Source organism: Papio anubis, chromosome 20 (assembly GCF_008728515.1).
Source record: "Papio anubis isolate 15944 chromosome 20, Panubis1.0, whole genome shotgun sequence".
NCBI lineage: Eukaryota > Metazoa > Chordata > Mammalia > Primates > Cercopithecidae > Papio > Papio anubis.
Window position 1 is genome coordinate 4,717,686 of NC_044995.1, and position 68,220 is coordinate 4,785,905.

Here is a 68,220-nt window from a genome sequence, read left to right on the forward strand (position 1 = left end):
ATGTACAGGTAGATCAACAAGACAAAGCTAGGTACAGTGGGCCTCGGGGTCAGGGTGGAAGGTGAGGGAGGAGAGGAAGGTGGAGAGTTGCGGCAGGAGAGAGGGTGGCATCCCTCTCCCCCGTTTATTTATTTATTTATTATTTTCCTTAATTTTTTTTTTTTTTTTTTTTTTTTTGAGACAAAGTCTCTCTCTGTCACCCAGGCTGGAGTTCAGTGGCTCAATCTCGGCTCATTGCAACCTCTGCCTCTCCGGTCCAACTGATTCTCCTGCCTCAGCCTCCTCCCCAGTAGCTGGGACTACAGGCGTTGGCCACCATGTCCGGCTAACTTTTGTATTTTTAGTAGAGACAGGGTTTCACCATGTTGGCCAGGTTGGTCTCAAACTTCTGATCTCAAATGGTCTACCTGTCTCAGCCTCCCAAATTGTGGGATTACAGGTGTGAGCCACCACGCTCGGCCATAATTTTTTTTTTTTTTTTTTTTTTTTTGAGATGGAGTCTCGCTCCGACACCTAGGCTGGAGTGCAGTGGTGTGATCTCGGCTCATTGCAACCTCTACCTCCCAGGTTCAAGCGATTCTCCTGCCTCAGCCTCCTGAGTAGCTGAGACTACAGGTGCCACCACCACACTGACTAATTTTTTTTTTTTTTTTTTGTATTTTTAGTAGAGATGAGGTTTCACTATGTTGGCCAGGCAGATTATATAACTCTGACCTTGTGATCTACTCACTTTGTCCTCCCAAAGTGCTGGGATTATAGACACTTGAGCCACTAAAACTTTACATCCCAGCCCAGAGATATACCAGTTTGCGCTCATCTTTTTACATGGGGCCCATGCTAATCTTCTCTGTATGGTTTCAATTTTTTTTTTTTTTTTTTTTTTTTTTGGAGACAGAGTCAGCTCTGTCGCCCAGGCTAGGTGCAGTGGCGGATCTCAGCTCACTGCAAGCTCCGGCCCGGGTTCGCTCACCATTCTCACCTCCAGCCTCCCGAGTAGCTGGGACACATGGCCCGCCACCTTGCCCGGCTAGTTTTTTGTATTTTTAGTAGAGATGGGGTTTCACCGTATTGGCAGTTGATTAACCCGATCTCCTGACCTGTGCAATCCCGCCCGTTCGGCCCCTCCCAAAGTGCTGGGGATTACAGGCGTGGAAGAGCCCGGCCAGTTACAATTGTAATACATGTGCTGTGGAAGCAAGCACGCCCTGCTATTTAGGGACAGACTTTTCCTGTTCCTGGGTTCCTGGATGTCCCTCTTCACACTTCTCAAAAAGACTAGTTCAAACATCACTGCTAACAGACATTTTAAATGCCGTTATCCCCAGGGAGAAAGTACTTCTTCCTTGTCATGAATGGACTCCAGTTCTTGGAACGCTTTATGTATCTTTCTATAAAAAAGAACTCCTGGCCGGGCGGGGTGGCTCATGCCTGTAATCCCAGCACTTTGGGAGGCCGAGGCGGGCGGATCACCTGAGGTTGGGAGTTCAAGACCAGCCTGGCCAACATAGTGAAACCCTGTCTCTACAAAAATAGAAAAATTAGGTGGGCATGATGACGGGTGCCTGTAATCCCAGCTACTCGGGAGGCTGAGGCAGGAGAATCGCTTGAACTTGGGAGGCTTGAACAGTGAGCTGAGATTGAGCCACTGAACTCCAGCCTGGGCGACACAGCGAGACTGTCAAAAAAAAAAAAAAAAACAAAAAAAAAGGCCGGGCGCGGTGGCTCACGCCTGTAATCCCAGCACTCTGGGAGGCCGAGGAGGGCGGATCACGAGGTCAGGAGATCGAGACCATCCTGGTTAACACGGTGAAACCCTGTCTCTACTAAAAATACAAAAAATTAGCCAGGATGGTGGCGGGCGCCTGTAGTCCCAGCTACTCGGGAGGCTGAGGCAGGAGAATGGCGTGAACCCGGGAGGCGGAGGTTGCAGTGAGCCGAGATCGCGCCACTGCACTCCAGCCTGGGCGACAGAGCGAGGCTCCGTTTCAGAAAACAAAACAAAACAAACTTCTTTAAGTCCTGGGATTAATCATTTTTCCTGTGTTTAATGGGGCTGCTTTATGTTCTTCAGGGGCAAACAGCACCCCCCCCATATTAGAAATGGACTCTTCCAGTGACTAAAACAGCTGAGCAACGTCTGTCCTCCTGGAATCCAAAATGGACTTTCCCAGGTCCCATTCCTGGAAACCCAAATGGACGCATCCATTGAGCCTGGAAGGTGGGCTCTTCTCAACCTCCTTTCCATCTCCCAGGATTCAGAATGGCCATTCCAAAGGTCCCGGACACACCCCCAAGACTCATTCCAGGAATGCTTGGCTTCTGAGATTAGAAAAGGATGATGGGGTGGTTTTGTTCCTAGAGGTGACAGAAATGGACTCTTCCAGTTCCCTTTGTCCCAAATTTCTCAATCGCCCGGGGCGTTGGGAGTTCTGGCCGTTTTGCCTTCCCCAAAGCTAGTTTACCGAAGAGTCTCTGGGGAGCTGGGGGTTGGGGATGGAGGCTGGGGCTGGGCCAAAGCAGGTTCACCCATTCCTTCCTTTAACAGATGTTGTTGAAAACTCTTCAAGGCCAGGTCCCATTCTTGCCCAGAAGGAGTTCCCAGTCTGGAGGAAAGAATCAATTTTGGTTTGATATCTGCTACAATGGAGGCTGCCCGAGAGACACTGTGGTTGGACAAAAAAAAAAAAAAAGGGCAACATATATTGAAAAGTAAGCCAAGATATGGTTTACATTTATTTCTGCTTTTTCACTTACAAGCTATGTGGCCCTGGGCAAGTCATTCACCCTCTCGACCTAAGGTTTAACCTCTGCTTAATGGGACTAGACTTGAATTACTGTTTTTCACTCTGAGATTCTAGGTCTCCTGACAACTCAAGTCCCGACACGTTGGCTGCAGAGAAGGGGGGAGGGGAGGAAGGCTTCCTAGAAGAGGATTTTAGCAGTCGGGGGTGACAGTAGATGGAGAAAGGGAACACTGAGACGCTTGCGCAGTAAACACCGCACGCTCTCTTGCCCCGCCCAACCCCTTCTCTGCAGCAGGGAATTGCAGGCGTCGCTCCACCTATCCCAGCCGAGCGGAGTGACACCCTCTCTCGTTCCTTCTCTGCTGATCTTCGTCTTCCGCCCGCCCCACAGCCGCCCAATAGAGAGCTGAAGTAGGACAGATCTCGCCAATCCGCGACGCCTGAGGGGGAGGTCTACCCGTTCATTGGTCCCAGTCAACCTAAGTCCCGCCTCCTAGTCCCGTTCCCCGCCTTCCTTCACGACCCTCCCTCCCTCCTTGGAGGGCCGCTAGATCCAATCAGTGTTTGACCTGGCCGCGCGAAGGGGGCGGGTCCATGATGCGAAATCGAACCCCGCCCGTCTTTTGGGCAACGCCTCCTCCCCCCTTCTCATTCCCAAACGGAAATAGCGGAACAGTGGACCAATGGCAGCGTCGTGCCTTTGCTTAGCGGCCAATGAGAGAGGAAGTGGGGAGAAACGCGAGTGTGAGCGGCAGGAGCCCAAACCAATGGGAGGCTCAGAGCTCCGGACGCCGGGCGGAGGGGAGGGGCAAGGGGCGGTGCCACGGCCTGCCAGCCCGCCCGCCAGCCAGCCAGCCCTCCCCGCGGCCGGCTGGGCTCCTTGGCGCTGCCTGGGGTCCTTTCCGCCCGGTCCCCGCTTGCCAGCCCCCGCTGCTGTGTGCCCTGTCCGGCCAGGCCTGGAGCCGACACCACCGCCATCATGCCGGCCGTGTCCAAGGGCGATGGGATGCGGGGGCTCGCTGTGTTCATCTCCGACATCCGGAACTGTGAGCGCGCGGCCGGGGGACACTGGAGACGCGGGGGAGGGGGGAGCGTGAAACTGAGGGGTTTGGGGGTCACAGAGGGACCCGGGGGATCAAAAGCTCTACGGTCGTAGAAAAAGAGCATAGATGGGCCCCGGGAGGAACTTTAGGGTGGGGGGCACGCAGGGGCTTGGGGTGTCATAGAGTGCCTCTTGAGGTGACGACACGGAGTAGCTAGAGGGGTCCGGGAGGGCTTGAAAGGGGAGGAGGACAGTGAGGTCCCGGGGATGGGAGCATAGAGGTGTCCCCTGGGAAAGACTGAAAAGCTGGGGGATCGTACAAACGATGGGGTGAGAGGGATTCCTAATGTAGGGAAGAAGGGAAAGAAGTGCATGGTGGGGGTGCCCTGTGGAGCGATGGAATGGGAGGAAGCCAGAGGGGACCTGGAGGAAGTGGAATGCCGGAAGCCTAATGGAGCAGGGCTTGAGGGCCTGGGATAGGGGGTGTCATACTGGGGAAAGGGGTTAGATAGGTCACCGAGGCTCCTGGCCAGTGGTATAGAGGAGGCCTGAGAGTGGGTGAAAGTCCACGCGTTTGGGGCGGGGAGATGATGGGAGGGGGAGACTATAAGGACACCCTGGTGAGGGATAGAGGGGCTTCAGGGTGGGAGATTGCTTAGAAGATATGGAAGGCAGTGGGGAGGGGGCTAGAGGGGCAGCTGAGGGGAAAGGAGGGACCCAAGGAACACAGAGGAAAAGAGCTGCTGGTGTAAGGTCTTGGGAGAACCTGTGACAGGGAACGGGGGCCTGGAAAGGAGAGGACGTTAGAGTGGCGGGTTGGGGGAAGGGCAGAAGAAGGAGCGCCCAGACCTCAAGGAAGGCGTTGGGTTCTGAAGTGCTTGAGGGGTAGAGATCTGGAAAGCTGGGGATAGGGGAAGTCTAATCCCATAGAGAGGTCAGGGGTCAGGCAGCAGGACAGGCAGGGATCTGAGCCCTTTTCTATTTGGCCACAGTATTATGGGGACAGTGGTCCCTGCCAGGAAGAGTTGTGACAATGAAGCCTGGCGGCAAGTCAGCTCTCAACTCCTGGGAATGGCTGTTGGAGATTGGAGCTGCCAGGAGTCTTCAGAGGCTGTATCCGCGTGGGCTCTGGGGTCAGCCAGACTTGGGTTTGCGTTTGAGCACTGCCACTCCCTAGCTGTGTGACCTTGAATGAGGGACTTCACCCCTCGGTTTCCTCATCTGTCAAGAGAGACTGCTGATGGTATCTTCCTGAGGGGCTTGTGACAATGCCTGTGAGTCAGGCCTTTCTCGAGTTCCAGGCCCCAGATGGAACTTGGCTATTGTTTTTCCTCCGCTGGCTCTGAACAGCAGCTCTGTAAAGTACCCAGTGATTGTTGTTGTTTTAGAATTTAACTGTTATGGAAGGATGTGGCATGTAGTAGGTGCTCAGGGAACAGGAGGGTGGAAACAGTTGGGTATCAGTTGAAGGAGAAATGATCACTTGTTATGACAAGGGGCGGAGCAATAGGGGTTGTGGAATAGCTGGGGGCCACTGTTAGCAGATATACACTGCCTTTGTTACCCACCAGGGATGTGAATCCCTACGAGTCATTTAACCTCTTTCAGGACGTCTTCTTGTCTGCAAACTTCATTCATAACAGCGTCTTGCCTCTGAAGGCTCATTTATTCATTCATTCACTTGACAAATACTTTTTGATCGCTCTAGTGTTGTCCAGGCCGTGTTCTAGGCGCTGGGACGACAATAATGAACAGAAACTCCTGTTCTTGCCGGGTGCGGTGGCTCACGCCTATAATCCCAGCGCTTTGGGAGGCCGAGGCAGGCGGATCACCTGAGGTCAGGAGTTCAAGACCAACTTGGCCAACATGGTGAAACTCCGTCTCTACTAAAAATGCAAGAATTAGCCAGATGTGGTGATGGGCGCCTGTAATCCCAGCTACTCAGGAGGCTGAGACAGGAGAATCGCTTGAACCCGGGAGGCGGAGGTTGCAGTGAGCCGAGATCACACCATTGCACTCCAGGCTGGGCAACAAGAGTGAAACTCCATCTCCAAAAATAAAAAAAAGAAAAAGAAACTCCTGTTCTTGGGAGCTCCCTTCCCCGAGGAAGACAGAACATACGCACAGGGAACACCCTGAGATACAACCTCAGGACCTGACTGGTGCTGTGAAGAAAAATGAGGAAATGGGCAGGAGAGGGACTGGGATTGAGAGGGTACTCAGTAGGCCTCATGAAAGAAGTCATAGCTGAGTGGAGCAAGCCCTTTGGATTTTGGAGGAAAGGGGTCCTGGCACGGGGAGGTGCGTTCAAAGGTCCTGAGGTTGTGGCATGCTTGACGTGTGTTCAAGTGAGAGGGAGAAGGTCAGTGTGGCTGGACCTGAGGGAGTGAGAGGGAGAGAGGGCGGGAGTGGAGAGGGGTGGGAACAGGATCGGGAAAGGCTTTCTGGGCCATGGTGAGCACTTTGGCCTTTGTCTGCGTGAGAATATTTTGAGCAGAGGAGGGACGTGACCGATTGATGTTTTAAAATAATTCCTCTGGCTGCTGTGAGAACAGATTCTAGAGGTAGCCGTGGAAGCAGGGAACCAAATTAGGAGGATGTTACAGGCCTCTGGGTGAGAGATAGTGCTGGCTTAACGGGGTGAGAAGGGACTGGTGAGAAGTGGGTTGGTGATACGTTTTTTTTTTTTTTTTTCTGAGACAGTCTCTGTTGTCCAGGTTGGAGTGCAGTGGCATGATCATAGCTCACTGCAACCTCCGCCTCCCAGGTTCAAGCAATTCTCCTGCCTCAGCCTCCCCAGTAGCTGGGATTACAGGCACTCATCACCACGCCTGGCTAATTTTTATATTTTTAGTAGACACGGGGTTTCACCATGTTGGCCAGGCTGGTCTCGAATTCCTGACCTCAAGTGATCTACCCGCCTTGGCCTTCCAAAGTGCTGGGATTACAGGCGTGAGCCACCGTGCCCGGCCTGGGATACAATTTGAAGGGAAAACTGTCAGGATTTGCAAAGGGATCTGATGATGGGGGTTGGGGAAGGAAAGAGATCGTCCCGTCACTGCAGGACCCCAGAGAGGAGCCAGAGGACAGAGGGGAGATGCAGGCTTGGGGCACTGGAAGGAATTTAGCTGCAGGAATGAGGACTAGAGAATCAGAGGCCTTTTCTTAGCAAGCGTATGTTGAACGGCTCGCATGTCTTAAGAATTATGCTGAATGCTGGGGACGCTGGTGAACAGGACAGACTTGTCCACCCCCCCATGAAACTCCCAGCCCCGCGGGGGAGAAGGTGCAACATACAAATTGCAATTGTCCTTCACGCTAATACCCAGACACGGGTGTTCATGGCAACATTATTCATGATAGCCGGAAAACGGAAACGGACCAAATGCCCATCAACTGAGAAATAAACAAAATGTGGTCTATGTAATGGAATATTACCGGGCCATAAAAAATAACGATGTCCTGCTACATGTTGCCACAGGGAGGGACCTTGAAAACATGACACCAAGTGAAAGAAGCCAGACACAGGAGGCCACGTGTCATATGATTCCATGTAGATGGACTATCTAGAATAGGCAAATCATGGAGACAGAAAGGAGATTAGTGGTTGCCTAGAGTAGGGGGCTGGTGCGATGGGGAGTGACTGCTCATCAATGCAGAGGTTCTTTTTTTATTTTTTGAGACGGAGTCTCACTCTGTCGTCCAGGCTGGAGTGCAATGGGGTGATCTTGGCTCACTGCAACCTCTGCCTCCCAGGTTCAGGCGAGTCTTCTGCCTCAGCCTCCTGAGTCGCTGGGATTACAGGTGTGCACCACCACGCCGGGCTAATTTTTGTATTTTTAGTAGAGACGGGGTTTTTCCATGTTGATCAGGATGGTCTCGAACTCCTGACCTCAGGTGATCCACTACCCCAGCCTTCCAAAGTGCTAGGATTACAGATGTGAGCCACTGTGCCCGGCAGAATTCAGAGCTTCTTTTGGGTTCATGAAAAAGCCTATAGCTGGGACTACTTGGGAGGCTGAGGTAGGAGGATCATTTGAACCCAGGAGTTCGAATCCAGCCCAGGTCACATAGTGAAACCTCATCTCTTAAAAAAAAAAAAGAAAAGAAATGTTCTGAAATTAGATAGTAGTAATGGTTGCACAACATCATGAATGTACTAAAGAACACTGAATTGTTCACTGTAAAAGGGTGTTTTATGGTATGTGAATTGTATCTGTCTCTCTTTTTTTTTTTTTTCGAGACAGTCTCATTCTGTCGCCCAGGTTGGAATGCAGTGGTACGATCTCGGCTCACTGCAACCTCTGCCTCCCAGGTTCAAGCGATTCTCCTGCCTCAGCCTCCCGAGTAGCTGGGATTATAGGCGCCCACCACTATGCCCGGCTAATTTTTGTATTTTTAGTGGAGACGGGGTTTCACCATGTTAGCCAGGCTGGTCTCGAACTCCTGACCTCAAGTGATCTGCCTGCTTCGGCCTCCCAAAGTGCTGGGATTACAGGTGTGAGCCACCGCGCCCGGCCGTATCTTGATTTTTTTTTTTTTTTAAAGGGGAGAAGAATTTGCAGCTGTCCTAAGTCCAGTGCGGAAGAGGGCCATCGTGTTGAGAAAATGGGGGCTCTGTGTGGTCAGCGAGCTCCGGCCTGGCTTTGCTTCACGAGAGACCCTTGGAGCTGTGTGGGCAGGAAGTGGGGGAGTTACCTAGGCTTAGGGCAGTGCAGAAGAGCTGTGAAGGCAGAGATGGGGCATGTGCAAAGGTCCTAACTTCCGGGCGCCATGGTGGGCATCTCTAGTCCCAGCTACTCAGGAGGTGGAGGCAGAAGGATTGCTTGAGGCCAGAAGTTTGAGACCAGCCTTGGCAACACAGCAAGACCCTGTCTCTTTTTTTGTTTTGTTTTGAGACAGAGTCTCGCTCTGTCACCCAGGCTGGAGTACAGTGGCGCGATCTCAGCTCGCTGCAACCTCCGCCTCCTGGGTTCAAACTATCCTCCCACCTCAGCCTCCCAAGTAGCTGGGACTACAGACACATGCCATCACGCCCAGCTATTTTTTTGTATTTTTTGTAGAGTTGTTTTTTTTTTTTGAGACAGAGTCTCGCTCTGTTGCCTAGGCTGGAGTGCAGTGGTGCGATCTCAGCTCACTGCAAGCTCCGCCTCCCGGGTTCACAGAGATGGATTTTTACTATGTTGCCCAGGCTGGTCTCAAACGCCTGGGCTCAAGTGATCTGCGTACCTCGGCCTCCCAAAGTACTGAGATTACAGGAGTGAGCCACTGCGCCTGGTCCCCTTCTCTATTTTCAAGAATTCTTTCTGGAAACAAAAAAAGGCCCTGATGCCCCAGCGAGACACTGAGAAAAGGGCAGCATGGCTGGTGCAGAGAGGGATGGGATCTGACGCTGGGGAGTGGGCAGAGGCTAGGTCCGTGTTTGTCCTGAGAGCGCTGGCGAAGGTGTCAAGCAGGGAAGAGAAGTGGGGAGGGATGTGGAGGAGAAGGTGAGGAGAGGCCAGGCTCAGAAAGGAGCAGAGGAAAGAGTGGAGCCAGCCTGCAGGAGGATCTGAAGGGCACAGTGGGGCTAGGGGGAAGGGTCTAGAAGGTGAAAGGCAGGCTCTAAGGAGGGCAGGGAGGGTAAATTCTGCAGATAAGGAGGGAGAGAGGTTGAGGCTGGGCCCAGCCTGAGGGTGTGTTCTGTCCTCCTGTCTGCAGCAGGAATACAGCAGAAGTCTTATCTGACAGGGAGCAAGGGCTGGTGCTGCCTCCTATCTAGGCAGAGTCTGGTTGGAGGGAGTCTTAGGAGAGTTGGGCAAGTGAGCCAATGGGAGTGGGGTGCTGGCTGCTCACTGCCCTGAGCTCTTCCACCAGAGCACATCCCACTCCAAATGGTGATCTACTGCAGTGGTGACATCGAGCCCAGGCCCTGGGTCTGACTCCTCCCTGGGTTCCCTGCTTTGTCCTCTGTAGGTTCTAGCCCATGGGAGGCCTCAGGGGATGATTGCCAGTTGAATGAATGAATGAATGAATGAATGAATGAATGAATGATGGAATCAGTCTTTCTTGAGTTCCAGCTGGGTGCCAGGCACTGTTCTAGGTGATGGGGCTACAGCAGTAGGCACAAGTCCCTGCCCTGGGGCGCTTACATTCTAGAGAGGAGATGGGCCACTACACAGGTGAATATTTCGGGGGCCAGACAGGTGGGAGTAGGTGTTGGTACAAAATGAGGCAGGGAAAGGGCTTGGGGATGTTAAGGATGATGCTCTTATGTAGGCTGGTCAGAGAGTGTCGCTGGAAAGGTGGCGTTGAAGCAGAGAATCTAATTAAGTGGGGGACGGTGCTTGCATGCCTCTGGAGGAGAGAGCTGCCTGTGCAAAGGCCCTGAGGCAGGATTGTGCTTGGAGTGCAGCAGGGACTTAGAAAAGGAGGAGGAGAGGGCGGCTCCTGCCTTGGCGAGATCCAGCCAGAGAGGGAACAGGGTAGATGGTGCAGGCCCTTGTGGGCTGCAGTGAGGACTTTACTTTTACTTTGAGCCTGCTGGGAGCCATGGAAGGGTTTGGAGGAGAAAAAGTGCTAGGGTCTGACTCAAGTTTTCACATGATCCCTCTGGCTTCTGTGGAGAGCACAGAAAGTCAAACAGATTTCAATTTGGTGTCCCTTAAGAACGGGACAGATGCAGGCCTGAGCCCCAGCCCCACCCGTTTCCAGCTGGGTATTGTGTGATTGATGGCTTCGGTACACAAATCCACATTCAACACCTCCCTTGTGTCAGGCTGCCCGGGGCCCTGGGAACACTGTGGGGACTGAAGCAGCCGTACATCCCTGGCCTCATGGCACTGGTGTTCCGATCCAGGAGGAAATGAACATGCAAACCCTTACTATGTAAGGGGGCAACTCAGGCGGGGTCTTGGTGGCCCGAATAGTTCGCCCGGCTGAGCAGGAGGACTAAGCAGGAGAATGAGAGGGTTTGATTTTGTTATTTACGGAAAATATATTTTCATCACTCGGGAATAGTGATGACCTTGAGAATATGAGTGGTGTAACCCAGCACCGAAATGCAAGCCATATATATGTTGAAATTTTCTTTCTTTTTTTTCTTTTTTTGAGACAGAGTCTTGCTCTGTCCACACCCGGCATATGTTGAAATTTTCTTGCCACATTACAAAAGCAAAACGGGGGCCGGGCGCGGTGGCTCACGCCTGTAATCCCAGCACTTTGTGGGGGCGAGGTGGGCAGGTCAGTTGAGCCCCGGAGTTTGAGAACAGCCTGGACAACAAGATCCTGTCTCCCCTGGCAAAAAAAAATCTTTTAAAATTAGCCAAGCATGGTGGCATGCAGCTGTGTTCCTAGCTTCTTGGGAGGCTGAGGTGGGAGGATCGCTTGAGCCCAGGAGGTCGAGGCTGCAATGAGGCAAGATCACACCACTGCACTCCAGCCTGGACAATAGAGCAAGACCCTGTCTCCATATTTTTTTTAAAAAGCAAACCAACCAGTGAAATTCATTTTAATATCTTTTCTTTACCCTAGTATATCCAAAATATTATTTCAATGTGTTATCAGTGTTTTGTGAGATGGAGTCTTGCTCTATGGCCCAGGCTGAGTGCAGTGTCAGGATCTCAGCTCACTGCAACCTCTACCTCGCAGGTTCAAGCGATTCTCCTGCCTCCTTCTCCCTAGTAGCTGGGACTACAGGCGTGTACCACCACGCCTGGCTAATTTTTGTATTTTTAGTAGATATGGGATTTTGCCATGTTGGCTAGGCTGGTTTCAAACTCCTGACCTCAAGTGATCCACCTGCCTTGGCCTCCCAAAGTGCTGGGATTACAGGTGTGAGCCACCGTGCCTGGCCGAGATGGGGTCTTGCTGTGTTACCCAGACGGGTCTCAGATTCCTGGGCTCAAGCAATCTGCCTGCCTCAGCCTCTCAAAGTGCTGGGATTATAGGCAGGAGGCATTGCACCCAGCCTCCAGAAGGCTTTCTGAGGATTCAGGGCTGTTGGGGCTTGTACAAGAAGCACATCAGGTCTCGTCTCAGTAGAGAAAATGTCCTTGATCTAGAAGGCTCTGAAGGCCTTTGTGGTGAGATGCTGGGTAAGGCCTGTGTTACCTTCGTAAATGCACATTAGTCCCTCCAGGGCAGGGCCCCGGTTTGACAGGATGCCTTTGGTGGTAGTAACAGACCCACCCTGATCTGGGGCTTACATGTTTAGGGAACGCGTTATCTCCCCTAACCAGAAGCCCCAAGGTAAGGCAGCTCCCTGGTACCGTCGGCACTTCCCTTGACTCTGCCTTACTCTGCCTGGAGCAAGATGTTGGCCGCCTTTGCACCCAGACACCCCTCACGGCAACAGCTACTGGACACGGAGCATGGCCAGCACCTCCCGTGGCCCCCCAGCACCTCAGGAAACTCAGGAGAGGTTGCATGGTCTGGCCCCACCTGCTGTGCTGGTCTCCAGCCCCCCCTCCCCCCACCCTCCGCATTCCTCAGACTCTGCCTTTCATCACCGTGAGCTCTCAAGCTTTCTGACCGCCTGCCTTGCCTCATGCTGTCCTACCTCCAGGCCATTGCACCTGCTGGTCCTCCTGCCTGGAGCGCGCCTCCCAGTTTCCGCCTGGTCCATTTCAGCCTCATCTTTTGATCCTCAGATCCCAGCAGCTGTGTACAGAGAAGCCTTCCCTACCGTTCTCATTCTAGCCTCTCAGCCCTGAAATGCGTGTGCCTCTTTCAGAATACTTGCCACTGTCCCTGTCTGCCACCACCCCAATCCAGGGATGCCTCGAGAGCAGGGTAGATGTGACTCATCCTTAAGCCTGGCCCCAGAAATCCCATTGTGAAGGAGAGAATCCCTTTAAAACTCCCTCTCAGGCTTGCTTGCCTCCTGTGACAGTGAGCTCATTCCCCCTGTTGCTGGCCCTGAGTGCCGGGTTGTCCTTTCCATGATCCTGGTCTGCCAGAGCTGCCTCGGCCCTTTCCCCAGGCGCCACCCCAGTAGCACCCATACCGTGTCCCTGGGCTCCCTGGCCATCACGGGCCTTTAGATCTTTTCAGAGCTGGGCCTCTGCCAGAGCCCTCCCTTTAGGGCCACAGCTGCTCCTCTTTTGAAGACCAAGAGCTTTGCTTTTCTTTCTGAATTCTTTTTTTTTTTTTAAATAGCAAATTATACCAGTTATGCAGAAGATAGCATCAAATAGATGTGGACCATTTAAAGCCTATTTAAAGGCCAAGCACAGTGGCTCATGCCTGTAATCCTAGCACTTTACTTTGGGAGGCTGAGGTGGGTGGATCACTTGAGGTCAGAAGTTCGAAACCAGCCTGGTCAACATGGTGAAACCCTGTCTCTATTAAAATACGAAAAAAAAAAAAAAAAATAGCTGGGTGTGGTGGTGGGCGCCTGTAATCCCAGCTACTCGGGAGGCTGAGGCAGGAGAATTGCTTGTACCTGGGAGGTGGAGGTTTCAGTGAGCCGAGATGGAGACATTGCACTCCAGCTTGGGCGACAGAGGGAGACTCTGTCTCAAGAAAAAAAGTAAAAATCCTATATAAAGAAAAAATATATATATATGCATATTTGTATATATGTAAATACTTTTTTTTTTTTTTTTGGGGCGGGTCAGCTCGCCAGGCTGGAGTGCAGTGGTAGCGATCGGCTCACTGCAAGCTCCGCCCTCCGGGTTCGCCCGTTCTCTGCCAGCCTCCTGAGTGGCTGAGAGGTTGCAGGCGCCCACCACCCGGCGCCCGGCCTAATTTTTGTATTTTTAGTAGAGGCAGGGTTTCACTGTGGTCTCGATCTCTGACCTTGTGATCCGCCCGCCTCGGCCTCCCAAGTGCTGGGATTACAAGCGTGAGCCACCGCGCCCGGCCGTAAATACATTTTAAATACAACTTAAATAATACTTTAAAAAGAGATTTCCAGCCAGGTGCAGTGGCTCACGCCTGTAATCCCAGCACTTTGGGAGGCAGCTGAGGCGGATTATGAGTCTGGAGATCAAGACCATCCCGGCTAACATGGGGCTGAGCCCGTGTACTGAAATATACAAAAATTAGCGAGGGCGTGGTGGTAGCCTGTAGTCCCAGCCACTTAGGAGGCTGAGGCAGGAGAATGGCATGAACGTGGGAGGTAGAGGTTGCAGTGAGCTGAGATCACGCCACTGTACTCCAGCCTGGACGACAGAGTGAGACTCTGTCTCAAAAAAAAAAAAAAGAAATTTCCTGGCAGGGAGCGGTGACCCACACCTATAATCCCAGCGCTTTGGGAGGCTGAGGTGGGCGGAGGAGCTGAGACCACCCTGGGCAACATGGCAAAACCCTATCTCTACAAAAAATAGAAAAAAAATTAGCTGAGTGTGGTGGCGCACCTCATAGTCCCAGCTACCTGGGAGGCTGAGATGGGAGGATCACTTGAGCCCGAGGGGCCAAGACTGCAGTGAGCTGAGATCACACCATTGCATTCCAACCTGAGTGAAAGAGTGAGACCCCGTCTCAAAAAAAAGAGAGAAATCTATATATTATACATATAATAATACGTATTTCTTTAAATGAATACTAAAGAAATGCATAAATATAAATATGTAAGTGTATATGATATATATTTCTTTAAATTTAAAGAATAGTTAAAGAATACATATACATGCACATATTTGTTTATGTATTTAAATCATTTTAAGTACAATTGAATGAATACACTCGTGTATTGCTTAATGATGGGGATATGTTCTGAGAAATGCATCGTTAGGTGGTTTTGTCATGGTGTGAACATCCTGGAGTGTGCTTACACAAATGGAGATGGTATAGCCTACCACTCACGGAGGCTGTCTGACACAGCTTGTTGCTGCTGGGCTATAGACCTGCACAGTGCCCAGGCGCAGTGGCTCACGCCTGTAATTCCAGCACTTTGGGAGGCTGAGGCGGGCAGATCACTTGAGGTCAGGAGTTTGAGACCAGCCTAGCCAACGTGGTGAAACCTCGTCTCTACTAAAAATACACTAATTAGCTGGGTGTGGTGGCGCATGCATGTAATCCCAGCTACTTGGGAGGTTGAGGCAGGATAATCACTTGAACCCAGGAGGCGGAGGTTGTCGTGAGCTGAGATCACGCGATTGCTCTCCAGCCTGGGTGACAAGAGTGAAACTCCGTCTCAGAATAAAACAAAAAAACCTGCACAGCTTGGTACTGTCCTGTAGGCAACCGTGACACAGTAAGTATTTGAGCATCTAAACATAGAAAAGGTACAGTGGAAATAAGGTATTAGAATCGTATGGAACCACTGCAGTGTGTGCGATTTGTTGATGACCGAAATGTTGATATGCGGGGCAGGACTGTAATGAAATAATACGTATTATTTAAATTAAGTAATACATATATATTTAAATAACACATATATTCTTTAAATATATATATATTTTATATATACCATAAGGTATGCGTATGTATATATACATATTTATGACAAAACCATATGTATGTAGGCCGGGCATGGTGGCTCATACCTGTAATCGCAGCACTTTGGGAGGCTGAGGCAGGTGGATCACTTGAAGTTAGGAGTTCAAGATCAGCCTGGGCAACATAGTAAGACCTCATCTCTACAAAAAAAAAAAATTAGGGCCAGGCGCAGTGGCTCATGCCTGTAATCCCAGCACTTTGGGAGGCTGAGGTGGGTGGATCACAAGGTCAGGAGATCGAGACCATCCTGGCTAACATGGTGAAACCTCGTCTCTACTAAAAATACAAAAAATTAGCCAGGATGGTGGCGGGCGGCTGTAGTCCCAGCAACTGGGGAGGCTGAGGCAGAAGAATTGCTTGAACCTGGGAGGCGGAGGTTGCAGTGAGCCGAGATCGCGCCACTGCACTCCAGTCTGGGCGACAGAGTGAGACTCCATCTCAAAAAAAAAAAAATTATTTGAATGTGGTGTTATGCATCTCTAGTCCCAGTGACTTCGTAGGCTGAAGCACGAAAAGCACTGAACCCAGGAGGCAGAGGTTGCAGTGAGCCGATCACGCCACTGCACTCCAGCCTGGGCTACCAAAAAAAAAAAAAAAAAAAAAAGAGAGAAACAGGCAAAATTAATTTTAATACTGTGTCTATATAACCCAGTATACCCAAATTATTATTTCAGCATGTGATCAATGTTTTATAATTTATATTATTTTATTCTGTTGACACACAGGTTCTTACCATGTTGTCCAGGCTGGTCTGCAACTCCTGGGCTCAAGCCATCCTCCTGCCTTGGCCTCCCAAAGTGCTGGGATTATAGGCATGAGCCACTGCGCCTAGCCCCTGTAATTTTTACTGAACTATTTTATATTTTTTCTCCACACTGTCTTCTAAATCCCGTGTATGTTTGCTGTTGACAGCACCTCTCGGTTTGGAACGGCCACATTTCAGGGTCTCAGGAGCCACTAGCTGACAACTGCTATATTGGATGGTACAGCACTAGGGTCCCCTTAGCACTGATGAGGAGGTGCTAATCAGAGGGGCTTCCTGGAGGAGGTGACATCTGAAGTGAGGCTTATGGGAGCTTCCATAGAAGTTGGGAGCAGGGACAAGACAGGATTTCTAGAGAGAGGGATGGCACATATACTTGCTTTCTCAGCCATTGATTCATTCATTGAATGCACACCTCACCCTGCTGGAGACTACGCCCTGAAGAATGTGGGTCAGAGCAGATCTCTGCCCCTTAGATAACTAGACATTTATAGAGCACCTGCTGTATGCAGGGCACTGTTCTAGGAGCTCCCTCCTGATGCTTATAGTCTGAAGTTGGAGGAAGTTCGACAGTGGAGAGAAATAAAATTGCGACATGGTGAAATGTACCAGAGAGGACTTTTTGAAAAATAACTCTTTAAGCAGAATAATAAAGAATTGACTTTAAGGAAGTGAAACAGAATGGCCTTTCAGAGGTGGCAGGAGCCAAGACCCAAATGACGGGAAGATGACGGGAGGGGTGGCCCCGGCAAGAGGGCACAGCTTGTGTGAAGGTCCTTGAGGCAGGAGGACATGCATGTTTCCAGAGCAGAATGGAGGCCAGGGGGCTGGACGGACCTTAGGGGTCTGAGGGGCGACACTGGCAGGGTGGCTGTGACAGGGGCAGAGGGCTTGGTGGGCCATGGGGTGGAGCACCCCCAGCTGGCATCCTGGAGCCCAGGATATGGAAACACAAGGGAGGAGCCCAGGATATGGAAACACATCCCAGAGGGGAGGCTGCTTCACTGAGCCCAGCGAGCGAGCATGGGGTCTGGATGAAGTGGTCACCTTGGAGATGCTCAGGACATGTTCTGAAGGTCAAGTTAAGAGGAGGAGGCAGCCAGGCACAGTGGCTTATACCTGTAATCCCAGCATTTTGGGAGGCTGAGGGTGGAGGATCGCTGGATCCCAGGAGTTTGAGGTTACAGTGAGCTATGATTGCACCACTGCACTGCGCCTGAGCGACAGACTAAGACCCTGTCTCAAAAATAAATAAATAAAAAGGATGAGGCAGTAGCCCAATTGGCGTGAGGATGTCCAGGTTCTGTTTGGAGGAGCAGAGTGAGCAGTGGAATCTGTCAAGGAAGGAATGAAGTCTGGGGTGAGTGGAACAGGGACAGGAGAAGCAGAGAGGGTGGCCGAGAGCATCTAGTCAGATTGTGCTCCAAAGCAGGTGCTGTAGGGCATTGAGGAACATGGAGGAAGCAGAGACCTGGCCTGTAGGATCAGGGAAGGCTTTCTGTACTTATTCCATTAGCAGGTCCTGTCAGAGGTGTAGGAATGTCCCAGACAAATTGGGGAGAGGTTGGCAGCCAGGGGACAGGAGGCAGTGGGGACAGGCCATGTGAGAGAGGACGAATCCATGGCTGTGGGGACAAAGGGGGTGAGAACAGCATCCAAGGGTCTGACCTGGTGACTACGTGGACAGCGGGACCTTCATGGGATTGAGAACTGGGAGAGGAGGCAGTGAGCTCAGTGGTAGGGGTGAGCACCCTGGGGCCAGCCGAGCTCTTCATTCATTCATTCATTCATCACATGTCCGTTGCGTATGGGGAGTGGGGATAGGAGCTCTCAGGGAGCATGTCCAGGGCCCTGAGGAGCCCCATAGATCAGGGGCCACAGTGGGAGGAGGAAGGAGAGAGGGAGTCAGGGACAGCCCAAGGGTGTGTGCTCTGTGCTGTGGGGCTCAGCAAGCCGTGGTTCTTCCCTCTTTGAAGCTCCTAGCCAGAGAAGGGGTCCTGGCCTGTCCTGAGCCCCAGTGCCTGGGGGCAGAGAAGATCTGCCCTTCCTGCTGGGTGGGGCCGCGCCTGGGAAAGAGAAGGCAGCTGGCTGACTCCCCAGACCCCTCACCGCCCACCCTCTTCCTCCTCTCCCAGGTAAGAGCAAAGAGGCGGAGATTAAGAGAATTAACAAGGAACTGGCCAACATCCGCTCCAAGTTCAAAGGTAGGCTGGGGGCCCAACTTCTGGCTCAGGGCTGGGAGCTGGGGCTCCTGTGACCTATCCTGTGACATTTCCTCATTTCTGGCTCCCCCTTCCTCCTTCCTTTACCCTAGGAGACAAAGCCTTGGATGGCTACAGTAAGAAAAAATACGTATGTAAACTGCTTTTCATCTTCCTGCTTGGCCATGACATTGACTTTGGGCACATGGAGGCTGTGAACCTGTTGAGTTCCAATAAATACACAGAGAAGCAAATAGTGAGTCTGGAGAGGGGGGTGCCAGGGCCTGGACTCCTGGGTCTGAGGGAGGAGGGGCTGGGGGCCCGGACTCCTGGGTCTAAGGGAGGAGGGGCTGGGGGCCTGGACTCCTGGGTCTGAGGGAGGAGGGGCTGGGGGCCTGGACTCCTGGGTCTGAGGGAGGACGGGCTGGGCCTGGACTCCTGGGTCTGAGGGAGGAGGGGGCTGGAGGTCTGGACTCCTGGGTCTGAGGGAGGAAGGGCTGGGCCTGGACTCCTGGGTCTGAGGGAGGAGGGCTGGAGTCTGGACTCTGGGTGCTTAGGGAGGAGGGGCTGGAGGTCTAGACTCCTGGGTCTGAGGGAGGAGGGGGCTGGAGGTCTGGACTCCTGAGTCTGAGGGAGGAGGGGCTGGGGGCCTAGACTTGTGGATCTGAAGGAAGAGGGGCTGGGGGCCTGGACTCCTGGGTCTGAGGGTTGAATCTGGGGCCTGGACTTTGTGGATCTGAGGGAGGAGGGGCCTGGGGGCCTGGACTTCTGGGTCTGAGGGTTGGGTCTGGGGCCTGGACTTTGTGGATCTGAGGGAGGAGGGACCTGGGGGCCTGGACTCCTGGGTCTGAGGGTTGAATCTGGGGCCTGGACTTTGTGGATCTGAGGGAGGAGGGGCCTGGGGGCCTGGACTCCTGGGTCTGAGGGTTGGGTCTGGGGCCACTCAGTCACAAGGCTCCTAGCCATCCACGACCTCCCTCCCCTCAGGGTTACCTGTTCATTTCTGTGCTGGTGAACTCGAACTCGGAGCTGATCCGCCTCATCAACAACGCCATCAAGAATGACCTGGCCAGCCGCAACCCCACCTTCATGTGCCTGGCCCTGCACTGCATCGCCAACGTGGGCAGCCGGGAGATGGGTGAGGCCTTTGCCGCTGACATCCCTCGCATCCTGGTGGCCGGGTAAGGCAGTGGGGACCCGTTGGCAGTGGGGAGCTTAGGGGTGATGAGTCTCAACCAAGGGCGAGGCTCGGAGAGGCTGTGTCTCCTGCCCAAAGCCTCCCAGCCGGCATGTGGGCTAACGCTGGGCTGGGGACCCAGTGGTTCCGGCGGCAGCCCCATACTTGTGTCTTCCTGTGATACAAAGCTGACTTGACGGTGTGAGGCTGCTTCCCCACAAAGCCAGTGGGGTGCCTCTGAACTGCAGAACTGTAACACCTGTGATAAGAGGGATAACTGTACGCCATGGGTGACGGCCCTCCAGAACTTCCTCATCTCCATTCATTCACCAAACATTTGCTGAGCACATACTATGTGCCAGGCACTCTGCTGATTGCTGGGGATGTTGTCCTGACCAGAGGCGGACATGGTCATTGCCCTCCCGTGTTCATGGTCTGGAGCAGGAGACAAATGGTGATGGAAGAATCGCAGGATGAAGTGTAGAATTTGCCAGGTGTGATTGCTTACGTCATCCGTGCATTTGGGGAGGCTGAGGCAGGTAGATTGCTTGAGTCTAGGAGTTCAAGACCAGCCTGGGCAACATGACAAAATCCCAATCTCTACTAAAAATTCCAAAAATTGCCAGGGCATGGTGGCATGCACCTATAGTCCCAGCTACTCGGGAGGCTGAGGTGGGAGGATCGCCTGAGCTCGGGAGGTGGAGGCTGTGGGTTGTGATGGCGCCAGTGTACTCCAGCTTGGTGTGCACGCAGGTGGGACTTCTATTTCTGGCAGTATGGTCAACTAGGCACCCAACTCATGTTTTCCCTGAAACCTAACTGTCAATATTGGATAAGAGAGGAAAGACAATATTATTTAATGGATTCATGAGGTAGCCAGAAAATGAGGAGCACACAGGCCACAAGCAAAGAGGAACCAAGCACCCAAGCAGATGAGCTGTGTGCTGGAGCCAGCGTTTGCTTAGAAGGCATTTGCTGACCTGGGTGAACCCGAGTATCGGTTTTGGGGCCCTGCAGCCTCTGGGAACAGAAGACAAAGCTTGTCCGAGAAGTTCTCGAAGGCTATACTTCAAAGTGAGAGTGACCTAGAAATAAACCCCCTTGGGGACTCTAAGGAAAATTACCTGTCTGAAATTTTGGCATGGAACAGCCCTCAGACTGGTTTTCAGCCTGACTTTACCCTATCTGGGTAGTCCAAAAAGCCCTAAGTCAACCTTTAGTTTAAAGTGATGGAAACTGGAGGTTTCCTAGTGCTTCACAGAAGCAAACATGATACTTTTCTGAGGAAACCCATTTTCACCACAAGCTTCAGTGATATCCACAGATAAAGCTCCAAGTGACATGAGTAGCTCAGAGCCAAAAATCTCTAAACACACACAAGACACCATGAGAGAGAATCAGCAGACAGCAGAAATAAAACAGAAGGCTGGGTGTGGTGGCTCACACCTGTAATCACAGCACTTTGGGAGGCCAAGGTGAGCAGATCGCCTGAAGTCAGGAGTTCGAGATTAGCCTGGCCAACATGGTGAAACCACATCTCTAGTAAAAACACAAAAATTAGCCAGGTGTGGTGGCGCACGCCTGTAATCCCAGCTACTTGGGGGACTGAGGCAGGAGAATCACTTGAACTTGGGAGGCGGAGGTTGCAATGAGCCGAGATCGTGCCACTGCACTGCAGCCTGGGTGACAGAGCAAGACTCTGTCTCAAAAAAAAAAAAAAGAAAAGAAAAAGAAAACAGAAAATAACTTTGGAATTGGAATTATACAGCATGTAAAATAAGTATATTTCATATGTTTCAATAAATAACAGAAGCATTTTAAAATATGAGTAAAGTTTAAGCAGATTTGAAAATATAATTGAGGCCGGGCGCGGTGGCTCAAGCCTGTAATCCCAGCACTTTGGGAGGCCGAGACGGGCGGATCACGAGGTCAGGAGATCGAGACTATTTGGCTAACACGGTGAAACCCCGTCTCTACTAAAAAATACAAAAAACTAGCCGGGCGAGGTGGCGGGCGCCTGTAGTCCCAGCTACTGGGGAGGCTGAGGCAGGAGAATGGCGTGAACCGAGGCCGGGAGCTTGCAGTGAGCTGAGATCTGGCCACTGCGGCTCAGGCCTGAGCGACAAGTGAGACTCGTCTCGAAAAAAAAAAAGAAAATATAATTGAAATAGTCAAAAATTGCCAGGCACAGTAGTGGCTCACACCTATAATCCAGGCACTTTGGGAGGCAGAGGCGGGACGATCACTTGAGGCCAGAAGTTCAAGATCAGCAACATAGTGAGACCCTATTGCCACAAAACCTAAAATATTAGCCAGGTGGGGTGCCGTGTGCCTGGGTAGTCCATCCGGGAGGCTGAGGCAGGAGGATTGCTTGAGCCTGGGAGGATGAGGCTGCAGTGAGCTATGATCCCATCACTGCACTCTAACCTGGGCGACAGAGCAAGACCCTGTCTAAAAAAACAAACAAACAGGCCGGGCGCGGTGGCTCAAGCCTGTAATCCCAGCACTTTGGGAGGCCGAGACGGGCGGATCACGAGGTCAGGAGATCGAGACCATCCTGGCTAACATGGTGAAACCCCGTCTCTATTAAGAAATACAAAAAACTAGCCGGGCGAGGTGGCGGGCGTCTGCAGTCCCAGCTACTCGGGAGGCTGAGGCCGGAGAATGGCGTGAACCCGGGAGGCGGAGCTTGCAGTGAGCTGAGATCCGGCCACTGCACTCCAGCCTGGGCAGCAGAGCGAGACTCCGTCTCAAAAAAACAAAAAAAAAAAAACAAAAAACAAACAAACAAACAAATATTTAAAAAAATAAAAATTAAGTGTCCACTTTAGTTAGCAGAGTAGACACAGCCAAAGCCAGAATTAGTGACCAGGCAGTAGAACTGAAGAAAGACATCAAAATGCATCCCAAAGAAACAAAGCAATGGGGATTTTAGGAAAGAGACTGAGACTCATGGAAGACAGAGAACACCTAACAGAATGCCGTTTAGAGTTGTAGGGAGAAATTGTGACAGAGGCAGTGTTCGAAGAGAGATAATGGTTGAAACTATTCCAGAACGAATGAAAGAGGATGATCCCCAGATTCAAATAGCCCAGGAAATCATAAGCAGAAGTACAGACTGTAAGGGGTGACTGTGGGGCAACAAGACCAGCCAGGCATCCATCACCAGGTCCAGGTCAGAGCTTGTGGTGGCTTGGACCAGGGCTGTGGCGGTCATGTGGTTATGAGAAGGGCATGTTTCGGGAGTAGAGTCGATGGATTATATGTGCTGTGCTAGGATGAGGTGGGGACATTTAGCAGGTGAGTGAATGGTGTCAGACCTTGCAGCAGTGTGACGAAGGCTACAGGAAAATGGGTCAGAGAGGGCAGAACCCGAGTGTGGTTTGGTCATGCTGAATTTGAGATGTGTATTAGACATCTGAGTAGGACTCTGCGGAAGAAGCTGCATTGCAGGGAGTCAGAGCGGGAGGGAGAGATATTTGAGAGAGATCAGCACCGTCCAATAAAAATATAATGCAAAATACAGGCGGGGCACGATGGCTCATACCTGTAATCCCAGCAACTGGGGAGGCTGAGGCGGGCAGATCATTTGAGGTCAGGAGTTCGAGAACAGCTTGTCCAACATGGTGAAACCCCGTCTCTATTAAAAATACAAAAATTAAGTGTGGTGGTGAGCACCTGTAATCCCAGCTACTCAGGAGGCTTAGGCAGGAGAATTGCTTGAACCCAGGAGGCGGAGCTTTCTGTGAGTGGAGATCACGCCACTGCACTCCAGCCTGGGTGACAGAGTGAGACTCCATCTCAAAAAAAAATTAGCAGGGTGCAGTGGTGCACACCTGTAGTTCCAGCTACTCAGGAGGCTGAGTCAGGAGAATCACTTAAACCCAGCGGGCAGAGGTTGCAGTAAGCCAAGATTGCACCACTGCACTCCAGCCTGGGTGACAGAGCGAGACTCCATCTCAATAGAAAAAAAAAAAAAAAGCAAAATACAAAAATGTGTGCCTGTAATCCCAGCTACTTGAGTGACTGAGATGGGAGGATTGCTTGGGCTCAAGAGGCCCAGGGTACAGTGAGGAGGCCTGGGCTGCAGTGAGCTGTGATCGTGCCTGGGTGACAGTGAGACCCTGTCTGAAAATTTAAAAAGCATATATATAAAAATATATATAAAATGCAAGCCACATAGGTGTTTTTCTCTTTTCTAGCGTGTAATAGTTCAGTTTAACCTGATCCACCCAAAATGTTATCACTTTGACACTGAATCAGCATAAAAATTATTCATGAGCTATTTGATTTGACATCCATGTTTGGTGCTAAGTCTTTGGAATGCAGCGTTTCGGTGTCTCTCAGTTTGGATTCGCAGCAGTCCCAGTGCTCAGTCGCCACACGTGGCTGGGGGCTATTGTATCTGACAGCATGGGGATCGATGGCAGTCATAGCAGTTAAGCAGTGAAGCCCTTGAGGGCAGATGTTAACCGGGAATCCACAAAAGCTGGGCCCTTGAGTGGTCCCAGTGCAGCCCAGTGTGTTAACACTCTGCTGGCAGGGGGGATGGAAGGCGTGATGGGGTGTGGGAGGAAAATCAGGATCAGGCCGTGACTCAGAATGCTGAGAACTCTGATGGAGGAGGGAGTGGCCAGTCGCGAATGCTGCCAGCAGTTTCTTTTTTTTTTTGAGATGGGAGTCTTGCTCTATTGCCAGGCTGGAGTGCAATAGCGCGATCTCAGCTCACTGCAAACTCTGCCTCCCGGGTTCAAGCGATTCCCTTGCCTCAGCCTCCCGAGTAGCTGGATTACAGGCGTGCACCACCGCACCCGGCTGATTTTTTTGTATTTTAGTAGAGACGGGGTTTCACCATGTTGGCAAGGATGGTCTCAAACTCCTAACCTCATGATCTGCCCGCCTCCACCTCCCAAAGTGCTGGGATTACAGGCGTGAGCCACCGCGCCCGGCCTGCTGCCAGCAGTTTCTTTAGGACAAGGACAGGCAGTCGGCATCAGCTTGGGGGAGACAGGTTACAAGCCACCCTGAAGAGGGAGGGACTGGGCACTTTGAGGACGGAGAGGGAGGCCAGCGTGGCCAACATGTGTGGGTGCAGGTGACACTGTCCCTGCAGTGGATGTCGAGGGGTGGTGCCCTGCCAGGGTCAAGGGGCCAGGGTGGGGCTATCTGACTCCAGGCTGCCCCCTCCACACTGGAAACTTGGCCTCGACAGTGACTGGGGCGCGGAGGAACTTTATTTTGTAGGTAGACTTTTTTTTTTACTTTTTATTTTTTTGGAGACGGTCTTGCCCTGTTGTCCAGGTTGGAGTGTGGTGGCACAGTCTTGGCTCACTGCAACCTCCGACTCCTGGGCTCAAGCAATCCTCCCACCTCAGCCCCCCAAGTAGCTGTGATTACAGGCGTGCACCACCACGCCTGGCTAATTTTTGTATTTTTTTTTTTTTGTAGAGACAGGGTTTTGCTATGTTGCCCAGGCTAGTCTTGAACTCCTGAGCTCAAGCAATCTTCCTGCCTCAGCCTGCCAAAGTGTTGGGATTACAAGTGTGAGCCACCACTCCCAGCTAGGCTTTTTTTTTTTTTTTTTTTTCTGAGACAGAGTCTTTCTCTGTCACCCAGGCTGGAGTGCAGTGGTGCAATCTTGGCTCACTGCAACCTCTTCCTCCCGAGTTCGAGCAATTCTCTTGTCTCAGCCTCCTGAGTAGCTGGGATTACAGGTGTGCGCCACCACACCTGGCTAGTTTTTGGGTTTTTTTTGTTTGTTTTTTGTTTTTTAGTAGCGACAAGGTTTCACCATGTTGGCCAGACTGGTCTCAAACCCCTGACCTCTATTGATCCGCCTGCCTCAGCCTCCCAAAGTGTTAGGATTATAGGCATGAGCCACCGTGCCCAGCCATTTTAACAATTTGAAGGTGCTCAGTTCAGTGGTTTCTCGTATATTCATGATGCTGTGCAACCACCACTACCACCTAATTGCAGAACATTCATGGCTCCAAAAAAAAGACCCCGTACCCATTAGCGGCCCCTCCCCATTCCCTCTTCCCCCCAGCCCCCGGCTGCCACCAGTCTGCTTTCTTTTTTTTTTTTTTTTTTTTGAGACGGAGTCTCGCTCTGTCGCCCAGACTGGAGTGCAGTGGCCGGATCTCAGCCCACTGCAAGCTCCGCCTCCCGGGTTCACGCCATTCTTCCGCCCCAGCCTCCCGAGTAGCTGGGACCACAGGCGCCCGCCACCTCGCCCGGCTAATTTTTTGCATTTTTCAGTAGAGACGGGGTTTCACCGTGTTAGCCAGCATGGTCTCGATCTCCTGACCTCGTGATCCGCCCGTCTCGGCCTCCCAAAGTGCTGGGATTACAGGGTTGAGCCACCGCGCCCGGCCCAGTCTGCTTTCTGTCACGGATTTGCCTAATGTGGACATTTTGTAGAAATGGAACTGCACAGTGGCCTTCTGTGTCTGGCTTCTTCCACTCAACAAGATGTTTTTCAGGTTCATCCACATTGTGGTGCATATCCATGATTTGCCGGAGATAGAGTATTGCTCTGCTGCCCAGGCTGGAGTGCAGTGACATGATCATAGCTCACTGCAGCCCTGACCTCCCAGGCTCAGGTGATCCTCCCACGTCAGCCACTCCAGTAGCCTGGACTGCAGGCACAAGCCACCACGCCTGGCTAATTTTTGAACTTTTTATAGAAACGAGGTCTCACTATATTACCCAGGCTGGTCTTGAACTCCTGAGCTCAAGTGAACCTCCATGGCCTCAGCTTCTCAAAGTGCTGGGATTACAGGCGTGAACCACTGTGCCTGATTGGTGGTTTTATTTTTTATGCCTGGGTATGCAGCTTGATATTGTGTAGTTTAAGCTTTTCCTAAGTAGCACCACAACCCTTATTCCACTTAAGCAAGTTGATAAATAGCTCTTATTCCTTTGTGTGGTCTCCTTATCTGTAAATAGAGATGATAGAATCCGCGTCCTTAGAGGGCTGTGGTGGAGAGTGAGCGAGCTGTGTGGAAGTGCTTAGAGCAGAGCTTGGCCCGGAGTCAGGACTCGGAAGATGCGCTGTGGCTCGGGAGATGCGCGCCATCGCAGCGATGGGAAAGTGGCCCCGAGTCAGGGCTCGGGAGATGTGCGCCATGACAGAGATGGGAAAGTGGCCTGGAGTCAGGGCTCGGGAGATGCGCTGTGGCTCTGGAGATGCACGCCTTGGCGTGACGGGAAAGTGGCCCGGAGTGAGGGCTCGGGAGATGCGCTGTGGCTTGGGAGACGCGCGCCGTGGCAGCGATGGGAAAGTGGCCCCGAGTCAGGGCTCGGGAGATGTGCGCCATGACAGAGATGGGAAAGTGTCCCCTCCGGCCCCGAGTCAGGGCTCGGGAGATGGGCACTGTTGCAGCGATGGGAGAGTGGCCAGGAATCAGGGCTGGGGAGATGCCTACCATGACTGAGATGGGAAAAGTGCTGTCATAAATGGAGCATCATCTGTGGACAGGCTTCTTGCTGGTTTCTGGTTCTAACTTGATGATCACTGGGCTGTGAACGTTCCTGTAGGGTGGGCGTCTGGGGGCAGCACTTTTGGTCTTGGTCTACTTCACACACAGCGGTGGCCTTTCTGGACAGAGGGAGCCCAGAGCCTCTCCAGAGGGCCTGTCCCTGTGTCCGCCCCCAGCTGCAGCACACGAGGGTTCCCAGCACTTTGGGAGGCTGTGGCAACAGGTGTCAGCTGGGCAGGTATCTGCCTGGCTGATGGCAGGAGCCAGCTGCTGGGTGGCTGCACATCCAGTGAGACTTGTTGCCACAGGCCTTTGACTCGTGCAGGTCTGCCCTGAGGACTTCTCCCCATGTCCTTTGCCGTCCATTGGGTGTTTTCTGGGAAAGCCTTTACTGATAGGCCATGACTGGGCCAGTCTTGACAGCTCCCCACGCCTCCTCTTACTCAAGGCTATGGCCATGCACCACACAGTCTCATTTCTTTTTTTTTTCTTTTTTCTTTTCTTTTCTTTTTTTTTTTTTTTTGAGACAGAGTCTCGCTCTGTTGCCCAGGCTGGAGTGCAGTGGTGCGATCTCGGCTCACTGCAACCTCAAGTGATTCTCTTGCCCCAGCCTCCCGAGTAGCTGGGATTACAGGCACACGCCACCACACCCTGCTAATTTTTGTATTTTTAGAAGAGATGGGGTTTCACCATGTTGACCAGGCTGGTCTCAAACTCCTGACCTCAGGTGATCCACCGCCTCAGTGTCCCAAAAGTGCTCGGATTATAGGCGTGAGCCACTGCACCTGGCCTTTTTTTTTTTTTTTTTTTGATGGAGTCTCACTCTGTTGCCCAGGCTGGAGTGCAGTGGCGCGATCTCGGCTCACTGCAAGCTCCGCCTCCCGGGTTCACGCCATTCTCCTGCCTCAGCCTGCTGAGTAGCTGGGACTACAGGCGCCCGCCACCGCGCCCGGCTAATTTTTTGTATTTTTTAATAGAGACGGAGTTTCACCGTGGTCTCGATCTCCTGACCTTGTGATCCGCCCGCCTCGGCCTCCCAAAGTGCTGAGATTACAGGCGTGAGCCACCGCGCCTGACCCTTCTTTTTTTTTTTTTTTGTGGAGATGGGGTTTCACCATGTTGACCAGGCCAGTCTCAAACACCTAGCCTCAAGTGATCCACCTGCCTCAGCCTCCCAAAGTGTTGGGATTATAGGCATAAGCCACCATGCCTGGCCCACAGTCTTATTTCTTTGTCCCCAAAGTTGACAAGGCTCTTCATTTTCCTGAAGGGGAAACAGCTCATCAGAGAGGGTCAGTGGCTTACCCCAAACTGCGCCCCACAGTCACAGCCTCAGGCAGGCGTGTCTGACCCCAGAAGGTGCTCCCTTGGGATCCTCTTCTAGAACAACATCATGCTCCATGCTCTTTGCTGTGCTGGGAGCTGGGTTACGGTTGGGGCCTGGAGTCAGCCCTCTGAGATGGGCTGCCCGCTGGCTGCCAGGTTCTGTGCCAGACAAGTACAAGTGCCCACACTGCTTTCCTGTGGCTGCTGTGATGAATTACCACAAGCACAGCAGTGTCAAACACCAGTTCTGGACGTCGGAAGTCCAACATCCATCTCATGGCCAGGGCTGGTCCCTTCCGGGGGCCCTAGAGGAGAGGCCATGTCCTTGCCTTCTCCAGCTCCTAGAGGCCACCTGCTTTCCTTGGCTCGTGGCCCCTTCCCCCATCCCCAAAGGCAGTGGCGTGGCATCTTCTCTCCTGCCTGACCTCTGTTCCATCCTCACATCATCTCTCTCTGACTCTGAACTGTATCTTTCCCTTATAAGGACCCTGTGATGACATCGGGTCCACCTGGATCACCCAGGATCCTCTCTCCAGCTCATGATCCTTAACTTCTTCATATCTGCAAAGTACCCCCACCCTTTTTTTTTGTTTGGAGACGGGGTCTTGCTCTGCCACCTACCCAGGCTGCAGCCTTCACCTCCCAGGCTCAAGCGATCCTCCCACCTCAGCCTGCCAAATAGCTGGGTCTCCAGGCATGCGCCACCACGCTTGGCTAATTCTCGTATTTCTAGTAGAGATGGGGGTCTCACCATGTTGCCCAGACTGGTCTCGAACTCCTGGGCTCAAGTGATCCTCCTGCCTCAGCCTCCCAAAGTGCTGGGATTACAGGCGTGAGCCACCCTAACCCTCAGAACCTGTGGATATGTTCCCTTGGATTCAAAAGGGCCTTGCAAAGTCTGTTCCCTCACAATAGCCAGAGGGACACTTTAAACACCTATCAAAAACACACCATTTCTTCAGTTTGCTGTGGAGAGAAGATAAATGAGTGAATCCATCCAGAGACCTGTGGGAGTGCTGGACAGGCCGAAGGGGTCTGGGGGTAGCTGTTCCTGCTGTCACGTTAATGTCACGCTGATTCTCTGCTCACCACCCACAGCGGCTTCCATCCCCCAATCGGTAAAAAACCAAGTCCTCACTGCAACCCACAAGGCTCTGCAGGGTCTGGCCCTATGTTCCCTCCCTGTCCTATCTGCAGCCTCTTGCCCCATGGCTCAGGCTGCAGCCCCCAGGCCTCCGCAGCCCCCAGGCCTCCTCGCTGCTCCTCCTATGCGCAGGCTCCGCCTTCCTGATGGTCCTGGCACAGGCTGTCCCCTCTGCCTGGGACGTTCTGTTGCAGAGGATTTTCAGTCTTTCCTCATCAAGTTACTCTGTTTTGTTTATTTTAAATGTTTTTATTTATTTAGAGACAGATCTAACTCTGTTGCCCAAGCTAGAGGGAGTGCAGTGGCACACTTGTGGCGCACTGCAGCCTCGACCTCCCAGGCTCAAGCAGTCTTCCCACCTCACCCTCCCAAGTAGCTAGGATTACAAGCCTGCGCCACCACAGCCAGCTAATTTTTGCATTTTTGAAGAGACTGGGTCTCACTGTTGTCCAGGCTGGTCTTGAACTTATGGCCTCAAGTGATCCTCCCACCTCGGCCTCCCAAAGTGCTGGGATTACAGGCATGAGCCACCATGCCCAGCCCTGACAGTATTTGATGTACGTGTTTTCGTGGTGCTGTCTGACATGTAAGGACAAGTGTTTGGACCACTTTGTTCGCCACTCTATCCACGGCGCCCACAGCACTGCCTGGTACCCCATGGGCACCCAGTAGGTGCTTGGTGAATGAATGAAGGTGCAGAGCCAGGCCTGACATGTTCCTGAGCCCTGCTAGGGACCCCATGAGGTTACTGAGATGCAGTCATTTTGCAGATGAAGACACTGAGTTCTGGTGGGCCATGAGGGCGGCGCCAGATTGGATCCTGCGGTAGCCTGGCTGTCTGTCCCTCTCACTGGCCTCGCACACCCTTCCTGGGAGAAACAGGAGAGGAGGGGAGGTGCTGGGGTCACTGACTCTGCTTCCCCTGCCCCACATGGTGTACCCACAGGGACAGCATGGACAGCGTCAAGCAGAGTGCAGCCCTGTGCCTTCTGCGACTCTACAAGGCCTCGCCTGACCTGGTGCCCATGGGCGAGTGGACGGCACGCGTGGTACACCTGCTCAATGACCAGCACATGGTGAGCCCTCTGCCCTCACGCCTCCTGGATGCCCGGGGCTCCACCTCAGCCCTGACCCCCCTGGATGCCCGAGGCTCCCACCTCAGCCCTGACCCCCCCTGGATGCCTGGGGCTCCCTCCTTGGCCCAGACCCCCTGGATGCCCGGGGCTACGCCCTCGGCTCTGACCCCCTGGATGCCTGGGGCTCCCCCTTCGGCCCAGACCCCCTGGATGTCTGGGGCTCCTCACTTGGCTCTGACGTTCACCAGGCACCAGAAACCATGATCCAGTGTCCCTGGTACTCATTACCTGCCCAAGTGTCCAGAAACCCTCCCATCCCCATCTCTGACACTCGCCTGGCTGGCTAGGGATCCTGTCCAGTGACCCCCACACCCCTCACCAACCACCCAGCCCCTTAGAAAATCCCACTCTCTGTTTCTGATACCCGGAGATTCCCCCAACAGCGCCCATCACCTGCCCACCGGCACAGAAACCTTGACCCCTGTCCCACTCACCATAGTCCCAACTCTCTGGAGTCCCACCCCTTCACTGCTCCTTACCCAGCTGCCTGGGGTCCTGCCAGGGATACCCCACACACCCAGGTCAGTGCTGGTCATGGTGCCCGAGGCCCCGTGTCCTCCTCACCCCACCTCTGAAGCACGCACAGTGACACGTGTGCACACCCCTAAACCCCATCCTCCCAACTGCACACACAGCCCGACCTTGCCCCGCTCCTGAGCCTCTGCTCTCAGGTGCCCGCCTCCCCCAGGGCCTGACTTGCCTCTCCTCTGCCCCTGCAGGGCGTGGTCACGGCTGCTGTCAGCCTCATCACCTGTCTCTGCAAGAAGAACCCAGACGACTTCAAGACGTGCATCTCCCTGGCTGTGTCGCGCCTCAGCCGGGTGGGTGTGGCCTAGATGCTGGCTGCAGGAGGTGGCCTTGGCATCCCTGTGCCCTCTGACACCCCCCAGGTCCCCACCCTCCCTGAGAGGCAGCCCAGCCCAAGGTTTACAAACTCAAGCTCTGAGCTGGATTCCTCCTGGCTCGGCCTCTTCCTGGCTGGGTGGCCCCGGACAAGTGGCTTCACCTCCCTGGCCTCAGCTGCCCCCTGTGTTCAGTGGGGTTAATACCAGTGCCCGCCTGGAGGCACAGAGCGCTGTGGATAAAGTGCTCAGAACAGGGCCTCGCAGGCCGAGCACCCTGGGAGCCAGAGCTGCCCCCTGCCCTCCTCCCTCTCCCGCTCCTCTCTCTGTCTCCCGCCTTCCCTCTTCTGGCTTTGCCTCCCGCCTCTGTCTTTCCTGTGCAGCCTCACTCCTGCCTGGCGTCCCTCTCCCACCTTTGCTCCTGTCCTGCCCAGGAACATCCCTTGAGGCCTTATGCATGCCAGGCTCCATGTGGGGTGACACCAGGGACACAGATGAGTCAGAAACCAAGCTCTGCACTTAAGGAGCTCCCTGTCCTGCTTGCAGGGAGGTGACTCAGTCACCGATTATCAGAAAAGGGGTGACTTGCACTATAATGGAGGTAGGACAGGGCACCCATAGGAGGCACTTAACCCAGGCTGGGAGTCCACAAAGGCTTCCTGGGGCCGGTGAAGGCTTCCCTGAATTGAGACTTGGAGCACACATGCATGTCTGCTGGGCAGGTAGAGAGAGGCCTGGATTCACAGGCAAAGAGAAGAACACACCAGCTCACGCAGCTACTCATTATTTCTTTCTCAGGGTTTTTGTTTTGTTTTGTTTTGTTTTTTTAAAAGAGGGTCTCACTGTCACCCAGGCTGGAGTGCAGTAGTGCAACCATGGTTCACTGCAGCCTCTGGCTCCTAGGCTCAAGCGATCTCTCGCCTCAGCCTCCCGAGTAGCTGGGACTGCAGGTGGCTAATTTTTTTTTTTTTTCCTTTTTTTTTGAGATGGAGTCTCACTCTGTTGCCCAGCCTGGACTGCAGTGGCGCTTTCTTGGCTCACTGCAAGCTCCGCCTCCCAGGTTCACGCCATTCTCCTGCCTCAGCCTCCCGAGTAGCTGGGACTACAGGCGCCCGCCACCGCGCCCGGCTAATTTTTTGTATTTTTAGTAGAGACGGGGTTTCACCTTGTTAGCCAGGATGGTCTCGATTTCCTGACCTCGTGATCCGCCCACCTCGGCCTCCCAAAGTGCTGGGATTACATGTGTGAGCCACCGCGCCCGGCCACTAATTTTTGTATTTTTTGTAGAGATCAGTCTTGCTTTGTTGTCCACACTGGTCTCAAACTCCTGGCTTCAAGTGATCCTCCCGCCTCAGCCTCCCAAAGTGCTGGGATTACAGGTGTGAGCCGCTGTGCTCAGCCTCAGTCACTGTTTCATCCATTCATCACACGTCCGAATGCTGGAGTGTGCCGGGATGACAGTGAGGCAGGAACACAGACCAGCACAGAGGTGGGCCAGAGCTTCCTGGAGAAGGGCTTTGCAAGGTTGAATAGGAGTTTGCAATGAGGAAAAAAAGTCACATGATCTTTCCTTTTTTTTTTTTTTTGAGATGGAGTTTCACTCTTATTGCCCAGGCTGGGTGCCAGGCTGGTGCCCAGGCACCATCTTGGCTCACTGCAACCTCCGCTTCCCGCAATTCTCCTGCCTCAGACTCCCAAGTAGCTGGGATTACAGGCATGTGCCACCACGCTGGCTGATTTTGTATTTTTAGTAAAGATGGGGTTTCACCATGTTGGTCAGGCTGGTCTCAAACTCCTGACCTCAGGTGATCTGCCCACCTTGGCCTCCCAAAGTGCTGGGATTACAGGTGTGAACCACCGTGCCTGGGCCAATCTTTCTTTTTCTTTCTTTTTTTTTAATTTGAGACGGAGTTTTACTCTATTGCCTGGGCTGGAGTGCAGTGGCGCCATATTGGCTCACTGCAACGTCTGCTTTCCAGGTTCAAGGAATTTTCCTGCCTCAGCCTCCCAAGTAGCTGGGATTACAGGCATGCACCACCATACCCAGCTAATTTTTGTATTTTTAGTAGAGATGGGGTTTCGCCATGTTGGTCAGGTTTGTCTTGAACTCCTGATCTCAGGTGATCCACCCCGCTTGGTCTCCCAAAGTGCTGGGATTACAGGTGTGAGCCACTGCGCCCAGCCATGATCTTTCAGTCTTTCACTAATTCCCTGCCTCTTCCCCGAACCTCTTCCTATCTGACCTTGTATTAGGCCTAGGGACCCAGAAAAGGGTCAGACCCAATCCCTGCCCTTGAGTAGCTTTGAGCCTTGTAGGGGGACTACAGGAAACAGCCTCCGGGAGCCAGCATGCTGTGTGCTCTGATGGAGGAAACCTGGGGCAGGGGAGGCTCAGAGCGTCCCATGTGAGGAGGGGGCCTGGGACTGTCACACAGAAGGGAACCAGCAGAGACCTTTCCTGCCCACCGCACACTAGCATTACTTGGAAAGATCAACCAGCCAGGCTTAGTCCTAGTTTTGCCCCCATCTTGTGTGCCTGACCCTTCCTCGCTCCCTTCCCAGAGCCTCAGATTCCTGCTTCATAAAACCATCACATTGGCTGGGCATGGTGGCTCATGCCTGTAACCCTAGGACATTGGGGGGCTGAGGTGGGAGGATTGCTTGAGGCCATGAGTTCTAGACCCGTCTGGGCAACATAGTGAGACCCTGTCTCTACAAAAAAACCCACTAACAAAACTTAACACTGACAGCACTGCCCTTGGAAGGCACCATTTGCTCCACCCTGGCATGTGAGCCCATGTGCCCCTCCCACCCCAGCCACCAACCTATTCCTTGCTCTTCCCCCGCAGATTGTCTCCTCAGCCTCCACCGACCTCCAGGACTACACCTACTACTTTGTCCCAGCGCCCTGGCTCTCGGTGAAGCTCCTGCGGCTGCTGCAGTGCTACCCGCCTCCAGGTAACGAACGCCGCGCACTCCCCAACCCGGGGTGGCCTGCTGCTGGCATCTGGGGGCCTCCAGCTCCACAGCGCGCCAGGTGGGACTGGAGGGTCTGGGTCAGGATTTCTCTGAAGCTGGGGTGGTTCCTCAGTCCCCTGTTACGTGGCTGCAGTGGGGGTGGCAAGCGGGCAGCGCGAGGCCCAGTGCCTACCCTGTGCGGCATCATCGATCAGCCTCATTGCTGAGGTCCCTGCTACCCAGGCTCTCGTTCCAGCCCTGTCACTAGGGGCTGTTACTGCGCCTGTTTTCTAGATGAGGAATCTGAGACTGGGAGAGGGAGCTCCTGGCCCAGGGTCACCCACCCGGGCAGTGGGTGATTCCAGGCTGTGCTGTCTGAATTACCATAGCCCTGTTAGGGGTTTTCACGTCTGGTGGGCACCTTCCCTTACCGCTCACGGTCCCAATAGCCAGTGTGTATGAAACTCCTGTAGTGAGCCAGGCACTGTGCAGGGGGGCGCCTGCACCTGCCGAACAGAGCTGGCAAGGAGGAACGGCCAGTGTGATATGCACACAGGGAGGCTGAGGCTTGAAGGTGAGACATCACCATTCTAGGCATTGAGTAAGCGGCAGTCAGCCCCCAGACTCTCTGCTATAAACCCCTCCCTCTGCCACTGAGCTCCCCTGGGCTTCTGTCGCCTTGGCTGACTGACTTCATGGAGCAGTTTCTTGGGACCCTGTGCTGAGGGGCCTGCCGCACAGTAGGTGCTAATGCACCAGTTCCCTCCATTCAGCCAGCATGCCCAGCACCTGCCAGGGGCCAGGGCCGATGTACGCCACCGAATCTCTGGGTGTGCATGCCTGTGTTCATGCCTGTGTGTGTGTGCATGTTCATCTGTGTGTGTCGATACCTGTCCGTGTGCATGCACGTCTGCGTGCATCCCCCTGTATGTGGATGTCATCGTGTGTGTGTGTCTGTGTCTATATGTGGCAGTGTGTTCATGGTATCTCTGTGTCCCTCTATGTGTGTACATGTGTATGTATCAGTGTGTGCATCTACATGTGTACCTGTCTGTGCACGCAAGTGGGTGTGTACATGAGTGTAGACACCTGTCTGCATGCCTGTGTATGCGTGTCTCAATGCTTGCCAGCATGCATTGTGTCTGTGCACGTCCCTCTGCACATGGCATGTGTGTGCACACTCTATAACTGAGTGTATGATATTGAGGTGACACCAGAGGCCCATCTTGTGTGAAGCCAGTGATGAATTCTGTTGTGTGACCCTGGGGACATGTCTTCCTTCTCTGGGCCTCTTTTTCATCCTGTGAAGAAGGGCTTAGGTCATGCTTTAAGCCCACGTCCACCCCAGAAGGCCCAGTTGGTAATTCTGTGGTACACCCAGGGCAGGCACCTCACCCACTCCAACCCTCGGTGGTGTAGGAAGTGCAGATACAGCCCTGTCCTGAGGCTGGGTCTGAGGACACACCAACCCTGTGTCACCTCCTTTTCAGCAAATGGTAGTGGGCTACTGCCAATTTGTTTCCAAGTCATTTTTTTTTCACATGCATTGTGAAAAGTTTCCCAACATCCACACAAGTAGAGAGATGTCATTACTTAGACTTCACATTTTGCCATGTATGCATGCTCTTGTTTTATTTTCTTCTGAAATATTTAAAAGTAAATTACATACATCATGATGTTTTGCCTTTAAATATGTTGTTCTGGGCCAGGCATGGCAGCTCATACCTGTAATCCCAGCAATTTGGGAGGCCGAGGCAGGAGGATCACTTGAGCTCAGGAGTTCGAGACCAGTCTGGCCAACATGGCGAAACCCCATCTCTACAAAAAATACAAAAAATTAGCCAGGTGTGGTGGTGTATGACTGTAGTCCCAGCTACTCAGGAGGCTGAGATGGGAGGATCGATTGAACCCGGGAGGCGGAGGTTGCAGTGAGCCAGGATTGCGCCACTGCACTCCAGCTTGGGTGACAGAGTGAGACTCTGTCTCAAAAACAAAAAACAAAAAACAATATATATCACAGTACAGTCTAGGATCACATATTCAATTGGATTCTGCCAGGTTTAGTGGCTTACACTGTAATCCTGGCACTCTGGGAGACTGAGGCAGAAGGATCGCTTGAGCCCAGGAGTTTGAGATCAGTCTGGGCGACATAGTTGCCCTGTTTACAAAAACAGGATTTAAATTGGATTCTGTCTTGTACAGTTTCTCGTAGTCTGGACTAGCCCCCACACCTGTTTCTGGAGAAACCAGGAGATGCCATTGCCATGTGTCCCATGGTGGCGACTGGCCTCATTGCTGCCTTGTGGTGTCTTTTAGCTTGTTCCTCTATCTGGTGAATTTTCCTGTAGATTTGCGGCAGCATTTTTTGCTGGAATACTTGACAGCTCTTAATATACACTTGAAAAGACGTCACGGCCGGGCGCGGTGGCTCAAGCCTGTAATCCCAGCACTTTGGGAGGCCGAGGCGGGCGGATCACGAGGTCAGGAGATCGAGACCATCCTGGCTAATAGGGTGAAACCCCGTCTCTACTAAAAAAAATACAAAAAACTAGCCGGGCGAGGTGGTGGACGCCTGTAGTCCCAGCTACTCGGGAGGCTGAGGCAGGAGAATGGCGTAAACCCGGGAGGCGGAGCTTGCAGTGAGCTGAGATCTGGCCACTGCACTCCAGCCTGGGCGACAGAGCGAGACTCCGTCTCAAAAAAAAAAAAAAAAAAAAAAAAGAAAAGACGTCACATGCTGGGAAATGTAGTGATTGGTGTTCCTGTGAGCTTCTGGCTGGCGTCTGTCAGTGGTAGAGAGCTCTGGAGGGTGAGGGGGTGCCTGGTTGAGCCTTGTGTCCTTTGACCTTCCAGCCTCTAGGCCCAGAGGATGGCACCAAGTGTGCCTGCAGCGGTCTTTTGCTGAACGGACACTTGGGTGGGTGGCTGGTGCACTTTTGTCAGGGGCTGCTCGGCACTCGCACCAGTCCTTGGGAAGGCCTGGGTTTGGGGGCATCTCTTGGGAAGGTTCCTGGAGCTTCTTTTGCTCAGTGAGAAACCTGAGGAGCCTCAGAGCTGCAGATGAGGAAACTGAGGCTCACATGGGTGCCACCTCTTGCCCGAGAGGGTCAGAGCAGGAGGAGAGCCCAGGACTGGGGATAGATCCTGTGTCTCCAGAGGTGCCTTGTCTCACCTCCTCTGCTGGGCTGGGAAGAGGTTCAGGGAGCAGAGACCCTGGCCCTGAGCTGCAGAATTCTCAAGGTCAGAGGCACCCCGAGCTCCTCCCTTGGAAGACAGGAGCTGGGGCATGGCCACCACCACAGCTGGTTTGCCAGGCGGGCAGGACACTCAGCCAGGTGCGTCCCCTTCATTTCCCCAGAGGATGCGGCCGTGAAGGGGCGGCTGGTGGAATGTCTGGAGACTGTGCTCAACAAGGCCCAGGAGCCCCCCAAATCCAAGAAGGTGCAGCACTCCAACGCCAAGAACGCCATCCTCTTCGAGACCATCAGCCTCATCATCCACTATGACAGGTGCCCGCCTGGGCCCACCAGGGCCTGATGCCCGGGGCCAGGAAGGAGGGGCGTGGAGGCCCGGACTCCTGGGTCCTAGGCAGAGGGCAGGGAATCTTGACTTTTAGGTAGGGTAGTAGGAGGATGGGGCTGTGAAGTGTCACCTGTGAGGTTGGTGCTGGGGCGCTTCTTGGGGGCAGAATTGCTGGGTATCTTTCTCTGGGCTCAAAGGCCCAGCTGTCTGGGTCACCGGAGGTGCAGGACTGCAATGTAGGGCTGGCAAGGTTAAGACCTGGATCCTTGGGGGCTGTGAGGTGGGTCAGCTGGGGCCCGAGTCCTCCACCTCCTCCTGTCAGTTTCTCTCACTATCCCTTTCTTGTGGCCCCTGCGGGCAGTGAGCCCAACCTCCTGGTGCGGGCCTGCAACCAGCTGGGCCAGTTCCTGCAGCACCGGGAGACCAACCTGCGCTACCTGGCCCTGGAGAGCATGTGCACGCTGGCCAGTTCCGAGTTCTCCCATGAAGCCGTCAAGACGCACATTGACACCGTCATCAATGCCCTCAAGGTGTGACCCCTTGGAGCCCACTTGGGCCTGCCACCCCCCTCAGAAAGACCAGAGGCTCAGAGGCCCTTGGGTGGCCAACCCTGTGCCAACAGGGAGTCTAAAACACACCTGGGCCCTGCTGTCCACCCTCAGACGGAGCGGGACGTCAGCGTGCGGCAGCGGGCAGCTGACCTCCTCTACGCCATGTGTGACCGGAGCAATGCCAAGCAGATCGTGTCGGAGATGCTGCGGTACCTGGAGACGGCCGACTATGCCATCCGCGAGGAGATCGTGAGTGCTGCGGGGTGCGGGCTGGACTTGTGGGTCTGAGGGAGGGGGTGACTCGGGGCTTGGACTCTTGGGTCCGAGGGAAGAGGGGCTGGAGCCTGGATACCTGGATCTGAGGGAGAGGTGTCTGGTGGCCTGGATTCCTGGGTCTGAGGGAGGAGGGGCTGGGACCTGGACTCCTGGGTCTCCAGATGGGGGCAGTGGTGAGCCCAGAGCCAGGTGAGTGAAAGCCCGACTCAGCCTGCGGGCACTCTGTCTCTCACACGCTCCGGCGCCAGGTCCTGAAGGTGGCCATCCTGGCTGAGAAGTACGCCGTGGACTACAGCTGGTATGTGGACACCATCCTCAACCTCATCCGCATCGCGGGCGACTATGTGAGTGAAGAGGTGTGGTACCGTGTGCTACAGATCGTCACCAACCGTGATGACGTCCAGGGCTACGCCGCCAAGACGGTCTTTGAGGTCAGCATTCCTGACCCTGACCCCCATGACCCCACGACAGGACCTAGAGGCAGAGCAAGGACGGCCGGGGCTGTGGGGCCTGCCAGCCCCTGGCCACCCTCCTCCTGCACCGCTGTGACCTCAGAGTGGGGCCTCTGCCTCTCTGGGCCAACCCAGGGCACCCAGGGCTCTGAGTCCCTCCCACCCTCCTGATGTGAGGAGTCCCCAGGGCATGGGCATGGGGAGCCCGGTGTGCAGTCCCGGCCCCAGATCTCGGTAGTTTCCATTTCCCTCTGCCCCAGGAAAGGGGACCTGCACAGCCCTGGTTTTTTTGTTTTTTTTTTTTTGGTGTGTTAGTTTGTTTTTTGGAGACGGAGTCTCACTCTGTCACCCAGGCTGGATTGGGGAGTGAGTGCCTTGGCGTGATCTTGGCTCGCTGCGACCTCCGCCTCCCAGCATCAAACCATTCTTCTGCCTCAGCCTCCCCAGTAGCTGGTACTACAGGCGCGTGCCACCACACCCAGCTAATTTGTTTGTATTTTTAATAGAGATGGGGTTTCACCATGTTGCCCAGGCTGGTTTCAAACTCCTGAGCTTGGGCAATCTGCCCGCCTCGGCCTCCCAAAATGCTAGGGTTACAGGCATGAGCCACCACGCCCAGCTCACAGCCCTGTTTTACGGCCTGTGTGAGCTTGGGCCGGTCACTCAACCTTTTTGTGCCTCAGTTTACCACCTATAACCCCACCCACAGCAGAGCTTTGAGGGTTCCACCATTCAGGAGGTGGTTGCACCCAGTGCTCCCAGAGAGGGCGCTCATTCTTGTCCTCTCCACGCCCTTCCCCGCCCCCCCCCAGGCGCTCCAGGCCCCCGCCTGTCATGAGAACATGGTGAAGGTTGGCGGCTACATCCTTGGGGAGTTTGGGAACCTGATTGCTGGGGACCCCCGCTCCAGGTGAGGGAGCCTCAGCCTGCGGGGGGAACACTACACACTTCTGACGGATCCAGGGCTTGAGGGATCCCCAGGGGTCTCAGGGTAGGCGGTGATGGGCTCCCATCCTCTCGGCCTCCACCCCAACCCACCTAGCAGGGTAAGAGAGGACCTCAGTCCCAGGATCATGGACAGAGTGTGACTGTGGCCCCTGCCTGGTGCCTGGGGAGGGCCACTCCCCTCCAGCGGCCTGGGGTCCTGGGACAGGTCCATCTCAGGGAGGGGCGCCTCTCGAGGGGGTTTCTGGGAGAGGGCAGTGGAGCCTGGCCCGGCTGACACCCACTCCCGTGCACAGCCCCCCGGTGCAGTTCTCCCTGCTCCACTCCAAGTTCCACCTGTGCAGCGTGGCGACGCGGGCGCTGCTGCTGTCCACCTACATCAAGTTCATCAACCTCTTCCCCGAGACCAAGGCCACCATCCAGGCCGTGCTGCGGGCCGGCTCCCAGCTGCGCAATGCTGACGTGGAGCTGCAGCAGCGAGCCGTGGAGTACCTCACCCTCAGCTCGGTGGCCAGCACCGACGTCCTGGTCAGAGCCTTGCCCCTCCCCACTCTGGCATACCCCCTTCCCGCTCTCCCCTCCTCCTGACCCGAACTGACCTTCCCCACCCAACTGCGCCAGGCTACAGTGCTGGAGGAGATGCCGCCCTTCCCCGAGCGCGAGTCGTCCATCCTGGCCAAGCTGAAACGCAAGAAGGGGCCAGGGGCTGGCAGTGCCCTGGATGATGGCCGGAGGGACCCAAGCAGCAATGACATCAACGGGGGCGTAGAGCCCACCCCCAGCACTGTGGTGAGTCCCCTGGGGTGGGCCCTGCCAGGGTGCCTGGGGCTGGGTCCTGCCAGGGTGCCATCTGTCCTCACCATGACCTGCGCTTCCTACAGTCGACGCCCTCGCCCTCCGCCGACCTCCTGGGGCTGCGGGCAGCCCCTCCCCCGGCAGCACCCCCGGCTTCTGCAGGGGCAGGGAACCTCCTGGTGGACGTCTTCGATGGCCCGGCCGCCCAGCCCAGCCTGGGGCCCACCCCCGAGGAGGCCTTCCTCAGGTAGCACCCCCTGGGCCCGGGCCCCTTCTCACAGCCACCCCCAGGGCTGTCCCTTCTCGGCCTCTGCCCACATTTTCCCTGAGCCCCTCCCCAGCCCCCTACTCGCTCCTCTCTCCATCCCGATGCCTTCGCCAGCCCTGGCTGCTGCCTCCCCTGCCCCAGCCTCCCTGCTCACACCCTCCCTCTCCCACTCTGGACTCCGCCGACACTGGCCACCCTTCGTTGTCTCCTTTCCTGTCACCGTTTCTCAGCCTGCTCTTCCTTTTCTCCTTCTCTCCTTCCCTTCTCCCTCTCTGTCTCTCTCTCTCTCCGGCCCTCTTGCTGCCTGTCTGGGATTGGCTGCCACGCCTGTCTTCTCTTGTCTGCTCTGGGATTGGATGGCCCAGCGAGCTGGAGCCGCCTGCCCCCGAGAGCCCCATGGCTTTGCTGGCTGACCCAGCTCCAGCTGCTGAGTAAGGGGTGGCCTGGGGTGGGAGGTCGCGGGGGGGCAGACTCGGGTGTCCCCAGGGAGAGTTAGGGGACTGGGAGCTCTCGTCAACGGGTTCCTGATGAGCAGCAGAGGCAAGGACTTTGAGGAAAGGGAAACTTGGTGCCTGCCGATGCGGGGGCACGGGCCAGGGTTCCATTCCCATTGGAGGCCACTGCTGGACGGATGTGAGGTTCCTCGAAGCTCTGTGAGGGGTCTGGATATGTGGTTCTGGGGTTCTGTCCTTAGGGTTTGTTCTCACACTCAATTGCTCTGGGTCTTCACCCCTCCCCACCAAGTCCCTTCCCATCTCACTCCGCTCCCTGCCTCCAGCCCAGGTCCTGAAGACATCGGCCCTCCCATTCCGGAAGCCGATGAATTGCTGAATAAGTGAGTCCTGGGAGAGGTGGGGGAGGGGAATGAGGACAGGTGCAGAGCCTAGGTCAGGTGCAGACAGGCACCCCCGTCATCCTGCGCCCCCTGCCACTCCCACCCAGGTTTGTGTGTAAGAACAACGGGGTTCTGTTCGAGAACCAGCTGCTGCAGATCGGAGTCAAGTCAGAGTTCCGGCAGAATCTAGGTGTGTCCCAGGGGACTGTGGGAATGGGTGGGAGGGAGACCTTGGGTTGGGCCTGGGGAAGGGGTCAGAGGGACTCAGATGGAGCTCTGCCTCCCCACCTACTGCAGGCCGCATGTATCTCTTCTATGGCAACAAGACCTCGGTGCAGTTCCAGAATTTCTCACCCACTGTGGTCCACCCCGGAGACCTCCAGACTCATATCCTCTCAGGCCCGGCCCAGCCTCCTGCCTCCAGGCCTGCCTCTCCAGGTCGGCCTTCCTCATCGTGGGGAAGCTGGCTGACCCAGGTCCACACTTCTCTTTAGCCCCTCTTGGGCACGCAGTTACTTCTCTGAGATTCAGTGTCTGCATCTGTAAGATGGGGGTGGGGTTCCTTCCCCCAGGACAGGAGATGACAGTGAAGTGGTGTGTGGGAGGCATTACTTCCAGAACTCACCTGCTCCAGGCCTCAGTTTGTCCCGGTCTGGCACCTTCCGTGTCCTGCCATTGTCCTCCACTGGGCTCCATGTCATGATGCCAGCACCTCCTGCACTCAGAAGCCAGGCCTGCGGGTCCAGACGCTGATCAGGCCTCCTCCTGTATGACCTAGGCTGAGTCACTTTGCCTATCTGGGCCTTCCTGTCCCCACCGGGAAGTGTATGTAGACCCTCCTCTTCCTCATAGGGTTATTGTGAAGATCAGAGTATCTGGAAAACCCTGGAAGGGTGGCTGGAGGTATCAGTACCCCCTGTTCCTTCTCTGGGCCTCCATTTCCACATTGATGAAATTAGAAAAGCTCAACCCCAAAACTCCTTCCGGCCGGGTGTGGGGGCTCATGCCTGTAATCCCAGCACTGGGAGGCTGAGGCCAGCGGATCATTTGAGGTTAGGAGTTCAAGACCAGCCTTGCCAACATGGTGAAACCCCATCTCCACTAAAAATACAAAAATTAGCTGGGTGGTAGTGGTGCGCGCCTATAATCCCAGCTACTCAGGAGGCTGAGACAGGAGAATTGCTTGAGCCTGGAGGTGGTGGTTGTGATGAGCCGAGATTGTATCACTGCACTCCAGTCTGGGCGACGGAGTGAGACCCTGTCTCAAAAAAATCAGAAACCAAATTCCCTCTTCCATAATTTCCAGAGGCTCGTGCAGGCAGCTCCGTGGAGGCAATGGCAAGAGAACATGAGACCCAGGCCTTCCCAGTGGGCTACTGACACGGATGCAGATGACAATAACACTAATTGCTACCGTCTTTGTGTACTTACCATGTACCGGGCACACAGACAAGTACTTGTAATGGATTTTTTTTTTAAATAGTGATGAGGCCTCACTGTGTTGCCCAGGCTTGTCTCAAACCCTTGGGCTCAGTGATCCTTCCCACCTTGGCCTCCCAAAGTGCTGGATTACAGGCGTGAGCCACCACACCCGGCTGGATTATTTCATCAACTCCTGAGGACATTTTACACATGTCCTTTTGTTGAGACAGGGCCTCACTCACCCAAGCGGGAGTGCAGTGGCACGAACACTGCTCACTGCAGCCTCGATCTTCTGGGCTCAAGGCATCCTCCTGCCTCAGCCTTCCAAGTAGCTGGGAGTACAGGTGCACATCACCACACCTGGCTAATTTTTTTTGTAGAGATGGGGTCTTGCCATGTTGCCCAATCTTACACATGTCCAGAGGCTTAGAGAGGTTAAGTGGCTGCCCACAGCCACTCAGGTGGGTAAGAGATGGGATTCAAACCCAAGTCAGCCTCCAGAGCTAATACTATTATGTCTCAGTGAGGTGTGACATTGTGGGAGGCCAAAGGAGGCACCTAGGGGGCGCCTCAGAGGTTTCCATAGTATGAACTTTGTAGTTGAACCTTGTAGGATTGAGTCCAGGATTGCACCATGGGGTCCCTCAAAGACCTGCAGGCGGGAGCTGCCGGCAGCTCTGGGGTTCCTGACCCAGACCTCCCGGGGGCCCGCCGCCTCTGTCTGGCTTCCTTGACCGCTGGCGGGCACAGCTGGCTGTGCAGACCAAGCGCGTGGCGGCGCAGGTGGATGGCGGCGCGCAGGTGCAGCAGGTGCTCAATATTGAGTGTCTGCGGGACTTCCTGACGCCCCCGCTGCTGTCCGTGCGCTTCCGGTAAGTGAGGTGCGGCGCGGCCAGTGGGCGGGGCCTCCGGGGCGAGGGGCGGGGCCTAACGGAGCCTCCCCCTCACCCCACCAGGTACGGTGGCGCCCCCCAGGCCCTCACCCTGAAGCTCCCAGTGACCATCAACAAGTTCTTCCAGCCCACAGAGATGGCGGCCCAGGATTTCTTCCAGCGCTGGAAGCAGCTGAGCCTGTGAGGGGTGGGGAGGGGGCGGCGCCAAAGCCGCGCCTCCGGGTGGGCGGGTCGGGCCGTCCAGGTCCCTGACTTGAACCTTCCCCGTCCCCAGCCCTCAACAGGAGGCGCAGAAAATCTTCAAAGCCAACCACCCCATGGACGCAGAAGTTACTAAGGCCAAGGTGAGAGACCGCGGGCGTGTTTGCTGGCCTAGGGCTGCTTTGCTTCTCTGAGCCTCTGTTTTCCCATCTGTAAAGTGGGGCCAATTCCCATCCCCAAGGGTTTTTGGGATCTGGGATGCCACTGTGTGGTAACTGACAGCTCTGGCACTCTCTGACGGCGGCCCCCCTCCCTCCCAGCTTCTGGGGTTTGGCTCTGCTCTCCTGGACAATGTGGACCCCAACCCTGAGAACTTCGTGGGGGCAGGGATCATCCAGACTAAAGCCCTGCAGGTGGGCTGTCTGCTCCGGCTGGAACCCAACGCCCAGGCCCAGGTGAGTGCTGCTGTGGGAGGCCTGAGGTCGGCAGGAAGGCCACCTGTCATCTCTGCGCCCACTCTTCCTGCCTCACTGTTCAATTCACGTCCCCCCTTTGACCCTCCTCCTCTCGCATCTCTTTGTCCACTTTTCCTCCTCTTTATCCATCAATCTTCTCTCCTGTCTCCAACCTCTGGTCTTCCTCTCCTCTTCCTGTCCCTCCCTGATTTCTACCTTTCCATATCGTTTCCACCTTTTTCTTCTCATTTATAATTTCCCTCCTTTCTGGCTCCTCCGTTGATTTCATTCTTACATTCTCCTCTCCTGTGTCTTGTATCACTTTTCTGGCCCCTTTATCCTTCTTTCTTCTATCTCCCTTGTGTCCCCACTTCCCTGGGCTCCCCATCTTCTCTGAGTTCTGCCCCCAATGTCCCCACCCAGATGTATCGGCTGACCCTGCGCACCAGCAAGGAGCCCGTCTCCCGTCACCTGTGTGAGCTGCTGGCACAGCAGTTCTGAGCCCTGGACTCTGCCCCCGGGGATGTGGCCGGCACTGGGCAGCCCCTTGGACTGAGGCAGCTTTGGTGGATGGGGGACCTCCACTGGTGACAGAGAAGACGCCAGGGGTTGGGGGATGCCTGGGACCTTCCTCCGGCCTTTTGTATTTTTATTTTTGTTCATCTGCTGCTGTTTACATTCTGGGGGGTTAGGGGGAGCCCCCTCCCTCCCTTCCCCCCTCCCAAGCACAGAGGGGAGAGGGGCAAGGGAAGTGGATGCCTCCTCCCCTCCCACCCCACCCTGTCGTAGCCCCTCCTACCCCCTCCCCATCCAGGGGCTGTGTATTATTGTGAGCGAATAAACAGAGAGACGCTAACAGCCCCATGTCTGTGTCCATCATCCACTGCTAGGTAGTCAAAGAAGTGGGGTGAGGGCATGCAGAGTGTGGGTGGCAAGGCTTCGCAGCCCATGGCTGGGACTCTGGGGAGACAGCAGCAGCAGCAGCCGCCGAACCCCCAGCTGCAGGGCCACCAGACGCACTCCTTTGCCTGGTTCCTCAGTCCCCAACACCAGGTAGCAGGCTCTGGGCAGCTGGGCCTGGTAGACCTCATCTTCTGTCTTCTCTGGTGGCCCTGGCTCTGGGGAAAGAACAGGGGGCACTGAGGTGACAAGTAGCATGCTAACCTTTGGAAGCCACACCACATCCTGGGCCCAAGTTCTGAACGCGTGGGGTCTCTGAGCACAGGTTTTGGGAGCCTTCTGCCAGGGCAGGGCCTCGGGGTTCTAGCAAGCTGTCAGCAACTTAAAGACCATGATGCTCTCACTCAGCTCACCCTCTTCCTCTTTCTCAGCCTTGGCCCCCATTTTCCTGGGGAAACTGTGCAGCTGCAGGCAATCCTCTTAGCAATACACATGGCAAACACGGCAGAAACACAGGAGCTCCAGTAGCCTTTTCCAGGAGCCCACCCGCCCCACTGCATGAGGTGGGTGGAGGGAAGCAGGCAGGGGCCAGGGAGAGGTGGAGTCGCACAGCTAAGAAGGGGTGCAGCCCCCCAGATGGAGCTCTTGACCACTGTGCTGCATTCATCCGGGCTTCACTGGGGTCATAGCGCCATCCCAGGTCCCTTCCTTTGTCTCTCTGGGCCTTTATGGGTTTTACAACAATTTTTCCTTTCTAACCTGGCATCTGTGAAAACCTCCCCCATCCCCCAAGCCTATCAGCAAAGTCTGTGCTTTCAGCAGTAGTGCAGAGTGCTGGACCGCGTGGTTATGGCAGCCCCATCCCCTGTGTTCGAATATGGCTGTGCCACTCATAAGCTGAGCCTCCGTTTTCTCATCTGTAATATGGGAATGATGAGGTAACAGGATAGTCCTCGCTTGTGAGGATAAAGTGATTTCATTCTTTCATTACATGTAAAGGCACTGGGAAGAGGTGAGGTCTTACTGTTAACTATTGTTAACTATGATCTAGGAGGTTCTGAAGCCAGGCAGGGACCTCCCTTCCCCTCCCTTCCCTCCTGGAAAAGGCTACTGGAGCTCCTGTGTTGCTGCTGTGTTTGCCATGTGTATTGCTAAAGAGGATCGCCCTTCCCATCTGCATCAAATCTCAGATCTCAAGAAAAACCACAGCCCTATGGCCCAGTGCATGCTGGGTTCGTCCGGTTCCTCCAACCCCACCACCTACTCCCACTCTGCGTGACCAGAGACTCAGTGTCCCCGCCTGCGCAGTGGGAACACTGTGCCTGCCGCTGACCTGGTGGGAAGTGCGTGGAGGTGACCAGGGTATAGAAGTTTCGGAGGAGGCGCCGGCGCTGTTCTGGTGAAGGCTCTACTGAGGAAAAGGCAGTGATGCAGAGCCCCTCCCCGGCCCACGCTCCTCCTGCCCCTGTCCCTGTCCTCAGTCACCTTTATCCCCCAAGGGCTCCACGGTGAAGAGGCAGCGTTTCAGTTCCAGGTGGAGGAGCAGCAGCCTGTGGGAAAGGGAAGGGAATGTCATGGTTGGGGAAGAGGACATGACCCCCAACCCACTCCCTCCATCCGAGCCCTACCCGAGGATGTCTGTGTGAAGGGGGAAGCCACTGGGCAGCGCTCGGGCTCCCAGCGGCAGACAGGCCCGCAACGGGTCCAGCAGTGGCTGCCAGCAGCGCTCCAGAAGCTGCAGGGGGCGTGGTCATTATGGGAAGGCGGGGCCGGCGGGGGAGAGCACGAGGATAGGGGCGTGGTCAATCGGGAGGGGCGGGGCCTACGAGAAGAGTGGAGGGCGGAGGGCAGAAGGGACCAGGGAAGGGGCGAGGCCTGGAAGGACAGAGGACGCGCGGGAGTGGCCGATCTTGCGGGGAAGGTGAATGACTGGAGCGCAGTCCAGAAGGGGCGGGGCTGGGGAAAGAAGCCGCTGGCAGGGCAGGGTGGTTGGAAAGGGCCTTGCAGGTACAGGGTGTCCTAAGGGGGAAAGCGGGACGTGGCGCAGGTTCACCTGTGGATACAACTGGCTGAGGGGTGGGCTTGGCCCGCAGAGTAGACACAGCTCCAGGCTCGGCAGCAGTGTCAGGGTCAGGAGCCGGTGTGGGACCTGAAGCAGGGCACAGGCTGGGGCTGACCGCGGCCCGGCCCCTTTCCATCGCAGATCCCGCTTCCTAGCGACTTGGCCCCCAGGTCACATCCCTCTGCCCCGTCCGCCCCACCCACTCACCGTGGGGCTCCCGTGCGGCAGATACACCGGGTAGTCGCGAGCGGTCTGCGGCGGCAGGGACCCCACCAGCCAGGGGAGCAGCACGGCCTCGGGCGTCCCCAGCCGCCACCAACCTTCCGTTGCTGCCACCACCCGGCCCGACACCACCAGACTGACGAATGCCGTGCCCGTGGCCTCCGCGAACCCGGAGAGGGCTTCCTGGGTAAGGGAGGCAGGAGAACTGGGAGTCGCAGACAGGCGTAGGGGTTGGCAGCGACTTCCCAGGTGGGCAGGGAATGGGGAGAAACCCACAGCCAGCCCCAAGCTCGTGGAGTGGCCATGCTCCGGCGTCTCACCCTCTCTGAGCCTGAGTTCCTTCACCTTCATACGAAGTCACATCCCCAACTCACACTGTGAAGTCTGATTACACACCTAGCCTGAGTGTGCAAACTGAAGCTAATGATGTAACCACAGCAGCTACTGTTCATCAAGGCCTGTTACATGCTGAGTAGGCACCATCAGCAATGTAGAGAAGCCAAGTCACCTGCTGAGAGTCACACTGCTGGGGAGGCGCCCACACCAGGCAAGTCAGCAAGAGCAGTATTTAAGTAGGGGTAGCTAGAGATCTGAGAGACGGGAGGAAGAGCAGGTACCAAGGTTGGAAAGTCGTTGGGATCTCTGGGGTCTGTGAGGCAGCAGGGGGGAGGTAGATTGTGGATTTAGCAACAGGTTAGGGGGTGCCACGTGCCACAGGCCTTCAAACACCAGGCTGAGGGGCTGGGACCTTGTCCTGGGGGAGGTGGAGGCTGCGGGAGGGCCGTGAGCAGGAAAGGGGCAGGGCCAGCTCTGGATATAGGAGGATTCTTCTGGTGGTCGGGTGTGATGGCTCACACCTGTCATCCGAGCAGTATGGGAGGCTGAGGGGGGAGGACTGCTTGAGCCCAGGAGTTTGAGACCAGCCTGGGCAACTTAGTGGACACTCATCCCCAACCCCAGTCCATCTCTTAAAAAAATTAGCTGAATGTGGTGACACGTGCCTATAGTGTCAGCTACTGGGGAGGCTGAGATGAGAGGATCACTTGAATCCAGGAGTTCAAGGCTGCAGTGAGCTATGACTGAGCCACTGCGCTCTAGCCTGAATGACAGAGCGAGACCCTGTCTCAGAAAAGAAAGAAAGATGGCCCAGGTGCAGTGGCTCACGCCTGTCATCCAGCACTGTGGGAGGCGAAGGCAGGTGTCAGAAGTTTGAGACCAGCTTGGCCAACATGGCAAAACCCCCTGTCTACTAAAAATACAATAAATTAGCCGGGTGTAGTGGCAGGTGCCTGTAATCCCAGCTACTCCGGAAGCTGAGGCAGAAGAATTGCTTGAACCCAGGAGGCAGAGGCTGCAGTGAGCTGAGATCGTGCCACTGCACTCCAGCCTGGGCAACAAGAGTAAAACTATGTCTCAAAAAAAAAGAGAAAGGAAAGAAAAAAGAAAAGAAAAACAAGAAAAAAGAAAAGAAAAACAATACAAAGAAAAAAGATTCTTCTGGGACCAGGTGGGGATAGGACTGGAAACTGAGAGGATAGGAGAAGGTTGGGACAATGGTCCAGAAAAAAGAGGATGAGGACTGAGCCAGGCCAGCGGAACACGTATTTCCATAGCATCCGCAGTACCTGCAAGAGGGACCCCTCTGGAGGAATCACACAGTCCACACACTGGGTCAGGTCCCCGATGAGCTCCGAGTCCCCTAGGAAGCTGTCGATGAGGCAGTAGCTGGCCTAGGAGAATAAGAAAGGGACCAGCCTAGCATTCAGGTGGGCCCAGGGTCAGACAACCAAGAACCTGTGGGACCAGGCTGCCCCAGGGGCTGCTGGGAACTGTAGTTCCCAAATGGCAGTGCCCAGGTATCCTAACTTCCCACCCTCATGCCCTGCAACCTCACCCTCAAGTCCTTCTTCAGTCTCTCCACATTGCGGATATTGGTCAGTTCTTCAAGTCCCACAAGAAGGACCTAGGAGAACCATATAGGAGAGAATGGGCCCTGGGCAACTAGTTCTAAGAGAGGAGGGACTGGGACTTGAACTCATGGGTCTGAAGGAAGAGGAGGCTAGGACTCCCACTTCTGGGTCTGGGGACTGGGGGGTCAAGATTCCTGGGTTCTGGCTGGGCCAGACGTGGTGGCTCATGCCTGTAATTCCAGCACTTTTGGAGGCCAACGTGGGTGGATCACTTGAGGTCAGGAGTTTGAGAACAGCCTGGCCAACACAGTGAAACCCTGTCTCTACAAAAAATACAAAAATTAGCTGGGCATGGTGGCGCGTGCCTGTAATCCCAGCTACTTGGGAAGCTGAGGCACGAGAATTGCTTGAACCTGGGAGGCGGAAGTTGCAGTGAGCCAAGATCACGCCATTGCACTCCAGCCTGGGCAACAGAGCGAGACGCTGTCTCAAAAAAAAAAAAAAAAAAAAAAAAGAAAAAGAAAAAGATTCCTGGGTTCTGAGGGAGGAAGTGTTGGTGGTCTGGACTCCTAGGTCTGAGGGAGAAGGATGCTGAGATCTCAGATGCTGGTTTGGGGAGAAAAGAGGACTGGTGAGTCTCACCATGGCTCCAAACACCATTTGGAGTAGTCTCTCCAGCCTCAGCTCAGAGATGCCCTCCTCAGATGACAGAACAATGAGCGTGATGCTGTGGAATGGAAGAGAGAAGAATGAGTCAAGGCCTTGGGAATCAGGAAGGGGTATGTTGGAGTCCGCCCATCGATTCCAGAACACCAGATACATCCTCCCTCAGCCCAACCTTCCTTTCTTATAGAAAACATCAGGGATCAAAGAGGGTAACTGGCTTGCTAAAGATCCCACAGCCAAATTAACAGCTGGTTTTAGAGAGCTGGAAGGCCTCCGAGGTCATCTTCAACAGGGACTATCACCCAGGCCCTGTCCCTGTCCCACGTTCCCTCCTGGGGACCTGTCATGGAAGCTTTTCCACACCACAGTCGTGTTTTCGGTCCTCGCAGAGCTCAGCTGCACCTCCAGATTCTGCCCAAACATATGGACTCCATTGAGGGAACCGATGACAGAGAACGGGAGCTAAGGAGGGGTTAGGGACATCAGACAGGAGCACCACCCCATCCCCTCCTCCTTAGGACCTAAGCGTGCCAGCTCCCAGCCCCATCCTCTTTCCATATACCCTGGCAATGCCTCTTTGGGGAATCAGGCTTATTGGTGCATTGCCTTCTTGGTCCTACAAACTCAACACTGAAACCTCCCCAGCCCCTACTGCCTTGAAGACCCAGAGTCAAAACACCGAACCCCCTTAGGTTTAGATACAGGTGTCCAAGGCCCCACCTGCTGACGGGCGGGGGCGCCGCCGCGACTGCTCCTGCAGAACAGGGGAACCCCGCTGGACGCCGCGAGGCACAGCAGATGAACGGTGCCACCCGTCCCCTCCTCCCCCATTTAGGACTCCCACCGCGGTCCCTCACGAGGGGACTGTCAGTGCCGGTCTTGGAGCATGCCGGTAATCACAGTAACTCGGCCTGTGGTCCGGAGCCGCCAGAGGGCGAGATGAGGAGCTGATTGGAAGAGGATTAATTTCCCGCCTTCTTCACCCAACTCAAACAGACCCTCAAACCCTATTCAGGCACCTCCCCCAAGTCCATTAGGTTCTCTTCCGCCCCGGCCGGAAGTCATGGTACCCCTAACAAAGATGGCGGCTAATTGAATTGGCAAACCTTTCTTGTTTCTCGGAGGAGGTAAGGAGAACCCAGAGGCCGGATTGAAGATGATGACTGCGCCAAGGCCTTGCCTAGCCACCATCCTGTAGGCTTTGATGATTTACACTCTAAACGGGAAAAACAGTTGTGCCCCGATCAAAGATTGCGACGGTCCCAAAGCGTTGCCTAGCAACCACATTCCCTCTAGGTTATAGTAGTAAACAACGTGCCCTACTCAAAGGCGGCGACCGTGGCTGGGCGTTGCCAAGCAACCACCATTCAGCCAGATTTCCATTCCAAAGCTGTAAACAGCTGTGCCCTGCTCAAAGATGGTGGCACGTCGAAGTCCAAGCACCCTCCTTGGGGCGAAATCGAGAAAAACACCGTCTCCCCCCAACATTCGAGGGTGGTTGAGTCCAGCGATCGTTGCCTAGTAACCACCAAAAAAAAAAAAAAAAGATTGTTTTTATTATTGGAAAAAAGAAAACAAGGAAATCCTTTGTCGTCCAGAATAATAAAAATAACATCATTTCTGTAATGAATTTATACATGGTAGCATACTATGTAAAATGTGAAAATATCCCTTCCCTATTTTTTTCCTAAAATACAGTTAAACGTAGAATATTCATACATTTTCACAAATATGATCAATATACTAACATTTCCACACTTTCTTTTTCCCCATGTTTATAAGTCTATTTCATCTTAATAATGTATTTTTATAATCTATTTTGTGGATGTAACAAATTGATTTGACCAATTACGTATTGAACTCCTCCAGACTAGCCAACTAGTACTGGACAGCATTTTACTGACTTTTTAAAATGCCCTTATGAATATTTTTATTATTTTATACAGGCAGTATTTACTTGTAATAATAAATGTATTTATGATTCATTTTGCCCTTCCTCTTCCTTTTTGCAGATCAGCCCATCTGTCTAGCATAATTTTTTTTTTTTTTTTTTTTTTTTTTGAGACGGAGTCTCGCTGTGTCTCCCAGGCTGGAGTGCAGTGGCGTGATCTCCTCACTGCAAGCTCCGCCTCCCGGGTTCACGCCATTCTCCCGCCTCAGCCTCCCAAGTAGCTGAGACTACAGGCGCCCGCCACCACGCCCGGCTAGTTTTTTGTATTTTTAGTAGAGACGGGGTTTCACCATGTTAGCCAGGATAGTCTCGATCTCCTGACCTCGTGATCCACCCGCCTCGGCCTCCCAAAGTGCTGGGATTACAGGCTTGAGCCACCGCGCCCGGCCTCTAGCATAATTTTTAATCTTCCTGGTTCCTAAAGTACATCCTTTCCTTTCTTTTTTTTTTTTTTTTTTTTGGGAGATGGGACAGGGTCTCGCTCTGTCCCCCAGAGTGGAGTGCAGTGGAGTCATCTCGGCTCATTGCAACCTCTGCCTCCCGGATTCAAGCGATTCTCCGGCCTCAGTCACCTGAGTAGCTGGGATTACAGGTGTGCCCCACCACGTCGGGTTAATTTTTGTATGTTTTGTAGAGACTGGGTGTCACTATGTTGCCCAGGCTGGTCTCTAACTCCTGGGTTCAAGTGATCCACCCACCTCTGCCTCTCCAAGTGCTGGGACTTCAGGCGGGAGCCACCAAGCCTGGCCTAGGTACCATTTTAATCTTCCTTCATGTATATTGATATTTTTTTTCCTTTTTCTGGATTACTTTTATCTTCCTTATAACTATTAAAATTTTAGTCACACAGGCATAAAAAAGGAGGGAACTGCTCTAGATGAAAAGAAACTTGAGACATAATGTCTAAATATGTGTGTGGTCTTTGTTTGGATGCTGATACAAATAAACCAACTGTAAAAACATATTTTGAGACAATTGGAACGTTTGATTACACACTTACTGTTAGATGATACTAAGAAGTTAATTTTGTTACAGGTAACAATGGCATACCAGTAATGTAAGAAAGTGTTCATAAAATTGGGAAAGATGCCTGCCAAGCACACAGGAGTAAAATGATATGATTGTACGGATTTGCTTTAAAAGGCTTCAGAAGGGCCGGGCGTGGTGGCTCAAGCCTGTAATCCCAGCACTTTGGGAGGCCGAGATGGGTGGATCACGAGGGGACAGGAGTTTGAGACCAGCCTGGCCAACATGGTAAAACCCTCTCTTCATCAAAAATACAAATATTTGCCGGCGAGGTGGCACACGCCTGCAGTCCCAGCTACTCTGGAGGCTGAGGCAGGAGTATCAGTGGAACCAGGGAGGCGGAGGCTGCAGCGAGCCGACATTGCGCTACTGCACTATAGCCTGGGGAAGCGAGACTTTGTAAAAAAAAAAAAAAAAAAAAAAAAGAAACCCAATTAAAAATAATTTAAAATGACAAAGGTAAAAAGCTATATCATTGGACTTTCTGTAAGCACTTTCAATCAGTGGAGATTATGGTTTTTATTTTATTTTTATTTTTTTCAGACAGTCTCTCGCTCTGTGGCCCAGGATGGAGTTCAGTGGCGTGATCCGGGCTCACTGCAAGCTCCGCCTCCCGGGTTCACGCCATTCTCCTGCCTCAGCCTCCCGAGTAGCTGGGACTACAGGCACTCGCCAACACTCCCGGCTAATTTTTTTTTTTTTTTTTGTATGTTTAGTAGAGACGGGGTTTCACCGTGTTAGCCAGGATGGTCTCGATCTCCTGACCTCGTGATCTGCCCGCCTCGGCCTCCCAAAGTGCTGGGATTACAGGCGTGAGCCACGGCATCCGGTCCTGGTCAGGTTTCTTTCTATTAAAGTAAATATAAAGTGGCAGGGCAGAGTGGCTAACACCTGGGATTGCTTCAGCCCAGGAGTTTGAGACATGCCAGGGCAACACAGTGAGACCCCATCTCTACAAAAAATTTAAAAATTAGGCCAGGCGCGGTGACTCATGCCTGTAATCCTGGCTAACACGGTGAAACGCCATCTCTACTAAAAATACAAAAATAAAAAACAAGCCAGGCGTGGTGGTGGGCGCCTGTAGTCCCACGTACACGGGAGGCTGAGGCAGGAGAATGGCGTGAACCCGGGAGGCGGAGCTTGCAGTGAGCCGAGATTGCGCCACTGCACTCCAGCCTGGGAGATAGAGCGATACAACGTCTCAAAAAAAAAAAAAAAAAAAAAAAAAAAAATTAAAAATTAGCTGGGAGTGGTGGTGCGCGGCTGTGGTCCCAGCTGCTCTACAGGCAGAAGAGTGGCTCCAGTGCGAGCAGTAGAGGCTGCCGTGAGCCAAGATTGGGCCACTGCACTCCAACCTGCACAACAGAAAAAGACCCTGTCTCAAAAAATAAAAATTAAAATTAAAAAGATAATAGTAATGCAGTGTTTCTATTTTTCTTTTTCTTTTTTTTTTTTTTGAGACGGAGTTTTTTGCTCTGTAGCCCGGGCTGGAGTGCAGTGGCCGGATCTCAGCTCACTGCAAGCTCCGCCTCCCGGGTTCCCGCCATTCTCCTGCCTCAGCCTCCGGAGTAGCTGGGACTACAGGCGCCCGCCACCTCGCCCGGCTAGTTTTTTGTATTTTTAGTAGAGACGGGGTTTCACCGTGTTAGCCAGGATGGTCTCGATCTCCTGACCTCGTGATCCACCCGTCTCGGCCTCCCAAAGTGCTGGGATTACAGGCGCAGTGTTTCTATTTTTCTATATTATTCATCAATAAGATTTGTGTAGCACATTTCTGTCAACAAACACGTTAGATTTTTCCAGTTGGTAGTGTATTTTTCAACTTGGTTTATGCAGTCTTTTGGGAAAAATTAATAAAGACTACGTTTTCTGACTTTGCTGTAGTGCTAAGAAACTCCATGGCAGTCATTAAGATTTTTTTCCTTCAGATAGTTTTCGAGTTTCATTTGTCGCACTTACATTTTTAATCTACCTGGAATGTATTTATGTTCTAGGCCAGTTTCTGGCTCCTCTCCCGGAAAACAACGCTCAGGTGTTGCTAAGCAACCCACACTTGGGTTGGTGTTCGGCTTCTTTTCAGGGGGAAAACAACTGCCCTCCCTTCCAAGTTGAGGACGACCTTAAAGCGTTGCCTAGTAACCTCGTTTCCGCCGATGTGCTTGGATCCTTCTCGCCTCCCTCCCCCAGTCTGCCCGCCCGAAAGAACAGAATCAGAAACTTAATCTAACGGTTAGAAAACAAGGGCAGAGGTCCCGGCGCTGTGGCTCAGGACTGTAATCTTAGCACTTTGGGAATCCAAGGCGGGCGAATCACTTGAGGTCAGGAGTTCGAGAACAGCCTGGCCCACATGGTGAAACCCTTTCTCTACTAAAAATACAAAAATTAGCGGAGCCTGGTGGCGGGCACCTGTAATCCCAGCTACTCGGAAGGCTGAGGCAGGAGAATCGCTTGAACCCGGGAGGCGGAGGTTGTAGTGAGCCGAGATCGCGCCACTGCACTTCAGCCTGGGCGACAGGGCGAGACTCCCGTTTCGAAAACAAAAAACAAGAAAACAAAGGAAACAAAACACAAAAACGAAAACAAGGGCAGCGTACGCGTTGCATAGCAACCAGGTCTCCTGACCCTCCCTTTGAGACAAGAGGCGGACCCAGACGCCCCGCTCAAAGATGGCGGCTGAATGAGCCGCTTTCAATTTATTTCGCTCTTGAGAATCCTGACAAGAATTCCGTGGAACCCATCAGGCCCCTAAAAGGGCTAACTATGCCCTTTCTGAGTCTTCCACGCGGTGGAGGCGAAGGAGGATGGAGCTAGAACGAAGCCTCAGCGCGTGCCCCGCACAAACATGGCCGCATTCCCAGCGTCCCTCAACCGCCCGGCGCGGGTGCGCGCGCAGCGCAGGCGCATTTCCGCTCATTCCGCGGTGTCGGCTGCGGCGGCTGTGGCGGTGGCGGCTACCGCACGGGGTATGGTCCCCGGGTCCGAGGGCCCGGCCCGCGCCGGGGGCCTGGTGGCCGACGTGGTGTTTGTGATTGAGGGTACGGCCAACCTGGGACCCTACTTCGAGGGACTCCGCAAGCACTACCTGCTGCCGGCCATCGAGTGAGTGCCGTTTCCGCGGCTCTAACCCCGCCCTCCCATTTCAGTTTCCACAGCTTCTTGCCTGACTCCGACCTTTCACCTCCGACCCTCACAGGTATTTTAATGGTGGTCCTCCTGCTGAGACGGACTTCGGGGGACACGTGAGTCTTGGGACTCCTGGGTCTGAGGGAGGAGGGGCTGGGGGTCTGGACTCCTGGGTCTGAGGGAGGAGGGGCTGGGGCCTGGACCCCTGGGTCTGAGGGAGGAGGAGGCCCCTGGACCCTGGGCCTGGAGGGAGGAGGGGTCTGGACCCTGGAATTGAGGGAGGAGGGAATGGGGTCTGGAGGGAGGGGCTGGGGGTCTGACCGGGTCTGGAGGGAGGAGGGGCTGGGGGGTCTGGACTGGGTCTGGAGGGAGGAGGGGCCAGGGGTCTGGACCTGGGGTCTGGAGGGAGGAGGGGCTGGGGTCTGGCCTCCTGAGTTTGAGGGAGGAGGAGGGGCCTCGACTACTGGGTCTGAGGGAGGAGGAGGGGTCTGGACTCCTGGGTGTGAGGGAGGAGGGGCTGGGGTCTGGCCTCCTGAGTTTGAGGGAGGAGGAGCTGGGGACTTGTACTCCTGGATCTGAGGGAGGAGAGGCTGGGGGTCTGGATTCTTGGGTCTGAGGGAGGAGGGGATGGGGCTGAGATTCCTGGGTCTGAGGAAGAAGGAAGTTGAGGAGTTCCTGGTTCTGGAGGAACAGGAAGCTGGGAACCCTGATTCCTTCTCTGAGGGAAAAGAGAATTGAGATCCCAGATTAAAAGTTTTTCTGGGCCGGGCGCGGTGGCTCAAGCCTGTAATCCCAGCACTTTGGGAGGCCGAGACGGGCGGATCACAAGGTCAGGAGATCGAGACCATCCTGGCTAACACGGTGAAACCCCGTCTCTACTAAAAAATACAAAAAACTAGCCAGGCGAGGTGGCGGGCGCCTGTAGTCCCAGCTACTCGGGAGGCTGAGGCCGGAGAATGGCATGAACCCGGGAGGCGGAGCTTGCAGTGAGCTGAGATCCGGCCCCTGCACTCCAGCCTGGGCGACAGAGCGAGACTCCGTCTCAAAAAATAAATAAATAAATAAATAAAAAGTTTTTCTGTTCTCCCCTCCCAGTATGGAGGGACCCAGTACAGCCTCGTGGTGTTCAACACAGTGGACTGCGCTCCCGAGTCCTATGTACAATGTCACGCTCCCACCAGCAGCGCCTATGAGTTTGTCACCTGGCTCGATGGCATTAAGTGAGCTTTTCCCCCACTTAGGGTGGGTTGGGGTTCCTGTGAGGGGCCGTGAATGAGGAATGGCTTGGGTTTGAGCTGCAGGAAACATCTCATACATGAAGCGATTTAAAGGACTTTGAGGGTGATTGTGTTTTTGTCAGAAGTCACTTTTGTGGCTTCTGTGTGCTCAGCAATGTTGCCAACCAGTTTAGAAGTAGGAAAAACTTCCCATTCAGGGAGGCCTGGCTGAGCTCCAGCAGCCACCTTGTACTTCCTGTGTGATTGTCCCCTTTCTGTCCTCTCTTTTTCTATCTACCCCGTTCTCCTTTTCCAGATGGGTACATTGTAGTCTCAATGCAGGGGGATGGGTCAGAGCCAGGATAGATCCCTCTGTGGCTTGAATCAGACCTTTTTTTTTTTTTCGTTGAAACAGAGTCTTGCTCTGTCTCCCAGGCTGGAGTACAGTGGCAGAGTCTTGGCTCACTGCAACCTGCACCTCCCGGGTTCAAGCGATTCTGCCTCAGCCTCCTGAGTAGCTGGGATTACAGGCACACGCCACTACGCCCAGCTAATTTTTTTTTATTTTTTATTTTTTTTATTTTTAGTAGAGACGGGGTTTCGCTATGTTGACCAGGCTGGTCTCGAACTCCTGACCTCACGTGATCTGCCTGCCTCAGCCTCCCAAAGTGCTGGGATTACGGGGGTGAGCCACTGTTGCGGGATTGAGGAGGACGGGAGAGAGTCTTCCGCTTAAAGCAAGGGAATCTTTCATTGAGTGCACTCAGGCCCCAGCAGACTCACGGCCAAAGACGGCCTGGAACAAAGACAGCACTTGACTTTTATACACACTTCACAAAAGGGGGTGGGCTAGCTTGAAGCAAACTTACAGTGGCGTGAAAGCAGGGATACAGAGGCAGGACAAAGACAGTTAATCAAATTGTTGTAACAGGTTTATAACTCAGGATTACACATAACCGTTGCTATGCAACCCAGATGTCCGTTATCTAGGTTTGCCTAGGCACGGGCTTATCCCATAACCTTCACTATGGTGCCCAGGCGGCTCAGGCTTCTCATGACCTTCACTGTACTTCTTAGATAAAAGAGAATACTTGAAGTCATTAGTTACAGAGAACAGAAATCTATAAACGCATTCCATAAAACAAAGGAAAATTTGTTTTTTCTTCTCCCTATGTTGAGGGAGTGCTGGGAGAGTCTCCAAGAGCACATTAGATAATATTATCAAAACTTTTCCTGGGTCTGGGCTGTGTCTGTTGCTGCCTCTCAGGCAAGTCAGCCTAATACAGTAAAACTTATTTCTCTTTCTTTTTAATTTTATTTTTCTTTAATTTTCTGCCTTAACACCACACCTGGCGCTGGATCAGATTTTGATACTTGACATTGTAGACTCTGGAGTCAGGCAGTCTGGGGTCAAATCCTGGCTCTTCCACCACAGAACTAACTCTCAGACCCAGGAGTCCATGTCCCCCCTGTGCCTAGTATCTCATCTCTGAACTGGGGATGTGGATAGTACTTGTATTAGTATTTCATTGTATTATTCTTAGGTGCATAACAGATTACCACCAAACTAACGGCTTCATACTGCAAACATTTATCTAATGCAGTTTCTGTGAGTCAGGGACACAGGAGTGGCTTAGCTGGATGATTCGACTGAGGGTCTCACAAGGCAAGAGTCAAGAGGTCGGCAGGATTGCAGCCATCCAGGGGGTTTGACTGGCGGTGGGGAATCGGCTCCCAAGGTGGTGAGTCTGTGGCTGTTGGCCGCAAGACCTCTCCATGGGGCTGCTTAACTGTCTGACATGGCAACTGGCATTCCTCAGATTGAGTGACCCAATAGAGACAGCAAAGAGGAAGCCCCAGGCCTCTTTTTGAGGAAGGATTTCACTCTGTCACCCAGGCTGGAGTGCAGTGGCTCAGTCATGGCTCACTGCAGCCTCGACCTCCTGGGCTCAAGCTCAAGTGATCCTCCCACCTCAGCTTCCCAAGTAGCTGGAGTAGCAGGGACTGTAGCCAAATGCCAGCACACCTGGCTGATTTGTTAAAAATTTTTTTGTAGGTCGGGCGTGGTGGCTCATGCCTGTAATCCCAGCACTTTGGGAGGCTGGGGCAGGTGGATCACCTGAGGTCAGGAGTTCCAGACCAGCCTGACCAACATGGAGAAACCCCGTCTCTACTAAAAATACAAGCGCTCCTCCTGCCTTGACCTCCTTAAGTACTGGAGTGCTGAGATTACAGGCCTTAGCCGGGCATGGAGGCGCATGCCTGGAATCCCAGCTACTCAGGAGGCTGAGGTAGGAGAATAGCTTGAACCCGGGAGGTGGAGGTTGTGGTAGGCCAAGATCACACCATTGCACTCCAGCCTTAGCAGCAAGAGTGAAACTGTCTTAAAATAAAAAAAAATAAAAATAAATTTTTTTTTGTAGTGGCTGGGCATGGTGGCTCATGCCTGTAATCCCAGCACTTTGGGAGGCCAAGGCGGGCAGATCACCTGAGGTCAGGAGTTCAAGACCAGCCTGGCCAACATGGTGAAACCCCGTCTTTACTAAAAATAAAAAAAATGGCCGAGCGTGGTGCCTCATGCCTGTAATCCCAGCACTTTGGGAGGCAGAGGCGGGCAGATCATGAGGTCAGGAGGTCGAGATCATCCTGGCTAACAAGGTGAAACCTCCTGTCTACTAGAAATACAAAAAATTGGCCGGGTGCGGTGGCTCAAGCCTGTAATCCCAGCACTTTGGGAGGCCGAGACGGGCGGATCACGAGGTCAGGAGATCGAGACCATCCTGGCTAACACGGTGAAACCCCGTCTCTACTAAAAATACAAAAAAACTAGCCAGGCGAGTTGGCGGGCGCCTGTAGTCCCAGCTGCTCGGGAGGCTGAGGCAGGAGAATTGCGCGAACCCGGGAGGCGGAGCTTGCAGTGAGCGGAGATCTGGCCACTGCACTCCAGCCTGGGCGACAGAGCGAGACTCCGTCTCAAAAAAAAAAAAAAAAAAAAAAAATACAAAAAATTAGCCGGGCGTGGTGTTGGGCACCTGCAGTCCCAGCTACTCAGGAGGCTGAGGCAGGAGAATGGCGTGAACCCGAGAGGCAGAGCTTGCAGTGAGCTGAGATCGCGCCTGGGTGACAGGGCAAAACTCCGTCTCAAAAAAAACAAACAAAAAGAACCACATACAAAAATTAGTCGGGTGTGGTGACATGTACCTGTAATCCTCGCCACTCAGGAGGCTGAGGCAGGAGAATCACTTGAACCCAGGAAGTGGAGAGATCGTGCCACTGCGCTCCAGCTTGGGTGACTGAGTGAGACCCTGTCTCAAAAACAATAGTTTTTTGTAGAGTCGAGGTCCTGCAATGTTGCCTAGGCTGGTTTTGAACTCCTGGTCTCAAGTGATCCTCCACTTCAACATCCCTAAGTGCTAGGATTACAGGCATGAGCCGCTGCACCCAGAGGCCCCACTAGGCTCTTTGTAATCAAGTTGTGGAAGTTACATGTCATTATTCCTGTTACATTCTTTTTTTTTTTGGAGACGGAGTCTCGCTGTCGCCCAGGCTGGAGTGCAGTGGCCAGATCTCAGCTCAGCTCACTGGAAGCTCCGTCTCCTGGGTTTACGCCGTTCTCCTGCCTCAGCCTCCCGAGTAGCTGGGACTACAGGCGCCACCACCACGCCTGGCTAGTTTTTTGTATTTTTTAGTAGAGACGGGGTTTCACCGTGTTAGCCAGGATGGTCTCGATCTCCTGACCTCGTGATCTGCCCGTCTCAGCCTCCCAAAGTGCTGAGATTACAGGCTTGAGCCACCACGCCCGGCCCACATTCTTTTTTTTAACCTGAGACAGGGTCTTGCTCTGTTGCCCAGGCTGGAGTGCAGTGGTGGGATCATAGCTTGCTGCAGCCTCAACCTCTTGGGCTTGAGTGATCCTCCCACCTCAGGCTCCTGAGTAGCTAGGACTACAGGTGGGCACCACCATGCATGACTGATTTCTTTATTTTAATTCTTGTAGAGATGAAGTCTTGCTGTGTTGTTCAGACTGGTCTTGACCTCCTGGCCTCAAGCGATCCTCCTGCCTTGACCTCTCTAAGTGCTGGAGTGCTGAGATTACAGGCCTGAGCTGCGGTGCCAAGTCCACTTCTGCCATATTGCATTTAGTGTGCAGTATAAGCCTGTCCCATTCAGTGTAGGAGGAGACTGCACAGGGTGTGAATTATAAGAGGCTGAATTGCTGGGTGCTGTATTGGGGGCTGGGTACCACAATCTCATAGGGATGTTTGGAGAATTAAGTTAGTTGATGACTGTTTAATACAGTTCCTGGCATGTATTAAGTGCTATGTAAGTGTTTGCTAGGATTTTGTGCCTCACTTTCCTGGTTTGCAGATGGATAATTGTAGTGTGTATCTCCCTGTTAGAAGGATCACAGGAGCTAAGTTGTGTACTGTGTTTCACTTAGGGCCTGGTGTGCAGTCAGGGTTCATTAAACAACACCTGTTCGTAGTAGCTGCCGTTACCTCTGTACGCTTCTGGAGCAGGTGTTTGTTGAGCATCTGCTTTGTTCCAGGATGTGTGTACAAGTGCTGGGTGCAGGATGTATAGTGAAAAGGTGACACAGAAGCTTTCCCTTTGTGATAGCTGGAATTTGTAGGTGACATAGAACAGAGTTTCTCATCCTTGGCCTTAGTGACCCTGTGGACACAATCATTTCTTGTAGTGGGGGCTGTCCTGGGTATTGTAGGATGTTTAACAGCATCCTTGGCCTCTACTCACTAGATACCAGCAGCCCCCTCCCAAAGGTGTGACAACCAAAAATATCTCCAGGCATTATAAAATATGCCCTGCCGCATGGCCCTGCCAGGCCTCCAGTGCGCTGAGTACTCAGCAGACGGTTCCTAGGCCTTGTGTGACCTGGGGCTCAGACACCTTGGTGTCTCTCATGGAGGACTGCACATGGTGTGGAGAGAAGCTTGACAGCTGCAGTATCAGGTGATCTATGATGTGATTAAGGGCAGGCCCTACAATTAGGTGGCACGTAGGGAAGGCTTCCTGCAGGAGGGCACACCAGGATGGGTGTCGTAGCTTCACTGGATTCCATCTGGGCTGGAATGGGTGTGTTCCAGCACATGCAGAGACCTGGATGTCTGGGCTTCATCAGTCGAGAGGACCTATAGGCGCGGGCATGGAGCAGGAGAGCAGGGTGCAGGACTCAAAGGCCTCGGATGCCAGGCCAAGGGTCTGGGTTGGTTCCAGCCTTGATGAACACGGTTGGGCCTGTAGCCATTTGTTCATTTAGCTTACATTTCCTGAGGCCTCCCGTGTGCCCCACTGTGGTGGGCAAGCCTGGGGGTGAGAGAGGACTCAGACCCCATCCCGGCCTTGGGGGAGGTAGGGTCAGAGACCACATTTCAGAGGGACAGGGCCCTCAAGACCCTCAGAGGGGCGCTCAGTCTCCACACACGTCCCCTGCAGCAAAGATCAGCCTCTTACAACTATGTGACTGGAAGAATGGTGGCAACCACAGCTGCCCTTGAGGAGAGGCCATCCCCAGGCCACAACCCATGTGGGACAGATGCTGCGACGCGACTGCAGATCAGGCGGAGGAGAAACGAGAGTCTGTATGTGTTAGTTTCCCAGGCTGCTGTAGCAAAGTATGAGAAACTGGCCAGAAGAATGGAAATCGATGTCTCAGGGTCTTGGAGGCTGGAAGTCCAAAATCCAGGTGGTAGGGCCAGGCTGTCTCTGAAACCTTATAGGGGAAGGGCCCTTCTGCCTCTCCCGGCGCCTGGTGCGCCCAGACCTTCCTGGCTGAGGCTGCATCACCCATCCTCACGTGCCCTCTCCCTGTGTCTCTTTGTGTCCCTGTGTCTTCCCTCTGTATGTGTGTCCGTGTCCACGTTTCTGCTTTTCACAGACACCAGCCATAGTGGATTAGGGTCTGCAATTTAACTCGATTACCTGTGTAAAGATCTTTCCAAATCAGGTCACCTTCTGAGGTACTGGGACTTAGGACCTCAACCTGTCTTTTTGAGGGGGGCACACTTCAGCCCATAAGACTGGGAGGACAGAGGAGGCCCCCATCTCTGGCCAGGAAGGTGAAGTGGGGCCAGGACTGATTTGGAGCAGACAGCCCAGAGAGGGAAGGGGACAGCAGGAGGCTGGGCAGGGAGTCAGTCACTCCAGGGTTGGAGTCAGCACAGGATCCTAGGCTTGGGGTTCCCAGCCCTTTCCCATTCCCTCCCAGTCCTCATGATTAAGACAATAAATGTCGACTGGGCGCGGTGGCTCACGTTTGTAATCCCAGCACTTTGGGAGGCCGAGGCGGGTGGATCATGAGGTCAGGAGACCGAGACCATCTTGGCGAACACGGTGAAACCCTGTCGCTACTAAAAACACAAAAAATTTGCTGGGCGTGGTGGCGGGCACCTGTAGTTCCAGCTACTCAGGAGGCTGAGGCAGGAGAATGGCATGAACCTGGGAGGCGGAGCTTGCAGTGAGCCGAGATTGCGCCACTGCATTCCAGCCTGGGTGACAGAGCCAGACTCCATCTCAAAAAAACAAAAAAACGCACACAACAAGTGTCCCCTGTCCTGTCTGGTACTGATGCTGTGCTAGCACCAGGGATCGGGTAGGGAACTCGGCGGTGTCCCTGTCATCTCCAGGATAGGTTGGGGGATAGCATGGGAGCAGGCTCTTCAAGCATGGCCTGGGGGCAGGGATGATGGCAACCCTGGGGGCTGACTGCTCTGCCCCTACAGGTTCATGGGCGGGGGTGGTGAGAGCTGCAGCCTCATCGCGGAAGGACTCAGCACAGCCTTGCAGCTGTTTGATGACTTCAAGAAGATGCGTGAGCAGATGTGAGTGCCCCGTCTGCCCAGGCTGGGTCAGTCTCTCTCTGCCTGGCCCAGAACCACTTTGCCTGTCGAGTGGCTCTACCTCTAGCCTCACCCTATAGGGCATGGGCTCTGTGTCTCCAAGCACGCTGAGCAGGGAGGCTGCAGGTTTGTTCTTGGGGGAGGTCTGGGCAGTGCCTGGTCTCAGCGTCCCCATCAGGAAGCAGTGCCAACTGTGGGTGTCACTCCTGCGTGCCCTGCCTGCTGGGTGATGGAGAGCACATTCCAGAACCTCTCAGGGCCTCAGTGTTGTCAGCTGTAAATTATGGGCGTTGCTTCTGATTCCATATGAGGCTGAATATGTGCGCCTCCACTGGTGCTGGGTCTGGGTTCCTTCTCAGGGCCCCTGTTGCTGCCGGCTCCATGTCTTCTCTCATTCCTGGTAGTGGCCAGACGCACCGGGTCTGCCTCCTCATCTGCAACTCGCCCCCATACCTGGCCTGCCTGCACTGACGAAACACGGCGTACTCTGGATGCACAACTGAGAATCACAAGTAAGCAGGTGGGGAGGTGAGACTCAGGAGTCTGAGGGGAGGAGGTCTAGGGGAGCCAAGTTCTTGGAGTTTGAGGCAGGAGGCACTGGGGGCCTGGACTCCTGGAATCTGAGGGAGGGAGGCACTGGGGGCTGGACTCCTGGGTCCTGGGGGAGGGAGGCACTGGGGCCTGGATACCTGGGTCTGAGGGAGGAGGCTGCTGGGGGCCTGGACTCCTGGGTCTGAGGGAGGAGGCACTGGGGCCTGGACTCCTGGGTCTGAGGGAGGAGGCACTGGGGGCCTGGACTCCTGGGTCTGAGGGAGGAGGCACTGGGGGCCTGGACTCCTGGGTCTGAGGGAGGAGGCACTGGGGGCCTGGACTCAGTCACAGAATAGTCACAGACTGGCGACCAGCTTTGCTTACTCTCTTTTTTTGAAACAGAGTCTGGCTCTATTACCCAGGCTAGAGTGCAGTGGTGTGATCTTGGCTTACTGCAGCCTCTACCTCCTGGGTTCAAGCAATTCTAGATGTTTCCAGCCTCGAGTAAGCACAGGATTACTCGACGCCATATGCGCCCAGCTAATTTTTGTATCTTTAGTAGAGACGAGGTTTCACCATGTTGGCCAGGCTGCTTTCGAACTCCTGGCCTCACGTGATCTGCCTGAGTTGGTCTCACAAAATCCTGGGATTACAGACGTGAGCCTCCACACCTAGCCCACTTAGTCTTACTGACAAAACCAGAACGTAGAGTCTCCCGGGGCAGGCAATACCAGGTTTCAGGGTCTCCTGCCACAAAGCCTAGTGGGAATTGTGGTTGTAGGACTGGTGCTGTCCAGCCACACAGCAGCTGTGGTAGGTTGGGGGCTGGCCCCGACACCCCTATGGAGGGGGCCCGTCATGACTGCTGGGTCTCTCTCCTATAGCGGGGGATCCACTTCTCCATCGTGTCTCCCCGGAAGCTGCCTGCACTTCGGCTTCTGTTTGAGAAGGCAGCCCCCCCGGCCTTGCTAGAGCCACTGCAGCCTCCGACAGATGTGAGCCAGGACCCAAGGCACATGGTGCTGGTTCGGGGGCTCGTGCTGCCCGGTGAGGCCTGGGCACCGTGCGCGGGGATCGGGGGCTCGACGTGTTTCCCCAGCTCCCTCTGACTTGGATTTTGGATTTCTCTCCCCTCTCTCCATCTTGAATCCCTTCTTTCCGGGGTTGGCCATCCCTCCTGCTCTCAGTTGGGGGTGGCTCTGCCCCAGGCCCCCTCCAGCCAAAGCAGCCAGTCCCCCTGCCTCCTGCCGCACCCTCCGGTGCCACTCTCTCAGCAGCTCCCCAGCAGCCTCTGCCCCCCGTCCCCCCGCAGTACCAGGTATGGATGTTTCCAGGAAGGGACATGCTTCGGGGGACTTGCTGGAGCCCTGGCCCCTGGGGAGAGATCTAGTTGCATGTTGGAGCTTGTGGGATGATGGGAGTCCCATGGGACATTGGGAGGGTGGGACTCCTGGGGCCACGGAAGCTCATCTGCTAGGTGATGGGTGTCGTGAGCTCCTGAGCTCTCCCAGCTGGGGCAGCTGTGCCTTGTGGGGCCGTGGGTGGTGTGACCTCGTGGGACACCAGGATTGGAGGGCCATGGTCCTCACCAGTCCCTTTCCTTCTTCCCTTCTACCCACAGGTTCCTGGGAACCTGAGTGCAGCTCAGGTGGCCGCCCAGAATGCAGTGGAGGCCGCCAAGAACCAGAAGGCTGGGCTGGGCCCTCGCTGTGAGTCCTGGGGCGAGAATGAAGGGGCGGGCAGGGGCCAGGCAGGCCTCCCTCCACACACTTGTTCCTCACTTCTTCCCTTGGTCTCTCCCACAGTCTCGCCCATCACCCCTCTCCAGCAAGCTGCTCCCGGAGTTGGTCCCCCCTTCAGCCAGGCCCCAGCTCCCCAACTACCCCCAGGACCCCCTGGTGCCCCCAAGCCACCACCTGCTTCCCAGCCCAGTCTGGTCTCCACTGTGGCCCCTGGCTCCGGTCTGGCTCCCACAGCGCAGCCCGGGGCACCGTCCATGGTAGGTGCCTGCACGCCTCCTGCCCCCACTCCTTCCTCCTGCTGCCCACAGCTGGGACAGTTAGAGGATGAGTCATTTGCCTTCCAGGGGGGTGTGGATCTGGTGGCCCTGGGGCCTTGGGGGTTCGTGGTACGTGTGCTGCGGATGCCTGAGATGAGGGTCTGGGGACGGAATGGGGAGGCTCATGGCTCCAGGTGGGTCAGGGCTGTTCTGAGAAACCCAAGGAATCCCTGGGTTTGGGAGTCCGGGGCATCACACAGCTTACGAGTCCTTGAATCCTGCAGCATCCAAGCATTTGGGGTCCTGGGGCTGGCCAAGTGCTGTTCTGGGAATGGATGAGCAGAAGAAGGGGCCTTTCCTTCTTCCTGGTTTGCCCTCACAGGATGGCCCCCGGAGGCCCCCCTCTTTCCCCATTCTCATGGCCCTCCTTCCTCCTCTCTGGCAGGCAGGCACTGTGGCCCCAGGAGGGGTGAGTGGCCCTTCCCCAGCCCAGCTAGGAGCCCCAGCCCTCGGTGGGCAGCAGTCAGTCTCCAATAAGCTTCTGGCATGGAGCGGGGTCCTCGAGTGGCAGGAGGTGAGGGGCCTGAGGGTCCATTGGGCACTTGGGACTCCTGGGGCCGTGGGGCTGGGCATGTGGGACTCATGGGTCACATGCATGGGGTTTGCAATGCTGGGTTTGGGGGCATTCCTTGGGCTGGACCCGTGGGATCCGGGACCAGGCCAGGAGCCCCATGGAGCAGTGGGACTTGCGGTACAGAAGAGAGTCCCCATGCAAAGAACCCAGAAAAGCTTAGGATTTGGGGCCCAGAGAAGGGCCCAGGTGATGTAGCACCTGGGGCACAGTGGATTGTGGGATTTAGGGGCCGGGCACGTAGCCCTAACATTTGAAGAATTGAAGGTTTG

The 68,220-nt window shown here is 54.3% G+C and overlaps 3 protein-coding genes across 7 annotated transcripts in view; 2 read left to right on the forward strand and 1 right to left on the reverse strand.

Moving 5' to 3' along the window:
• The first annotated feature begins 3,566 nt into the window (after positions 1–3,566).
• AP2A1 (adaptor related protein complex 2 subunit alpha 1) lies at positions 3,567–45,711 on the forward strand. Of its 2 annotated transcripts, XM_003915921.3 has the most exons (24): positions 3,567–3,790; positions 18,109–18,177; positions 18,288–18,430; positions 19,162–19,355; positions 30,249–30,378; positions 31,158–31,259; positions 34,130–34,238; positions 37,597–37,747; positions 38,122–38,290; positions 38,423–38,560; positions 38,836–39,018; positions 39,852–39,949; positions 40,281–40,512; positions 40,606–40,773; positions 40,866–41,026; positions 41,413–41,478; positions 41,826–41,882; positions 41,990–42,072; positions 42,180–42,269; positions 44,053–44,176; positions 44,261–44,377; positions 44,472–44,541; positions 44,719–44,853; positions 45,277–45,711. In XM_003915921.3, exons 1-24 carry the CDS (start codon positions 3,724–3,726, stop codon positions 45,352–45,354), a joined length of 2,934 nt encoding a protein of 977 aa, XP_003915970.1. In that variant the 5' UTR covers positions 3,567–3,723; the 3' UTR covers positions 45,355–45,711. The 2 variants fall into 2 exon arrangements, with proteins under 2 accessions (XP_003915970.1, XP_003915969.1); XM_003915920.3 differs by lacking the exon at positions 41,413–41,478.
• On the reverse strand, positions 45,471–52,040 carry FUZ (fuzzy planar cell polarity protein). 4 transcript variants are annotated; one of them, XM_009195003.4, is made up of 12 exons: positions 51,937–52,040; positions 51,720–51,829; positions 50,954–51,075; positions 50,590–50,674; positions 49,932–50,000; positions 49,663–49,767; positions 48,023–48,220; positions 47,807–47,902; positions 47,382–47,488; positions 47,239–47,303; positions 47,087–47,164; positions 45,471–45,971 (listed from the first exon to the last, which is right to left on the reverse strand). In XM_009195003.4, exons 3-12 carry the CDS (start codon positions 51,034–51,036, stop codon positions 45,748–45,750), a joined length of 1,110 nt encoding a protein of 369 aa, XP_009193267.1. In that variant the 5' UTR covers positions 51,037–51,075; positions 51,720–51,829; positions 51,937–52,040; the 3' UTR covers positions 45,471–45,747. The 4 variants fall into 4 exon arrangements, with proteins under 4 accessions (XP_009193267.1, XP_009193265.1, XP_003915971.1 ...); XM_009195001.4 differs by lacking the exons at positions 51,720–51,829; positions 51,937–52,040 and adding an exon at positions 51,334–51,697; XM_003915922.5 differs by lacking the exons at positions 51,720–51,829; positions 51,937–52,040 and adding an exon at positions 51,334–51,696 and having other exon boundaries at positions 47,087–47,161.
• Positions 52,041–56,247: 4,207 nt separating this feature from the next.
• The window catches only part of MED25 (mediator complex subunit 25), a 17,479-nt gene continuing 5,506 nt past the window's right edge, over positions 56,248–68,220 (forward strand). The window contains 10 exon segments of the mRNA XM_003915924.5: positions 56,248–56,689; positions 56,784–56,829; positions 57,809–57,933; positions 64,671–64,769; positions 65,192–65,315; positions 66,203–66,365; positions 66,506–66,636; positions 66,940–67,027; positions 67,124–67,317; positions 67,763–67,891. Of these exon segments, the coding sequence (XP_003915973.3) occupies positions 56,433–56,689; positions 56,784–56,829; positions 57,809–57,933; positions 64,671–64,769; positions 65,192–65,315; positions 66,203–66,365; positions 66,506–66,636; positions 66,940–67,027; positions 67,124–67,317; positions 67,763–67,891 (1,356 nt within the window). The 5' untranslated portion in view covers positions 56,248–56,432.

What these genes read in the sequence shown, in the direction of transcription:
- FUZ (XM_009195001.4), bottom strand. Translation starts at nt 51,444, where the DNA reads ATGGGGGAGGAGGGGACGGGTGGCACCGTTCATCTGCTGTGCCTCGCG. An exon ending in AAATGGTGTTTGGAGCCATG is followed by an intron (nt 50,001 to 50,589) that starts GTGAGACTCACC and finishes TGGTTCTCCTAG; the next exon opens with GTCCTTCTTGTGGGACTTGA. An exon ending in CAGAGGGGTCCCTCTTGCAG is followed by an intron (nt 48,221 to 49,662) that starts GTACTGCGGATG and finishes TCCCTTACCCAG; the next exon opens with GAAGCCCTCTCCGGGTTCGC.
- AP2A1 (XM_003915921.3), top strand. Translation starts at nt 3,724, where the DNA reads ATGCCGGCCGTGTCCAAGGGCGATGGGATGCGGGGGCTCGCTGTGTTC. An exon ending in CATCTCCGACATCCGGAACT is followed by an intron (nt 3,791 to 18,108) that starts GTGAGCGCGCGG and finishes CTCCTCTCCCAG; the next exon opens with GTAAGAGCAAAGAGGCGGAG. An exon ending in CATCCGCTCCAAGTTCAAAG is followed by an intron (nt 18,178 to 18,287) that starts GTAGGCTGGGGG and finishes CCTTTACCCTAG; the next exon opens with GAGACAAAGCCTTGGATGGC.